This window comes from Pinus tabuliformis, chromosome 1_2, assembly GCF_031772625.1.
Source record: "Pinus tabuliformis cultivar Carrire ecotype Pingquan chromosome 1_2, CPIR1, whole genome shotgun sequence".
NCBI lineage: Eukaryota > Viridiplantae > Streptophyta > Pinopsida > Pinales > Pinaceae > Pinus > Pinus tabuliformis.
In genome coordinates, this window is record NC_142298.1 from 10,221,435 (window position 1) to 10,293,523 (window position 72,089).

A 72,089-nucleotide genomic window follows, 5' to 3' on the forward strand; every position below is an offset into this window, starting at 1 on the left:
AAATATATTAATAACAAAAAAAGTCATTTTAATTTGCGGTGATACCGTGTTATGTAAAATATTTTAATGACAACTATGTATATATTATATATTGGTGATGTATAAGTATGTCCGTGCTCAACTTGGAGTTGACAATTGTCCCATTTAAAACAAAAATAAAATATTTTCTAAATAGAAAAATAATATCCGCTATAATAAAAAAAAACACAATGAATATGCAAATAATTAGAAGTAAAAAAATTATTAAAAGAAAATATGTTAATGTTGCATATAATAGAGATATTCAATGTGGGTGATCAATAAAATATTTCAATACAAATTAATATTGATGTGCACTTAAAAATATATTAATAACAAAAAATCATTTTAATGTGTAGCGATAAAATGCCAATAAATAAATATATATATATATATATATATATATATATATATATATATATATATATATATATATATATATATATATATATATATATATATAACATTTGAAAAGCCACATAACACTATTTAAACAATTGCTCCAGTAACTACTTACCCATATCTTTATGAAGATGCATTAAAATAAGGGTAATGATTCTTCCTTGAGTTTAAATTAGTGAAATTTCTATTTAGTTATGTGAATAATATTGAAGTAATTTGATTATTTATTTATTTATTTATTTTTTTAAGTATATTTTCAGATTGGTTTTATCTAAAATCTAATTAGAAATTTTGAAGGATTATTGGAATTACATATTTTAGTTGTTAAGATTGTATAATCTAGGTATTTTGAAGTGTTTTCAAGGTGTTGAATCAAGAATACAATATAAGTAATATAGAACTTTCATTTCACAAGTAATCACAAAACTAGATTTTGATGATGGTTACTGACAATATCTAAAGCATAAACGTTTTTTGGATTTTCACACTCACCTCATCGGTAAAGGATAATGGTTTGGAAGTTTACCAAAGCATGTGGGTTTTGGTGTAACAGAAAACCTAACGACATTTAGACTTGTCTAATCACACAACTGGATTCTAATGATAGTTATTAAAAAAATATAAAATATAAAATATAAAATATTTAGAATATAAACAATTTCATACCTTTATTTTAAATAAAATATTAAATTATCATATTTAATTAAGGTAGAGTTTTCAACGTTCTTTCTTTCTTTTTTAACTGTAACTGAAAATGATTTTATTAAAAACTTTCAAAAGGCATGAAATGATACCCCATTTGTACATCAAAGAGCATAGTGAGTCATAGAGGCAGAGACTTTAGGTCTCAAACATACCATAATAGCCAAAATAGGGAATGATCTTATCTACACAATAGACCATAATAGCCAAAATAGAGAATTATCTTATCTACACAATAGACCATAATAGCCAAATAGGGAATGTGCCTTTCTACACAATTCATAATTATCTACTGGTTTATAAGCATAAAGTTTTCAGTAACTTCCTAACAAAAAAAAAATACATTTCATTGGATTCAAGTTTATTTTTTGGATCCTCCCGCTGATAAGTCCTTCTTGTTGTCTTAACCATTCTCCTCCTTTGCTGGCATGTTGAGGTCTGGGAGCTCAGAGTAACCTCCACATAACCGACTGACTACTCAACTTGTTTTCATCTTTTGAAAGGCCCATTGTGCTTTTGGGCATCAAGAAATTCTAGTTCTTTAAGGAATCACACATTTACTTTTGTTGTTATTAACCAATGAGTCCCCTTTTGCTAAGCTTCCTCTATGATTCATCATCAAGTCAACCTATGTGTTATTATTTTTGATTTCACATTATTCAAATTTTTGAAGCAAGCCTCTTTTTCTTGTAAGGAGAGACCTCAATTTCAAATTATCAAGGGAGGATCATTTTTGTAAGTAAGATACGAGGAGAGAAGAGTCCCTTATTACAATTAAATTGGTGGATTTCAATGACAGTTCTTGGAGTAGGCCTTGATAAAGGATATAGACTTATGCTTGATTGTTTGAGACTGAACCCAAACCCCAAGTATATGCAATTTCTCTTTTTCCTCTAGGGTGATATATTACACACCCCCCCCAGCTCTTGCCATCCTTGGGTTTGATTTTGAAGTCACGTCAAACAATAGAACTAGACATGTTTTTCCTAACAACAATTTAACAAATTCCTCCTTTAATAGTCTAAGATTTCTTGTATCTTGTTCTCTTTCGAATTTCATTTTGAAGTGTTCCTATAGATTGAAGCCTTGAATCCACGTTTGTTACATCTTATCCACTTCGTAGGGGGAATATGAGAAGGAATTGTGAGAATTTCATGCTTTAGTTAGAAGGGAAAAGGCTCTCACTGCAACCTCTAGAAGGGATGAGAGATTACTTTGAAAAATACATCTATTTCTAGGAAACCAAATTTTGCTTGCACATCAACTTAGGAAGAGCCCACAATATCCTCTTTAAAAGTGATTTTCTTTGCATTGAACATACAATTTTTCTTGCATATCAACTTTGGAAGAGCCCATGAAATCCTTTTTTAAAAGTGGTTTTCTTTGCAAGGAACCTGTATAATGCTTACCCTACAAATCAAAGAAATGGATGATATTTGATGGCCATATAATTTGATAGGTGACATTTTTTTAAGAGACAATCCCATACCTTCTTAGAAAACTTGCAATCTAGGAATAAGCGTGCAATGGTTTCTTCTTCTTCTTTACACAAATCACACCTTGAAGGTCCTAGTATTCCTCTTTTCAACATATTTTTGATTGTCAAAATTTTTGTGGGCTATCATCCAACATAAAATATTAAATTTGGAAAGACAATTTTAGTTCCATAAACGAGACAACATTGTTGGTTTGGGTGGAATACCATCCAAAAAAAGGAGTATGTTATACCCAAAATTTATCGTGTATAAGGAATGAACCTAGCCTCAATGATTTTTTTTTCTAATAAGGAGATGGGAGCACAACTAGACAACTCAAGTTCAAGATCACAAACTAGAAGAGACAAAGGAGGAGGGGCCATTCCCTAATTCCAACCATTCCAACCTCCACTTTTTGAAAATGTCGATATATGAATTAATGTGAATTTTTGCTATTTTTGAAAGCTAGTTTTTGAGAGGATAAAATTGATCCCTAGATTCAAGGGGAAAATTCCATAGAATGGAGGTAGTCAAGATGTTAATATTGTTGAAAATGGCAACAATAAATGCTAAAAATAGAAGTGCTAAAAATAGCACTACTAAAAATAGTAGTTTGGGTACCAGTGCTGGATTGAGCAACAGGGAATGAAAAATGGAAGTGCTAAAAATAGCACTCTATTTTTAGCAGTTCAGTATGGATTCCTATTTTAGTCAATCCCTGGACTAGAAATAGGAAGTAAAATTCAAATTTGATATTAACAGCAGTTTGTAAATTAATTAATTAATTCATCTTGAGTTAATTAGTTAAGGAAAAACAAACTTGAAGTCTATGTGAGGACATGCAACTGTTTATCTATTAATTGAGGAATTTATCCATCAGTTAAAGAGATAAGGATGAGTTGTAATTAGTTGGCTCAGTTAACTGAGTCAAGTCCAGGTAGCTTAATTTAACGGTTTGTTAAATTAATGAGAGTTTAGTTAGTTAATGCTTGCATGCATGTAACTACTGTATTTCAGATAACTGAGTATTCACTCATGGATAACTCATGCATGTCAATTCAGAGAGAGACCCAGTTGAGATCAGAGAAGGGACAGTGTACTATCAGTTGGATGAATATTTTTCCTATAAAGGAAGCTCATCCATGATGAGGATTTATCTCCTTCAAGACTGCGCAGTTGGATCAGAGGTTAGTGAGTGTGTGAAGAGACCAATTCACAAAAGTGGTTGCACTGGACCCCAATCAAAATTGTGCAAAGAAATAGGAGGCTTGGAGGGCAAACCAGAGGTTAGATAGAGGCCTTTGACTATCTATGAGTAGTAGAGGTATTGCAGAGAGAGCAGGATAGCTTTTGAGTTGATTCTTTTTGTAATACTGAACTTATTTCCCCTTGTATGATAATACAGAGTTGGGGTTTTAGGCTGGTGCTTTCCCCAGTGATATATCTTCTGCATTATGGTTAATTACTTCTCATTCACAGTTATATCTTTTCATGCTTGATGTTGCTCATGTTCAATTAAGCTTCCGCTCAATTGTTTGTAGATCAAGTGTTTTGCTTAAGTGCTAAAAATAGCACTGTAAAAAACAATAGTTTGGGTACCAGTGCTGGATTGGGCAACAGGGAATGAAAAATGGAAGTGCTAAAAACAACATTCTATTTTTAATAGTTCAGTATGGATTCCTATTTTAGTCAATCTCTGGACTAGAAATAGGAAGTAAAATTCGAGTTTGATATTAACAGCAATTTGTAAATTAATTATTTAATTCATCTTGAGTTAATTAGTTAAGGAAAAACAAACTTGAAGTCTATGTGAGGACATGCAATAGTTTATCTATTAATTGAGGAATTTATCCATTAGATTAAGCAATAAGGATGAGTTGTAATTAGTTGGCTCAGTTAACTGAGTCAAATCCAGTTAGATTAATTTAACAGTTTGTTAAATTAATGAGAGTTCAGTTAGTTAATGCTTGCATGCACGTAACTACTATATTTTAGATAATTGAGTATTCACTCTTGGATAACTCATGCATGTCAGTTCAGACAGAGACCCAGTTGAGATCAGAGAAGGGATAGTGTACTATCAATTAGATGAATATTTTTCCTATAAAGTAAGCTCATCCATGATAAGGATTTATCTCCTTCAGGACTGCGCAGTTCGATCAGAGGTTAGTGAGTGTGTGAAGAGACCAATTCACAAAAGTGGCTGCATTGGACCCCAATCAAAATTGTTGAAAGAAATTGGAGGCTTGGAGGGCAGACCAAAGGTTAGATAGAGGCCTTTGGCTGTCTATGAGCAGCAGAGGTATTGCAAAGAGAGTAGGATAGATTTTGAGCTGATTCTTTTTGTAATACTAAACTTATTTCCACTTGTATGATAGTACAGAGTTGGGGTTTTAGGCTGGTGCTTTCCGCTGGTTATATCTTTTGTGTTATGTGTGATTGATTTCTCCATATCAGTTATATGTGTTCTTATTGATGTTGCTCAAATTGATTAAGCTTTCGCTGAATTGATTGTAGAAGTAGATCAAGTATTTTGCTTTAGTATATTGCATTATCAAGTGATATACAGGTGGGAATTTCTACATGGTATCAGAGCAAAGGTGATCAAAGTGGAGAACAATATACTAGAGGAGATTTCGAAGTTTTGAGTTTTGGGCCGCAAGTTTTCAGAGCATATCTAAAAAATTTGTGCAAAATTTTTAGGAAAAATAGCAGATCTGGATTCCTTGCAGAAAAATACCCAAAATCAAAAAAAAAATCGGCTGAATCGGAGTTCGGATGAGGGAGATATCGCTGATTTAAAATCATCTATTTTTCTAGAAAATTTCGTGATAGCGGGAAATAGAAGTGGAAATAGGTTGGTGTGCTAGCCAAGAACCTGTATGCACTTGAGGTACAAGATGCATGCAAAGCCTTGAGGAGCAAGGCAAAGGTTAGATACTTGGTGGTTGAGAGGGAGAGTAAATTACCTCTCAACATGCAGTGCCAGAAGAAGTCTTAGACGATTATGGAGGAGCCACAATTGGTGAAGTAGCTTTAGGAGGTTGTGGAGCAGCCACAACTAGAGAAGCTGAGAGGAGATTGAGTAGAGACATCTACTCATGCAGAGACCTCTAGTAGGGGGGAACTTTGAGCCAGGTGGCCAGAGGTATCACATGCAGCCATACCTCCAGGTAGGAGGTGGGGCAATGTGGAGTGATCGTCCCACGGAGGCTGATATGGGGGCAGGATCCTTGAGGTACCCAACCTCTTTGATTTGACTTTGCTACAGGAGCCTCGATGAGGAGTAGCAGGACTGACTGATTGGGTAGAGATAGATGCAGATGGAGTGGCAGAGAGAGCTACAGTGCAGGAATCCCAAGACAGCGCAGAGCTAGCAGGCTGCAGCAATGCGAGAGGCACAAGTGTGTTGCACCAGTGCAGGATGGCACAGAGAGGTGTGCAACGGTGCGAGATGCATGGAGATGTTGCAGTAGCGTAGAGGTCAGAGAGGGAGCACTTGTCAACAGCAGGTAAAGCTTCAGCATCGGAGTATGTTTCTAGCCCAACAAAGAGGTCAATCGGGAGTTTTTTTTGTTCTGAGAGTTACTGGAGCAACCACACTTGGTAGAAGTGTTGCATGTAGAAAATTTCAAAGGTACAGGATCAGGTTCAAGAGAAAACCTTTCTTGTTGAGAGGGAGTGTTGAAAATGGCAACAAGAAATGCTAAAAATAGAAGTGATAAAAATAGCAGTTTGGGTACAAGTGCTGGATTGGGCAACATGGAATGAAAAATGGAAGTGCTAAAAATATAATTCTACTTTTAGCAATTCATTATGGATTCCTATTTGAGTCAGTCCCTGGACTAGAAATAGGAAGTAAAATTCTAATTTGATATTAACAACAGTTTGTAAATTAATTAATTAATTCATCTTGAGTTAATTAGTTAAGGAAAAAAAAACTTGAAGTCTATGTGAGGACATGCAACAATTTATCTATTAATTAAGGAATTTATCCATCAATTAAAGAGATAAGGATGAGTTGTAATTAGTTGGCTCAGTTAACTGAGTCAAGTCCAGTTAGATTAATTTAACAGTTTGTTAAATTAATGAGAGTTCAGTTAGTTAATGCTTGCATGCATGTAACTACTGTATTTCAGATAACTGAGTATTCACTCATGGATAACTCATGCATGTTAGTTCAGAGAGAGACCCAGTTGAGATCAAAGAAGGGACAATGTACTATCAGTTGGATGAATATTTTTCCTATAAAGGAAGCTCATCCATGATGAGGATTTATCTCCTTCAGGACTGCGCAGTTGGATCAGAGGTTAGTGAGTGTGTGAAGAGGCCAATTCACACAAGTGGCTGCACTGGACCCCAATCAAAATTGTGTAAAGAAATAGGAGGCTTGGAGGGTAGACCAGAGGTTAGATAGAGGCCTTTGACTATCTATAAGCAGTAGAGGTATTGCAGAGAGAGCAGGATAGCTTTTGAGCTGATTCTTTTTGTAATACTGAACTTATTTCCACTTGTATGATAATACAGAGTTGGGGTTTTAGGCTGGTGCTTTCCCCTGGTTATATCTTCTGTGTTATGTGTGATTGATTTCTCCATATCAGTTATATGTGTTCTTATTGATGTTGTTCAAATTGATTAAGCTTCCGCTGAATTGATTGTAGAAGTAGATCAAGTATTTTGCTTTAGTATATTGCATTATCAGGTGATCTACAGGTGGGAATTTATACAAATATCACATCCATTTCTAAGAGTCTAATTGAGCTTTGATTCGATTAATGTGATAACATAAGAGATTAGTGTCCAAATATGGGAGCCTCACTTAATATGATTTGGGGTTTCCAGACACATTTTCCTTTTGTTGGAGTAATATTTATTTACAGGGACTTGGTTCAATCGACCATTTTTTCTTAGATTAATAAGCCTCTAAGTCAACTTTCCACCCATTGATAAATTCATAAGTGAGATATATTTGATGCCTATGCCCCTATGGGTTTTTGGATTGTGTACCACAACCAATTTGATTAATTTAATCTTTTACAATTTGATTTCCTTCCTTGCCAAATGAATTTCTTATTTCTATGAGAATGGAATCTCTAACTCTTTTAGGAGCCAGTAGAGTTGTGAATCGATAAATAGATAGAGTGAAAATGATAGATTGGATTAAGATAAATATTCTAGCTAGATTTAACCATTATGCTCCACATTGAGATAAAAATGTTTTAATTTGTCAAGTAAGGGAGCCTAGGAAGAATGAAGGAAGGGGTTTAGAGAAATGGGGACCCCCAAGTAAGAGAATAAGGACTAAGAATATAGAATTGAAAATCCCAATGATCAATTCAAGAGTTTTTGTACATTAGAAATGATATTCCATGTGTAGATAAAGATTTTAGTTCAATTTATCAGCCCTCCCTAGGCTATGACAAAACTATCCAGTACTAGTTTGAAATGATTTCCAATGGCCACAAAGGCTCCCGCTATCAGTAAAGTTTCATCAATAAACTAAGGGTGACTTAAAATCTTTGCCCCTCTTGTGAATTTTATCCCTAGTAAGGTCCCTAGTCTCCTTTCGTTTTCCATCTTTTTGTTATAAGAATCCACCATAATAATATACAACAAAGGAGATATGGGAAATCCTATCTTATCCCATGAGTGGAATTGAAGAATCCCGTCAATATACCATTGAGAAATGGGGATATCCAAGGGCCCTTAAAGAAATTTTCTATCTTGATAATAAATTTACCCTCAAAGCCAAATTTCATTATAACAACAAATAGGAAGGAGTGTCTTACTCTTTTGAAGGCATAACCTTGTATAACTTTAGGACCATTCCTTTTTCTTTCCTACTTTTTCTTGAGTGAATAGCTTCTTACACCAAAATGATGTTATCCACTATTTGTCTTTTTTCATACAAAACCTCCTTGATTTTTTGAAATTAGCTTAGGAAATAACATCTTAAGGAAAGATGTAATATTTTTTGACACGATTTTATAAGAAACATTACAAAGAGAAATAGGTTGAAACCTAGAAAAGGAAGAGAGATTAAACTCTTTTGGAGCCAAGGTAAGGAAGTTGGAACATGTTGTTGATACTCCTACATAAGTTCACTTTTATATTATGCTAGTAGTGCTGATAAAAGTGAGTTGAAAATCCATTTGGATTGGGAGATTTATCTGGGTTGAAATATTTTCGAACTACCCTTATTTTCTCTTATGTTATTGGCTTAAGTAATAACTCAATATCCTTTTGAGTAGCTATAATTGGGACATTTTATAGCATTTTTTCCTCAGCACAAGGAAGAGGGGGACTTTGTTCATAATACAAGGTTTGTTGTTGTTGGTAAGCTTCCTCCTTGATACTATCAAAGGAGGAATTTTCTTTCCCTTCCACCAAATTTGATTTATCATTATTTTTCCATAGCTAATTTTTGTTTGCTTATGGAAAATTTTTGTATTTTTGTCACCTTCCTTGAGCCATATACTTCTAGAATTAAGCATCCACATTTCTTCCTCCACTTTCAAGGCATAATGGTAATACTCAAATGCCTTTTTCTCACCATTAAGATCTCCATGGAGAGAGGGTTTTGCTCCTTTTTTTAATCAATTGCTTCAAGATTTGATTTGAGCAATATTGTGATCTTTTATCTAGATTTATAATTTTCTTTTTCTGACGATGTTAGGGATAATTTAACGACTTTAATATTCTATCATTATACATACATAGGGGGCCTAGTGACCCAAATGGTCTAGATCTTGGAGATAATATCAAATATGATATTATGAATATAATTCATATAAAAATAATAAAATTATTGTAATAAATAATAATCATAATAAGGTTAACTAAATAGTCATTAGTAATGAAAATGAATGTCTTAAAATACATGACCATTCATGAAGAGGCACCTGACTAGGGTATATAAGTAGACCCTCACCCTCATTTGTAATCATCTCATCAATTCTTTTATAATATTTAGTATACATTACTTGTCCTACAATGGATGTCTTTGTCTTTGAAGTATTTGAAGATTACTCCACTGTGTATGCGAACCTTGTTCGTTACATTGGTATCAGAGCATTCCTCTGAGTATATGAACTTTTTTTGGTTACAGTGGTATCAGGGGATACCACTGAAGTATATGAAATTTGGTCGTTACAATGGTATCAGAGCCATGTTTGATCTTGACCTTTGGCCATTAAATCTCTATCAACTTGTTGTAGGCGCAAGTCAACCATTTCATTTAATAAAGCTTTGGAGATTCTCCATTTCGTTGTTTTTCCCTTGGCCATTTAAAAAAGAAAAAAAAAGAAAAAAATAATAAAAAAACGTCAATAAAACAAATATATATAAAAAAAAAAATATAAAAGAAAAAAGTAAATATAAAAAGTGAGGAAAAAAAGAAAGAAGTTATTAAAAGAAAAATAGAAGCCAATAAATATATATATATATATATATATATATATATATATATATATATATATATATATAATCCCTGCATAGATTGCTGCGGAAAACAACACCACCATCCTTTACCTCCTCTACATGATGTTCCTCTTGCATGGGCTGCCACAGAGAACAACACTACCATCAAATAAGATTTTAGCTAACAACAATGAGTTGTTTCACCCAACGATCACTCTGCCACCCATTTTCCATTACAATAGACAACCATCCAACTCCTGACAATCGCCACCATCACTGCTTTGAAGTGTCTATATCTGCACAACATCCTACGATCTGCAGCACGATCACTACTGCTGACTACATCTTCACAGTTCGATGCCACTACATACCTTGACCAGTACTCTCATACCCAACTGCAATCGCCTTCCCACGGCCTATGTGCTTGATAGTTGACTAAAGCAAGAAAATCATCACCTTACTTGGAAGGCATCTTTTGAAGTCAACGTCTCATAATAATTATCCAGAGTAAATCAATTACCATAACCACAGAAAAAATTTCCCATAATTGAAAAAAAGGGTACGATTACAAAATTATTTTTCTATTGATTAAAAGGAATATAGTGTTGAATACACAACATTAATTAAAAATGATCGCATGAAAGAAAATCATAAGGTTTTTCCTAAGATGTAAGGTGATACTATAAAAAGATATATAGGGATAATTTATAATGTATCAAAGTTTTTGGTAAGAAGTATAAGTAGATATAAGTTTAACTTTTTATGGAGTTAAAAAGATAATAATAATACTATAATAAATAATACCAAACCTACCACTAGGTAGTGGTACAACAAGAAAATTTTGAAGGGATATTTATTAGAAAATAAGGAAAAAAAGAGTATTTCAAGAAGAAATATAAAAAGGGAAGTTTAAAAAAAAAAGAAAAAATAAATAAATAAAGGTTACAAAGAATTTATTAAGTATTAAAGGGGATATCATAAACCCTAAGATCATTAATGAATTGGAAAAAAATAAATAAATAAAAATTGAGCTTAATTCGAAAATGATGACGGAAGAAAAGATGAGCTTCATAAACAAGTCAATATTTTGGACTCGATGCCCATTTTATAAAACCGAAATTAGGTATTGGTGGATTCAAGAAAATTGTAATTTATGTTGTATAACATGTAGAAAACTATTTAGTATAGAAGAACGTCAAGATAATGAGTAGATGCAAATTAAAATATTGAAGGAAGAACTCACAGAACTTCAACCAAAAAATGAAGCATCAGAAAATAAATATAAACATCTTGAAGATCAGTTTTACGAAGAATCTATAGAAAGTAATAGAGAAATTTAGTGTCTAAGGGACCATAGTCACTTAAGAAGTGAAAATCTAGAAAGAAAAAAATAGAAGAATAAAAGGAATGTCTAGAGAAGAAATTCAAAGAGAATCTATGAGAAAAGGAAGAAGAAAATTTGCATTTAAAAACCCTTAATAAAAGGTTATTAGAGCAAATCAAAAATTTAAAATATGAGGAGGATACTAAGAATAAAGATAACAATCTAGAGAGAGAAGAACTTTGTCATTTAAAGAATCATAGAAAAACATTCTTACACAAATAAAGAAGCTTAAAAGTGACAAGCAGTCACTAAATGGAAAGTTAGAACAACTTACTCAAAAAGAAGTATTGAAGTCTCCAGTCGTAACAATCCAAGTTGAAGATAAAGGAACAAATACTAATCCAATCAGTATCACAACTCAATAATATGAGAAACCCATAGAAGTTAAAACCTATTTAGATGTTGCAATTCAAACAATGGAAATTCTGAGGGATGATTCAGTAACCAACACAACAATGACAATACCTGATGTAAATAAGAAAATTACCACAAACATGATAAGAGAAAGTCAAACCACAAGAATTCCTTATCAACATCCAAACCACAAGAGAAAACAACTAAGTCAATCTACATATTTGAACCATTTAGAACGGAAACAATATATTTATGTTCTAAGGAATACTGAAGTTTTCAAAATATAGTCTTATGATTAAAATTCATTACAAATTTATAGTGATCATAAGATTCCACAAAAGATTAATTTAGGATGTTTAGATCCATTTTCAATCCGACAATTTTATTTATCACTCAGAGGATCATATCAGCTTGTATCAAAAAATATGAAAGTACTGAGACGAGAAGATATTTGAAACAAGAAAAGAGATCAAGCCCTTTCATCAGTAAGATTTGAGGACAAAGCTCTTTGAAGAGGAAGGAAATGTTATTAGTATAATTTATATAAAAATAATAAAATTAATGTAATCAATAATAATAATAGTAAGGCTAACTAAATAGTCATTAGTAATGAAAAGGAATGTCTTAAAAGACATGACCATTCATGAAGAGGCACCTGCCTAGGGTATGCAAGCAGAACGTCACCCTCATTCGTAATAATCTCATCAATTATTTTATAATATTGAATATACATTATTTGTCCTACAATGGATGTCTTCGTCTTAATCCAACTAGAAATCAGGTTAACACCTTCATATTCAGAGCAAAATTTGTATCTTTAGACTTTGAAAATTTCACAAAAGTGTCCCACTTCTACTTGGCCAACTTCTAACTATACTTCTAAAAATATTTATTTTATAGTCTCCAAAAGACTCCATTATATAATATATACTTTCAAAGCATAAGACTCCAATAATACTAACCGTTACTAGCTTTCCCAAATTCAAAATTTCCTTCATGTCCTGGCTGAACAAACTCCACTTGATGAGGAGGGTCCTCATGCATGGCATGGTCAAATTGATCCTCCTATTGCTTCCCTACTTATGCATCTAATGTCGGGTTGTCCACAATTCTAAAGAACTCCTTAAGGATTCCCAACGTTGTTGTATCAACAGTAAGTTCAATGTGGTCCACTTTGAAGGCTAGCATATCCACTGTCATCTGTAAGTGATCAACATCGACCTGAAAATTTCGAGTTGTTGACAAACCAAGTAAAAGTGAGAGTGAGCCTCTGAGGCTACCTTATCACCTTATTCATAAATAAGGTTTTCCAAGTATGAAATTCTTGTCGCCAGCTGAAGCTTTGATACTGGTTTGATTTCCGAACAAACAGAGTGCTCCATCCTACATAAAATTCCAAATTTGCACTAACTCAACGAGATATCTAGGGCAAACAGTATCCATTTTTGAACTATCACTCCCAATCCACGTCTATATACAACACTATGCTTACATTCAATTCCTTCTTCCTAGTTCTACCATTGCCTGAAATGAATTTTCATCACTAAGTCACCTTTTTTATGCGTGGGTTCAAATAAATTTAGAACTTTCAATGTTTGTTTTGTGTGAGCTTGCTTGACTATAGCACAATATATTAGGAAGAACAACCAAATCATCCACCTAGAAAGTAGTATGGATCTTTCCTTCTCGATGATATAGCTATAAGGGACTTTGAAGCCATACACCAAAATTGTGGGCCTCCAACTCCAAAATTCCAAGGAATTATTTCTCATGCAGACATTTAATGTACTAACAATTTTTAATTCAAGTCTATTCAATCTCCAAATCTGGGTGGATCGGGATATTAATTCTCACATAACCATATGATTTTTATTCATGGGATATTTTCTATAGTTGGGGAACCATAGTCCATAATTAACATGCCTTGTTCAAGGGTTGCACCTTTGTAAGTTAGTGAGTCCGCAACTTGATTGTGATGCCTTTTTATATGAAAAAAAAACTTTTTGAAATTTCTTAATTTGCATTTGAATTTTGAGTATCATTGAAGGGAGATATATTTCTAAAGCTTCTCTATCATTGTGGATTTTTTGAATTACAATCATGGAATCCCCAAAGCTGCCAAATGAGAAATATTCTTTGCGTTTGCCACTTCCATTCCTTACCACAGAACAAGAAGCTTTGCTTCATTATAAGACACTCTTAATAATCCCCATGCGAAATGAGTCTCTATTTCTTCCTTGGGGCGATATATTACCCCTCTCGCTCCAAACTCCCTCGATTATTTTTATTATAATTATTATATCTTTTTTTATTATCTTTTTTAAGTCCTTTCCAAAGTAGATAGTATGCTTTTCATTTGTAAGTTAAAGTACTTTTAATTTACACTATTTTGATTTCATGTTATAAATATTTATAAATGTTTTGATTTCATGTTATAAATATTTAAAAATGTTTTGAACATGTAAAAAAATAATTTATTAAATTGATATTTTGAAAATTAAGAGTATTTTTTAGAGATTTTAAAAACATTTGATATGGAATTTTCTAAAAATGCTATGTGGAAACTTTATATTCCATTCTTAACTTTTGTTTACTTAAAAAAATGATTGTTATCACTTCACATGTGATGTTTTGATTTTGATGTGATCAACATAATATTTTTTTGTTTTAATTTTTTTATAATTTTTTTTTGTAACTTTAAAAGTAATCGACGATTGAGTCAGTCTTGTACTCATGTGACACGAAGTTGATTCTAGAAACTACCACTATACCTCTGGGGGCTTACGACCTGTCCTACTCTCTGTAGACCGGGTCATGATTGAGTGATTAAGCCTTAGATAGGTTTTACACGACTTCACATCACTTCGACCACCAATTGAGCTACCCCTGGGACATAAAAACAATCCTTTTATACATTTCTCATTTAATTATGAATTTCTAAACTTATTTGTTTTCTTCATTTATACATTCGAACTAGGGTTATTTAATAGTAAAATTTCTATATTTGGTATGGACATCTACTTTATGACATATTCACCTTTTTCTTTCTTTCTTTTCTTTTCTCTTTCTTTTTTTTTTGGTATCCAAGAGCAACTCAACATCCCATCTGACACGTAACTTCTAGTAAACCTCTAGGGGTCTATAACCTGTCCTTTTTGTAAATCGGATCGCAAATAGGAGGATTTGAACCTTGGATCTCTCATTTTTCACAAATTTCACATTACTTCGATCACCAATTGAGTTCCACCCCCGAGACTTTATTTTAACTTTTAAAAACCTTTTTTTAATATAAAATTATATCTTGCTGAATTTATTTTTGGTTTCTTTTATCATTAAAAATTCAAATAAGAAGATGAAAAGTAAATTGGTTTTCTTTCAACACATGAGGAGTAGACCAATTGGTTTGTCTGAGATTTGTCCCTCATAGTTCAAATATAATAGGGAGGACTTGAGTATGAGAACCACTTTTTGGGGAAATTAAACTATCCCAAGGGGCATCCAAGCTAGATTGAACTTTGTAGAATCTTGGTAATAACATCTCACCACTAGTTTTATTTGCCAATCTTAAAAATAAATTTAAAAAACCGAGGAAGAAATGTTGTTTAGAGAACGATATTTTAAACAAAATTGAAATAAATAATATTTGAAAAAATGTGCGACACATTTGAAAGTTGTGTAACAATATTTAGACAATTGATCCATATCTTTATGAAGATGCGTTAATATAAGGGTGTTTGTTGTTCCTTGGGTTAAAATTAGTGAAATTTCTATTTATTATGTGAACACTATTTGTGTAGTTTAAATGTTTGTTGTTGTTGTTTTTTTTTTCAATTGTATTTTTCTAATCGGTTTTATCTAAAATTTAGTTAGAAATGTTGAAGAATTATTGGAATTACAAATTTTATTTGTTGATATTGGACAATCTGGGCGGTGAATCAATGTAATGCATTCAAAAATACAATTTAAGTAATATAAAACTACCATATCACCAATAATGGCACAATTGGATTCTAGACTTCTCTAATCACACAACTTGATTCCAATAATAGTTATTAAAAAAATTATAAATTATAAAATGTTTAGAGTTATCTGATAATATTGATAAGCAATTTTATATTTTGATTTAAATAAAATATACAATTATTATATTTAATTAAGCTAGAGTTTTGAAGTTGTTGCTGTTTTTTTCTTTTTTAACTGTAATTTGAAATATTATATTAAAAACTTTCATAAGGCATGCAATAATACCTCATATACACCTCAAAGAGAATAATGAGGCATAGCAATAGAGACTTCGGGTCTCAAATAGACCATAATAGCCAAAATATGGAATGCTCTTCTCTACACAATTTAGAATGATCTACTGGTGTATAACTATAAAGTTTTTAGTAAATTCCTAACAAAATTTACATTTCATTGGTTACCAATCAATTTTTTGGATCCTTTGTTGATAATTCTTTCTTATTTCATAATTCATAATTTTATCTATTATTTATTTATTTATTCATTTTTATTTTATTTGTATTTTGTATTTTGCATTTTTATTTTTCTCCGAAGAAAAAATCATAAATTTCATTAATATATGAAAGTTACATTGTGTATGTGCCAAAATAGCACTCAAGAGAACTATCCACATATGGATTAACCAAATAAACTTGTATGTGTTTAGATTATTGTCCCATATATCCATCCACATAGTGGTCCAAAATTAAATACATAGTGATCAAAAAATAATAACAGCCTATGTCATATTATAATGAGATATGTAATGTACATTTAGCATATACAACCAACAAACATATACAAAAGAAGATATAAATAAAGATTGATCATTGCTCTACCTGAGTGCCCTCTATGAAGGGCCAGTGATAGAATCCATGCTCCTGATCATTGATGTGCTCCTTGATGTTGATGTGCTATGTGCCCATAACCTGTGAAGCACCCTCCTTAGACAAAGCATCGACAGCCCCATTTTTTTCCCTGTAAATGTGGCAAACAGAGATTTCATCAAATGATTGTTTTAATAGATAGATTTCCTCCAGAATGGGACTAAGTGTGTGCATGTGACATCTAGTTGTGTTGTTGAACCAATTAATAACTATCTTTGAGTCCCAAAGATCTGAATGCAGCGAATTCCTTTTTCAATGGAAAACAACATAAGTAACTTCAAACTCATAAGCTCTTCAAAATTATTTGTGCCTTGCCCCAAACCACTTTTCATCATGAAAGAATGGTTGTGTGATATATGAAGAACAACCCCTCCCCCACAATCTCCTTCAAAAAGAGAGGCACCATCAAAATATGCCTAGAAATAAGAAAAGTCAATTGTTTCTTCCGCTATGTTACATGAGCGAAGAAGAGAGACAAAATCAGAGAATAGGGAATATATGGCCAAAGTCTGTGCAACTACACATTCCCTTTTTTGATTGGTCAAAGAGGTTATCAATAAGACATAAATCATTGAGAGAGAAATAATTAATTTTTAAAAACCATAAAATAAAATAAATCATTGAGAGAGAAATAATTAATTTTTAAAAACCATAAAATAAAATAAAACATTTAACACTAAAAATATTATTGAAAACTTTGATGGGGTGTAATTAACTTTTATTTACTAAAAAAGATGTTGCCACTTCCATAAGGGATGGAATTTGTCCGGTAAATTACCCATCATGAGCCAATTCAGCCATTAAATATGAACAAAATTTTATCCTACCCATCATTAAATACGTTCAAAACACATAATTGATTTGACATTTCAACCTTGCTTTCCATGCATGTGTTGTTTTGATTTTAATGTGAACAATCTTATATATTTTTATGATTTTAATGTGAACAATCTTATATATTTTTATTGTAATATTTTTAAGAAGAAAATTGCCTATTGATGTGATTATATATATATATGTTCTTGTGATTTTTCATTTAATTTCAATTTATATATCCAACCTACAACTTATTTACTTTTTTAATTTCTATATCCAACTTTGAGTTTAATTACTGTTTCAATTTCTGTCTTTCTTAATTTATAATTCGTAATTTTAAATTTTTTTAAATCCTTAATTCTTTTATATATATATATTATCAAAGAAGTTATCGATAGGACATAAATCATGAGAGAGACTTAATTTTTAAAACGCATAAAATAAAATAAAACATTTAATATGGGATTTATAAAATACAATTGGAAACTTTCATAGGTTGTTATTAACTTTTATTTACTAAAAACCTTCGTAAGAAAAGGATGTTGTCATTTCCCATAAGGGATGGAATTTGTCGAGACAATTTAGCCATTAAATATGACAAACTTTTTATCCTAACCATCATTAAACAGGTTCGAAACACATAATTGATTTGACATTTCAAACCTACTTTCCATGTGTTTCATAATATTTTTATGAAGATAATTACTTATTGATGTGACTATATATATATATATAATACGTTCTTGTGATTTTTCATTTAATCTCTATTTATATATCCAACTTACAACTCATTTACTTTCTTAATTTCTATATCCAACTTAGAGTTTAGTTACTATCTCAATTTCTATATTTGTAAAGTAGTAGCCACTTTATGGCATGTGAATTTGTTTTCATTAATTTTCCAAAGAAGGATTTTTTTCTTTTGAAAAATGAGGTAAGAGAGGATCTATGATGAATTATATTGGATTTAATAGGAAAAACATCATTAACAAATGTAAAAATAACAAAATTTGTAAAAAATGGCGATACTTTATAAGTAAGAAAATAGAAAATGTAAAAAAAACTACCTTGAAAAAATAATGATTTTGGATCACCAATTTTTGAAACTTGTGTAGAAATGACCATTAAATGTAACCAAAAAAACAAAAACACTGAGAGATTCTCATCAAATAGGTAACTAATTTTATAAGTAAACAATAAGGGTGTAATGCTCCCTCCCACCCCCTTGGGACTTTACAAGTTGATGAGAGGTGTTAATTTTAATTAAACAAACCTCTAAGGTCTCATTATGGAAATGAGGTTACAAAATTTGCTTCCTACCCAAGGTTAGAACTTAGATAACACCACCACATCCAAGTTATCAAGAGCTTTATGGTGGTGTAATTCTTATCTCAAACCGACTCCTAGATTAAAAGTTATGCCCTCCCAAAGATTGACTAATTAGGTAGTGCCACATGGCACCTAAAGTGGCCAATGGACTAACCACTTCATGACTTAAGCTTTAGCTCAACCATTCTGAGTTAAATCAATGGTCAGTATTAACAATGGGGCTCCCTACCTCCTTGATAATTTATGAAATCCACTATTGGCACATGAATTGGCAAACAAGCCCTTTGTTGCGCCTTTTGTTAACCACACCCCTCACTAGGGATGGGTTAAGTGTACTTGGTGCTAGATAGAAGGCATGAGAGAAACTTTCCCTTATGTAGGCATCAATATTGACGTCTCGCCCTCTGTTACTAGCGCTAAGAGACAACAATGAACCTCATTAATCTTCCAATGGGCATGGTTCGAGGTGACGTGGTGTTATAGACATATTTGGGCACTGCAACCCCAATCTTATATGTCGATAAACCAAGGGCTCTTTAACCCCTAAAAGTGTTGTTTCATACCCTAAAGGATCATGGTCAACTGATTACATCATTCCCCAAAAGTTCCACCTAAAAAACCACTCAGAACTGGCCAAAACTGGACCATACTGACTGCTCCACTGTCAGGGTGCGATGCATATTGACTCCTACACTAGCCAGGTGCAATGCATACTGAAGAAGCCTTCTGTGGGGTGTGATGAGCGAGAATGGACAAATGTCTGAGACAGTTTGCTAAGTGGATGCTCATGGAATCTTCTAGAAACTTCTCCTATGACACTTGCCTCTCTGAATTCGCCCAGGGATGAGTAAGAGATCCAAGAAATCTCCAAATGGAACCAAGAACAACAAGTGGAATGACACTAATAAAAAAAACCAAAGATGACTCACACCCTTGCAGACATCTATAAATGGATCCCTCATTTGAGAGATCTAAAGGCTGAAATTTTGTAATTTGTAAGGAAGTGCTGATAGTTTGTCTTTGAGAAAGAGCATTGTATTGTTGGGTGATTTTTCTTTTCATGAGGTGAAGAGGGCTTTGATGCTGGGAGGATGATGCTAGATCAGACAGCTGGGTTGTAATTCTCCCTTCTATTTTAATAAAGTTCTTTGAGTTTTCCTCCATACAATCGTGTATTTGTGAATCTTGTTATTTGTGAATGCTATTGTATGTTCAATGTATTTCTGATTCTGCATTGTTTATGATATAATAGATCGAGATGCTTTGATGGTGTTTTGTTACTTTGTTTCTACAGGTATTCTCTAAGTGAGATAAGTAGGAGACGAGTTGCAAGCTCTATAAAGGGGGAGAGAAATCAAGAAATGAGTCAAGTGAAAGATCCAGGTTGGTCCCTTTGCTTCTGTCTTATCTATCATACATAGAGGAAATCGCAAATTACTTTGATTGTTTGTTTCTAGGATAGCTGCCAATCCTAGTGAGGCTAGCATATCGAAAAGACACTAGTATTCCCGGAAACAAAATGGCGACTCCGCTGGGGAACAAATAGTTTGTTTGTTTTTTGTTGATTGTTTGTTTTATAAACTATAGATGGAGCCTGAAGTTAGCCAGATAGCCTTTGAACTGCTCTTGCTTTGCAATTGCAAAGTAGATGAACGCTGCTTCAGTCAATCTTCGGTTTAGTTTATGATTCGAACATTTGGCTTACAAGCATTCTAGATGCCCTTTTGGTAGCTCAATAACCTCTCAAGATCCTACCTCTGTAATTTTCTCTTTACTGTCCATCGTAGCTTAACTTAAATCACTGAAATCAGCTACAAATTTGAGCCAAAACCCACTTCAGTTGCGCTCTCTGGCCCATCGCACTATCTATCACTGTCAACCAATATGCATCACACTTCCCGAGTGTAGCAGGTGTGATTCATACTTGTTTCTGTGAAGCATAGGTGCAATGACTGACTGAACCTATTTCTCTCCTTGAAATTTGGGGTTTTTTATCCTTGTTTTCAGTTCTGTTTAGTTGATTTGTTGCTTATGAACAGTACCTCATTACTGAAGCCTACTTGCATTACATAGATCAGCCTCCATTGATTAGGATTAGTAAATGTTTTTGTGTATTTTCCCATCATTTACAATCCTTTGTCGAAAGTTGCTTAAATCGATCTGTCGTTTTGGTACAAAAAGTGTTATATCTATTGTTTTGTGTCAAAAATATAAGTGTCGTTGAGTGTTCCTTCTCTATATGGTCGATTGAACTTTTTGTCCTATATTTGATTTGTTTTGTTGATATTTGAAGTGTCGAAAGCTTTTTCTATTCAAAATTGAAAAGTGTTGTTTAGTCTTCCTTTCTATTTTGAAAAAGAAATTGTCGAAATGTCGCTTTAAGTAAAAATATTTTAGATATTTACTACGGTTAGTTTTCCTTTTTGGCATTTTTCACATTAAGGGGAAGGAAAAACAAATACATGCATTTGCATTTGCATTTAGACTATGTGCGAAAAATGATTTAGGAAAACTGCATTTAGTGTGTGCTCTTTGCTCTTTGTTTGAAAGAATCATAATCTTCTTTGCTTAGTAGCTAGGATTTTCATTGCTAAAAATAAACAACGATTGTTTATCATTGTAGATTGCATTTTAAGGAATTTTACATATACATCACGCGGTGAACCATTGAAAGGCAAACTTCTAAACAAGATCAACTCTAAAATAAATTTCAATGAACTTAACAACGCTTTGGAACTTAACGCAACACATGTAGAGGTCTAGGCTAGAAACGTGTTCCGGCGTCGTAAAATCTACTAACTATCGTTTTCATCGAAGGTTGGGTGATTCCTCCTCTTTGATACGATAAGTGCTAGCACGGATTTGTGCTCCCCATACCATCGCGTATATATTGGGAGAGCACAATAGGCTTATATCCTTTATCCATAGGAAGCTGTGTCTGCCGCCTTATCGATCGCAATGCACTGAACACAGCATTCAGGACGATTGACTGCCGTACATAAGTCCTTGGTAATTTCTCTTTAATTTATCACCAAGGTGTATTTTGCAGTTTTGTGATTGGTTTGGTAATCCCTCTGTCTAGATTTTCAGAGAAGTCACTTTCGTTCCTTTTCGACTCCTTAAAAGAAAAGGTCCATTTGAGCACTTGTCACTTTAGGCTCATTAAAAATTGAAGGGGACTAGAGTCATCTTTAGCTTTTTCTCGACTCTTAAAAATAAAAAAATCAAAGTTCTGTCAAAGCATCATTAAAATTTATTAAATTCGGAAAAACATCCCTGTTTCCTTCGTTGATCTTAGGTTGAGATAATGGAGTCCACCAATCAAGGAATCCCTCTCGAGGGGAATCCTAGTCCCTTTACATCTTGGGGAAATATTGGTGCTCCTCATATGGCCACTTTGTCACTTCCGGGACTTACCATTGGCCTGCCAGTATGGCTATTCTCAACCTCTGTCGTTCAAAACACTGTGATTCCTCAACAATCGAATCAACATCCAGTTGATACTGAAGTTGACCCTTCACCTTCCTCTTCGTTTGTTTCTCCCTCCCCTTCTTCATCTTCACTTGGTGAAAATAGTGATGCTAGTAACCAAGTGCCTGAGAAGAAGAAGAAAGGGAAGGAGAAGAAGAAGAAGTTGGTTAAGCAAGGGGGCAACCATGCAGCATCTAGTGAAAATCTGCACACTAAGCTTTTCAAACCTAAAGATCCATGCATAATTTGTAGAGGAGACCATTTACATCGAGAATGTCCGTGCATTCCTCAGATCTTGAGAGAATGGTCCCCCCGTTCGCACCAAGTGGTGTCGTCAACCTCTGGTGATAAAGTTGACAACTGATCCAGGAGGATCTCGAGACACCAAAGGGGATGGATAAAGGCTCGAAATTCAAAATGGCAGAAAGGAGAAGTTGATGGCATCAGTTGAGAGGGCTCATCTTCTTGATCGTGATGGCGCGAACGGTTTGTCAATCTAAGCTCGTATGCAAAAGATAGAGCTCTTCAAAGATTGGTATGGCGGAGGAAAAATGGGGTCCACAGTGTGCCACATGGCATCCCAATCAGCATGTGAGACCCACACGGCAGCCCATCAAACACTGACACATGACAGCCCTTTATTAGCCTCCTAAACCTACGCAAGGAAACATGAGATATTTTGATTATAACTACAATTTTATATAGTTATTCAAATTAACTATATGAATAAAAACATATATTTTACCAAATCAAAAAAAATAACCACCAAAATAAATATATAAATATATATAGATATAACCATATAATAATATGGTATATCCCATTCAACATATGGTACAAACCAGCGTAACAACAAACCATATATACCATATGGTTATATAACAAAAGGTGGAAGGTTATAACCAACGTGTGATATATGGTAAAGGTTTGTAACCATCAAATATACGCATGCCATATAAAACACACACCAACAAAGATTATGGTTGAACCAACGTATATGGAAATCCGCACGGAGATATGGTGGGTGGGGGCAGCCACGTGGTGGTCCCACCGTCCCCAACGTACGGCCTAAGTAAAGCATGCATTAAAACAAAGATGCCGTAGGTTTTGGGGATGGGTGAGTGTGGTCTCGTGAAGTACGGGCGCACTCCCCCAATATGTGGTATAAAGTGGGTTTTTGGTTATGTAAAAAAGGGGTTTGGTAAAAATAAAACATAACCACCTCATGGAGTAATCCACCATTATTTAAACTCATTCCTTACCATTTGATGAGGGGAGAGATCAACGGGCACGGATTTTGAGAGCAAGTGGCGGAACCTTGAGCCGCTGAGAAACATTGGTGGAACTTTGCTTGAGCGACGTTTTTGCAGGAAGGTGATTTTGGCCCAGATTCAGAATTGGGCAAGTTTTATATGGATTTTACACTTCTCGGCGACAGGAATCCATTGGTGGCGTCAGTTTCTGCAACATAGCTCTCAAATTTTCGGGCACTTTTCAGCATGGAGGTATAATGCTCCATTTTGTAAATTGATGAATGTAACTTCTTTTGATGCCATTTTTAATGAATGAGGGCCTCCCCATTGATCGAGCAGGGCCCGGAGACATAGTCCAGGAGGGACGAACTCCGTTATCAAGTTCTTGTCTTCTTATGCTCTCCTTCTTCTTTCTCTCACATGTGCACATTTAAAGTTTCTCTTTGGTTAAGCTACAAACCATATATGTGATTCTTTTAATGCATCTATAAACAAAAGATAACCTGGATCAACAGCACACCATCAACTAATAATAATGATCGAGCAGGGCCTGGAGATGTAGTCCAGGAGGGACGAACTCCGTTATCAACTTCTTGTCTTCTTGTCTTCTTATGCTCTCCTTCTTCTTTCTCTCACATGTGCACATTTAAAGTTTCTCTTTGGTTAAGCTACAAACCATATATGTGATTCTTTTAATGCATCTATAAACAAAAGATAACCTGGATCAACAACACACCATCAACTAATAATAATGGGCAGAGAAGAAAGGTCCAAATTCCATGTAAGTTATGTGAAGGGGACCATACCCTTCCCCGTTGTCCTTTTTTGGATGAAGCCAAAGGAGTCTTGCATAACCGTCCTACTTCACCGCAGTGACTTCCATCTGGATACAGGAAACTCTCCCCAAGTCCTTTACTAGTTGAAAATCCAACTAACATAACTCAACCGTCGGTCGAAACACCTATCGTTGAAAGTGAATCTTTTGAGTCCATACCGGACCAAAGTCAACAGGTCGAGATGGCAGTCGACCCAGTTTTACCTTCAGAATGTCCACCTTCAAATGATACAATTCCCAAAGAGAGTGAGAACGATATTGTTCAAATTCTTTTTGTCACTTCAGAGTCCGATGAACTTGGGGGCAATCCACCCATTCCTTCACAACAGGAAGAGAATCCCTCAGTTCTCGCTACTTGAGAGGTTCATTCAACCATTTATTCGGTTCCACCTCCAAGCAACCTAGTCACTTCCTTTGATTGGAATCGACTAGCAAGATCCCGAATTCCTTCTAATGTACCATTCCGAATCATAGTACAAGTTTACAAAATGATCGTGTCTAGCACTATCATAGATGAAGGGGCATCAGTGAGTATCCTTTCCTCAACTTCTTGGAAAGCGCTTGGTTCGCCATCGCTTATGCCTGTTACACAGAATTTGTCAGGCTTTAACAAAGGAACCAGCAGACCGTTAGGGATCCTTCCTAAGTTACCAATTACTTTGAGAAGGAAAACCGTTCACTTGAACGTGATGGTAGTCCAAGGGCCATTAGATTACAATCTACTCCTTGGGCATGACTATGTTTACAACATGGAGGCTATTGTTTCAACACTCTTTCGAGCAATGTGTTTCCCACATGAAGGAAAAATTGTCCAGCTTATTGACCAGCTTTCATTTCCCAGTTCAAACACAGCTCCAAGTCAAACATCACTCCTAAATGGTCCTTTTGCATTAAGAGTGTCTCTTCAACCTTCATTACATCCACCTAATTACCGCGAGTAGTCTGGTGAATGTAATGAAGCTTAGGGGGCATGCACCCTGGTCTGCTCAGGCGGACAAACCCAACTGAAAAGATAGGTTTCCCTGTAGGTTATGTGATTGGAAGTGTTATCTCACACCATTCACCTTTGTCTATTTGATGGACAAAGCCAAGGAAGTGTTTCATCGGCTCCGCTGACAAAAACAATCCTGCTTAATCGCAATGATTTCCATATGGTTACCTGGAGACTCTCCTTTTCTCGATGTCTGGGTGCATGCAAACCTTTTTATGCAAGCTAAAAATGAAAAATTTCATTTTTTTAAGCTTTTAAGCTTTTTAGCTTTCTAGCTTCTTAGGTTAGGTGATTCGTCTCATCTTTGTCTGCTCCACGGACGAAGCAAAGGAACTGTTTTGTCTAAATTGCTGACAAAACCATCCTACCTAACCTTAGTAGTTCCTTAGCTTTTTAGTTTTTTCTAGTCTTTAGTTTTGTCATGTCTAGTTTACATAAAAAGGAAATTAAAATCTGAGCATACTTTGCGTAAGGTTCAAGCTCATTAAAAAATGAACCCACCTTTGAGCATAGTTTCCACAAGGTTCAAGCTCATTAAAAAATGAACCCACCTTCGGTAAATAACCTCTGTGATTGACATGCTATTAGCCTTTTGAGCCTTGGTTGTGTTCCCGCCATCACTTCCATTCTCTTGGCCGATCATATGCTTCCACTTGATTGTTTACCCTTTTGAGGAACAACTGCGATGAGTGGTCTTGTTAGCCACCCTCTTCACATCACCATGTTTTGAGAAGTTCCAAGCTTACCCGGAACCAGTTGCTACCCTGAAACGCCACTCGTTCCTAAAAAACGAGTCTCCTTTAAACTCTTTTCAGACTCGTTAAATATGAAAATATTGTCGAGCTATTGGCCTTTCTAGCTCGCTAAAGTGATTGGAAGTGCCATCCCTCCTGTATATTTTAAACTTTTCGGACCTGAGGGATTATCTCATGAAAACGTTCGAGCGCTTGTCTTTTTCGGCTCGCTAAAGTTATCGAAAACTCATCCCTTTCGTATTATTTTATCCTTTTTCGGACTTAAGGGATTATGCTACGAAAAAGAACTACTGGAGTTTCTTTTTCGTCCCTTTTCAAACTCTCTAAACATGAAAAGAACCGAGTTATCTTTGTTGTTAAACTCGTTAAAACAATAGCGACAAACTTGTCCACCCAAACAAGAACGAGTTTCACTGTCGCTAGGCTCACTAAAACATAGCGACAGGTTTGCCCGAAGGGAAAATTATAGAACAAGCATATGTTATGCTCCTCAAGCTTGACAAAAATAAAGAGGTACTGGTCATCAATGATTGGGGAAAAAGGGAAGCAAACTTGAAGAATTTTATTGGTAGCAGGTTGCTCTTGAACATGACATTTTTAATCCATCGCCATGATTGAGTCGAGTTGAGTTATTCCGTTCACCGGTCATATCACCATTGGTCCTCCACACCATCCATTTTTGGGGTTAATGCTACCAATCCATCTTAGTGTCACGATATGTTCAAGAGAAGTCATTCAAAGAATTCACCATCAAGTTAATGCCTCATCCACTACAATACCTTCACCCTCCATTTTTCATGACCGCCATTCCTGAACCTTGTATCATCAGAACCTTTTCACCTCCAGAAAATCATTTGCTTCGTTTCGTGTCGTAGAAGTGGGATACATTAAGGCCCTCCTACGACGGGTCACTTCTTGTCGACATCAGCTCATTATCCAAGAAGTTGACTTAGAAACATCCCTTTTTTTAGTACTTTGAAGCTTGCATGCCTCAATGGTAAGTTTCTCACTTCCGGCTACAAGTTTACATCAATGGCCTTCGACCGAAAGATTTTGCGTATTGTTCGACATTGGATCATATATTCACACCACGTGAATTGTACTGTAGTACCTTGAGGGTCATTATCATTATCGGTGATTCCTCTCGCGCCTGTTAACAACTTACATTATTGGCTGGTAATCAGGCGATGTCTTTCCATGTTCAACTTCAGGACATCTTTTCACATGGATTGACTTGTACATCGGGCAAAGATTGAACGAGTTTGAAGACCTTGGATCTAGTTTCATCCATCCGGGCTGCGATATATTTAGGAATATAAAGACATCAAATGTACACAGAAGCTGCACAGATGATCATCCAAGCTAGGAATGATGACTCTACATGTAAAGAATCACTAGTTTGCAACTGCAGACGATTATCTATCCTATGTACATGAAGATGAATTTATAAAGCTAAGAATGGGAATGCCCGGCTCAGCTAGATCATGAAAATAATATGATGATGATGTGTTGTATTGTATCTTATACAGGTCACCTTCCAGTTCGAATACCTTGGATCCTCATGATAAAGCATTTCACCTGACATCAAAAGATTTACGACTTCATGCTTTAGGGGGCAACTGTTATAGACATATTTGGGCACTGCAACCCCAACTTATATGTTGATAAACCAAGGGCTCTTTAACCCCTAAAATTTTTGTTTCATACCCTAAAGGATCATGGTCAACTGATTGCATCATTCCCCAAAAGTTCCACCTGAAAAACCACTCAGAATTGGCCAAAACTGGACCATATTGACTACTCCACTGTCATGGTGTGATGCATACTGACTCCTACATGAGCCAGGTGCGATGCATATCGAAGAAGCCTTTTGTGGGGTGCGATGAGTGAGAATGGACAAATGTCTGAGACAATTTGCTAAGTGGATGCTCATGGAATCTTCTAGAAACTTCTCCTATGACACTTGCCTCTCTGAATTTGCCCAGGGATGAGTAAGATATCCAAGAAATCTCCAAGTGGAACCAAGAACAACAAGTGGAATGACACTAATCAAAAACCCAGATATGACTCACACCCTTGTAGACATCTATAAATGGATCCCTCATCTGAGAGATCTAAAGGCTGAAATTTTGTAATTTGTAAGGAAGTGATGATAGTTTGTCTTTGAGAAAGAGCATTGTATTGTTGGGTGATTTTGCTTTTCATGAGGTGAAGAGGGCTTTGATGCTGGGAGGATGATGCTGGATCAGACAGTTGGGTTGTAATTCTCCCTTCTATTTTAATAAATTTCTTTGAGTTTTCCTCCATACAATCATGTATTTGTGAATGTTATTGTATGTTCCATGTATTTTTGAATCTGCATTGTTTATGATATAATAGATCAAGATGCTTTGATGGTGTTTTGTTACTTCGTTTCTACATGTATTCTCTAAGCGAGACAAGTAGGGGAGGAGTTGCAAGCTCTATCAAGGGGGAGAGAAATCAAGCAAGGAGTCAAGCGGAAGATCCAGGTTGGTCCCTTTGCTTCTCTCTTATCTATCATACATAGAGGAAATCACAAATTGCTTTCATTGTTTGTTTCTAGGATAGCTGCCAATCCTAGTGGGGCTAGCAGATTGAAAAGACACTAGTTTTCCCGGAAACACATGGCGAGTCACGTGGAACCACCTTGTATCCATGTGTACATGTAGATCTCACTTCAACAGACTCCACATCACCCTACATTCACAACATCTTGATGACATCAAACTGACATGAGGTCGACCACCCTGCCACATGGCATCCCTGCCGATGCCACATGTCAACCAAAACCTGCCACTTGGCCATCCAAAAGGGACATTTTTACCTACCACATATCACATCGATAGTGTGCCACATCAAAAACCTTACCACATATTTGTACCTTTATGGTGTCCATGTAGGTTTACCTAGCTCTTGTGGCGTCTACCACCTCAGATTGTTTCTGTTCCCACAAGTCCAAGCCTCGTGCATTTTCATTTTTCCCCGTTCATAGATGAGAGTTATTTTGTCGCACTCTCTATTAACCACACTCGAGTCCCAATAGGAAGCTAGTCAAGGCCTAGCGCGAGATGGAAGATGGATCATGAATTTCCCTGTCACCTAACGCCAAACCTTGGTATCATGTTTTCTATCTACCATGCCCATACCAAAGAGTTATCACTCAATGATGAAGCATGATGTTGGATTATGCATTAATCCCTTGAATTAATGATAAAACCACCATTAAGGTAATCACAAGTAATTAGCATTAACATGATAACTCCATCCTCAATACAAGCATGATTCCTTCCATGCTTAGACTTAGAAATTCCACTTAACTTTTAGGGACTTTCCCAAACGTTCCTTGAAGAAAAAAATTTCTTAGGAAAATGAAGTCTACAGGGACAAAGCCCTCATTCCAAACTAACATTCGAGACATTATGCATAGCCATGACACGTCGATGAAATATCTGACATGCCTATCATCAGGAACAGAAACAAGGTAGACCATAGCTAACACTACTATGTAACCTCTACCAAAATGGCATCGTATTAACCATAAAAGGGATCCCAAATATACCCCATAATATTTACTAGTAAAACATATATTATAAAATAAAGATATTCAAGAGCCTTAATCGGTAAATACTCATGGCCATGCCAAACAATGGAATGCCACATTTTGTAGCAATTAACCATGCATAACAAGCATTCATTAAATTCATGTAAACAACTCTGTAATTCAGTAAAATATCAACAAGCACATAAGCCTCCCATCCCCTCATAACCTTGAGAATATTCATATAAACATCTCATTATAACAACCAAGAATAAATCATTCCCCATTAAATTCTTGTTATAGGAATTTCCATAACACATAATAATATCATTTACCATTCACAATATGACATATGTACAGGTGAGCATACTTATTTAATTAACTTAGATGACTAAAAAATTAGGGAGGGACTTAAAATCTTCACCCAACAATAAGCCAACTACACTGCAACCTTTCTTGTAGCTGACACCCCTAAGCTGGATTCAAAGACTGAGGAGTCAAATTTTCAAGGGAATGTACACAAATACAAGTCAACCAGATCACATGGGAATCCAAAGCACATAATGTATGGACTTGATGTCCAAGAGACCATAGTACATAGTGTATCCACCCAATAAAACACTTTAGGGAATCTAGAGCATGAAATTCTCCACCCAACAATCACTACAATAATCTAGAGCCCACGATGTCTCCACCCGATTCACACTACATGTATTTAGAGGCCATAGTGCCTCCACCTACCACTCTGTAGGAATCCAGAGCATACCATAGTTTCTCCACCTACTAGGAAGGAATCCACAAGAAGTATAAGACTACATAGTTTCTCCGCCTACTAGGAAGGAATCTAGAGCCCACAATGTCTCCACCTTCTCAACACAACAATCCTCTCTTTACGCCATACTCATCAGTGTGATTTTAAGCCCATAGATGCCCTGAGATTTTGACCTTTCTCTTCAACAACCTCTCTTGCAATTATCCTTGTGCCACTAGAGTATTTTCTCTCTTCATATGCTTTCACTTAACCAAGCATCCCCCTCCATTGTCTCCTGTCGGGCCTTTTTGCTTCTCGTTCCTTCTTTGTATGTTGACCACATCAACACGTTCCACAAGATCAAAGACTATATGGGCTCATCATTTGTTCAAGAAACCCATATATTCTTTAAGGCTTGCACCAAAAACACCATTAATTCATCGGGGAGATACGTGGTAAAATAAATGCAATCACTTGGGTCTACAAACAACTCCTTTGTGATAGCTCCACCCAAGGTCCCCATGAAAAGGGCACTGTAAATGCTGTATGACAATTTGAAATAAAGAATGGGGGCTCATTCACGTACACAGATTCCAGAACCACGAAGGGAGTTACTACTTGGGATGTTATGGGTTTCTTGTGCAAGGGTGAAACCTGGAAGTGCAAGAAAACCATTAAAGACTGGCAGGTGCTTGAAGTAAAGAAGAGAGATATTGAAATTAAATGAGAAAGGAAAGAGGTATCCTGGCCCATGCTGCTTGGGAAGCTAAGGGACAAGAATTTTATGGAAGAGAAAGCGCATTGCAGATGAAAGAAAGGATGCAACAATAACAATAGCCGAGGAAGAAAACTGAGAGAAAGAGGAAAACACAGAAGCGGGGACAAACAATGTGGGATGTGCATGAGTGGAGAAGGAGGTAACCATAGGAAATTCCAAGAGAAGAGAAGAGAAGTGAATGGTTTTGGCTCTCTCGAACCCTGGAGGATGTGGGTTGAGATGCGAGTCTTTGGAGCCATGTAACAACTTGGGGTCCTTGGAAGGATGCGGGTTGAGATGGAATCCTTGGAGCCCTATAAAAGTTTGGGTCCCTAGAGGTTGTGGGTTAAGACAGAGGTCTCTAGAGCCCTATAACAGCTTGGGTCCCTAGAGGTCATGGGTTGGGATAGTCTCTAAAGCCCTATAACATCTTGGGTCCCCTGGAGGTTGTGGGTTGAGATAACAAATTCTGGAGCACTGTCATAGCTTGGGTAGAGGCCATCCTAAAGCAGAATCCGTTGAAGACCAAAACAACAACTAGTGGTTAATTCATGGATAACACAATGGATTATGGACTCATAAGAAGGGGGTGAATCACTATGAGAACACTTGGAATGAGGTTGGGCACCTTTGGACTCCTAATGTCAGCTAAGCAAGAAGTTGTCAACTGGTGGGATTGAGGAAGGAAGTCCTTTGGAGTCCTGGAATCCAGTAATCGATTGGTGTGTTAGTCCTTGAAGCACACACTCTTCCCCAACTCTGGAATATGGCTCGAGGATGAGGAATGCAAAAAATTGTGGATGAAACTATCTACAGTTGGGCAGGGAGTCCTTGTCCCAAGCTTAGTTTACTTGTCCACTTTAAGATAAATAACTATGCATTTTGTATAATGTATAATGAATGTTGTTACTATGTTATAGAAAATGGTTTGAACGTGGGGACTACTTGGTAATGTTAGAAGCATGCTTATACTTTATATTTCATCGGTGATGTGTTGAATGATTGCATCTATGAATGGGTCTGTGTGCAATATGTGCATGCATGCTTGACAAAGTGAGAAACAAGAATGCATTATTAACTGCTAACCGACAGGCATGAACCACGTGATGCATAAATATATGTAATCCATATGTTTTCTAAGACTAATAAGACTAATTCATAATTTAGAATTGAGCCATAAGAGCTGAGATGAATGCTTAAAGAATTATGGGTTCAAAGGCCCCTTTTATTAATATATGATTGTAGGAGAGAGACCTACATAGAAGGGTCTGCATTTGCTTGCGAGACACCCATGGTCACTTTGTAAATCAATGTGTTTCTCGATGATCATGAATTTAATGTCCAAGGGAGATTTCCCTAGTGCCCGCTCATCCACCCGCTTTGCCTAAATACCCTACAACCTTTCATTTTCAACAAGACTGTATGCCTTTTGTTGGTGCCATAAAGTGATGATTGAGGGGCCTCAAAGCTTGAAGATTCATCATAGATATTTTTGTAGGCTGACACAAGGTCTAGCACCGTCGGCTTGTAACAGGAGAGTCTTGAGCCCTCTCTAGATTCTCCACTGAGCCCGTGATAGGTAATCCACCCAGTAGTGCCTACACCTCCCTTGGTGGCTTTCCTTCCTTATGGAATGGGAAGATCCACGTGCCAAGGACTTATTGGAGGATCAATCACTCAATATTGAGAGGGATAACGTTGAAAATCATCCTAGGTGACCAAGCACATCTCCATGGATCCGTAAATATTGTCTCGAGGTCTACTAGAATCATGAGGGAGAGTTACATCTGGTAAGGTTCGTTTAGGAGATCCTGTGCAATAGTAGGGCCATCAGTTGGGAGGGTTTCCCAGTTCTACTTCTAAGGCACTACATAGTGTGAGGCAAGAATCCTTCAATTGAGTGATGGTAGGAAGGAACTATGAAGCTTGTTGCAGTTTCATAGTAGGAGGCCGTGAACTTATAGGAAATATTGGGCTAATATTATGCATAGAACAATCAAGACCTTAGTCAAAGAAGACTCCCAATTGGTGGAAGGAGATTCCTTCAATGATATTGGTAAGAGTGAGAGTATCCTTCATGGGATTGGTCATAATGACAGTTTCTTTCATGAGATTGGTCAGGATGGCTGAGCAGAGATCGTAAAGTGGAATGTTGGAAGGGGATTTGAAGTAACGAGTTGGGGACTTAACGACAATGGAGTGATGGGGTTTTGTCAAAATGAAATGATAGAGGTTCTTCGGTCAACCAGACTGTGTGGTGAGGGATGGTTGTCGGGAGGAGGAACCAACCGAGAAATCCATAAGGTTGGAATCCTTGAAAGCTGCAAAACTAGTTTTCGAAGACATCCCAGGCTTACAGATCTTACCAGTTGTGGGGACTCGGTACATAAATAGTCAAGAATGGGTCATTGTTCCCTTCACATGGAAGGAAAACTAGCATGACATCCTAGGGGACATGTGGCTAGTGGGGAACAACCCGAGTGCCAATGGGCCATATGTCAATGACAGGTGGTATGTTTTCAGGTGAGATCCCGGGCATGGTGGGCATCGCTTGGGAAAGTTGGATCCCGAAGGTCAAAACCCTACAAGGGGGGGAGAAGCATCCAGGGAATCCTCCATGGAAATTGGTGCAAGGAGACGACGTGGAATCCACTGTAGGACCAACTAATCATAGATTGACAAGTCGTTCCGAGGGAGATGCTCAACTTGATATAGAATGTGGTGTATGGTCCTGGAGACGAGACACATCAGCCGAACGGATAGGTTTCGGGGGAGGGCCCTTATGTTGGGATTTAGAGGTTGAGTGGTCTTGGAGTCATTGCAACCTGCATTCTTATGCATAAGTATATTTCTATACATATTATGATCACACAGAAGGGTATACATATATATGCACATATTGCCAAAAATGATGATATATATATATATATATATATATATATATATATATATATATATATATATATATATATATATATATATAGTGCATCGTAATTCATGTTTGTGGGAAGGAATTTGTGTCAGGGCACATGACCGAGTGGTATCAGAGCATCTAGGTTCAATACTTGGACTGGATGGGCCTCGTCATGGGAAAGTGTGGGGATTTTGTTGTGTAATACTAAGTCACTGAATGGATAATTGATTGATTGATTGAATGTGCTCGCTACTTGATCACTAAAGTTATGATAGGATGTGCTAGTTGATGGTTAACGACTCCATGAGAGCAAGAATGGTGATTGTAAATTCTTTTTATCCTTGTTTTGTACCTACTACATGATTGAATGATTGATTGCGTATAATTATAAAATGGCTTGTATGTTAGCAGGGGTTGTTTGTTATCCTCGGAACCCATTGATACTCTGTGAATGCAAGATCATGACCTTGATTGATGATTAAATGTTGTTTTATAATGTATAACAATGTGTGTGATTGATAGCACATCAAAAGCAACATAACATAGAAATATACAATGTTGATAATCGAGATGGTTGAATACAGTTCTGATAAGTCCCAACATGGAAGTGATGGAGTCATAACCATTGGTGAGGAGAGATTAGTTGGGAAAAGGGTAGGAAATGAATCCCAAATTGGATAGATACTCTGAGATGCTTATGAGATGAGGTGAGGAGCTTTAAGGCAGATAATGAGAGGCTGGTAAGAGCCCAGGAGAGGTAGGTTGAGATTAATGCAGTAATCCTGCTAAGTCTCTCTCATACTGGCAAAGGAAAAAGAAATTTGAAATGAGGACTAGTCATAGAGACAAGAAGAGTCCTAAGGAGTCAGAAGAGAACACCAATGGAGCATATGGGAGCAGATTCTAAAAGAGGCCCAAGCAAGGCAGTGAGCACATTGTGCTAGGGGAAGAAATTTTGAGTACTCCAAGGGGAAGGGGTAGAAAACAAACACCTCATTCAATCCACCCTTCTAGTATTGCTAACCGAAGGCCTCATCACTCTAGCCATCATCGTTTCTCCAGGAAAAATGAAGGAGAACTTATGCCTAAAGAATTTAAAAAGGAAAAACTACCCACATTCAATGGAGATGTGAAGAAGGTAGAGGATGCAAAAACATGGTTGCTAGGAATGAATAATTTCTTCAGAATACATGACTACTTTGAAAATAAGAAGGCCAGAGTTACCTCTTATGGTTTGAAAGGAAAGGTCGATATCTAGTGGGAGGACCTAAAAAATACTAGAGCCACTGCTGAGGAAGAGCTGGTGTGGGATGCGTTTGAAAAGCTCTTTCTGGAGAAATACCTATCTGAACGCTACTACAACAATAAGCAAAAGGAATTTTATGAGCTTAGGACAGGACAAATGAATAGAGAGGAGTATGTTACCAAGTTTTTGGGTCTATTGAGGTACATCCCATATTTCCCAGATGAGTAGGCAAAAATTGAAAGGTTCATTAGTGGGTTTCCTATGGTATTCAAAGACAAGATCAAATTGTTGGAACCATAGACTCTAAAGGACACTATTAAGAAACTAGAGCATTGCTATGAGTAAGAAAGGCATGGACCTGAGATAAAGAGTAACTGGTTGAAAAAGGGAACTAACAGGTGAAAAGTGAGCTAGTCCAGGATGAACCCAAAAGGAAAGGAAGGGAAAAACCAAACTCAAATAGGAAAATCTCAACAAAAGGCCAACCATGTTGCTAGAGGTAATGTATCGCAATTGACATTGTTCCAACCCAGGATAGAAGGTCGGGAACCAATTAAGTGCTGGACTTGTGGTGGGAACCATAAGAGAAGGGATTGTCTCCATCAGCAGGAGGTTGGACCCAAAATATACAGTGCACATGAGGCAAGCACGGTGAGCGAAGTAGCCCAAAGTGTGCCTAGGATTTATGCAATGTTGGAAAACCACCATGTAGATCATTAGGCATCCATAATTGAGATGGGAGGTAATATACGAGAAAAAGTTGTTTTAGTTTTAATTGATCCAGGTTCTAGCTATAGTTATGTCAGCTAGAGAGATTATTGAGAAGTGCAAATTGGATGTTGAACTGCACGGAGAGAAGTGGTTAGTTCAGTTGAAAATAGGGACAAATAGAAGAATCAACCATTGGGTAAGGTCACGTGTTATCGAACTCAATGTAATTAACACTACATATCATGTGAATGTGATACCATTGGGTGGGTATGACATGTTTCTGGGAATGGATTAGCTATATGCTCATTAGAGCAAGGCAGATTATTACGAAAAGGAAATAGAATGTTTGGATGAGAAAGGGATTAAGAGAATATTTCCAGACAAGAATAAGCCTACATTAGTAAGGTTGATTAATTCTACTTAGGAAAAGCGAAGTGGCAGGAAGGGATGTACACTATTCATAGTATAGGTTTGAGGAGCCGATAAAATGACAAAGGGAGAGGAGGCAACATTATTTTGAAGGCACGCAACATTGCGTAGCACACATATGTCTTTCTTGTATAATTTTTGATATTACTCCCTCATAGAGAGATATAATTCTATATCAAACTGATACCTAGGGAAACACCAGCATCGAAGGCCCCTTATAGAATGAGAACTCTAGAGTTGGCTGAGCTGAAGCTGCAACTGAAAGAAATGCTGGACAAGGGATACATAAGGCCAAGTGTGTCTCCTTGGGGAGCACCAATATTATTTTTGAGGAATAAGGATGGAACCTTGAGGTTATGCATTGACTATAGACAACTAAACAAGGTAACCATCAAGAATAAGTACCTATTGCCAAGAATTGATGATCTCTTTGATCAGTTAAGAGGAGAAACAATCTTCTCCAAAATTGACTTGAGTTTGGGCTACCATCAAGTAAGAATCAAGGATGAGGAAATTCATAAGACTTCCTTCTAGACAAGATATGGGAACTACAAATTTGTGGTAGTACCCTTTGGACTTAGCAATTATCCTTCCACTTTCATGTGTTTGATGAAGGAAGTGTTGCGACCATACTTGGATAAGTTATTCATTATGTTTATGGACAACATATTGGTCTATTCGAGAACAGAAGGAGAACATGAGTAACATCTAGCCATTGTGTTACAATTGCTGAGAGGGAACCATCTCTACGAAAGGTTAGATAAATGTGAATTATTTTAGACACAGATACACTACTTAGGGCATGTTGTATCTAAGGAAGGCATGTCAGTTGATCTATATAAGGTAAAAACCATCAAGGAGTGGTCAAATCCAAGGAATGTAGACGAGAATAAATCATTGATGGGATTGGCAGGATATTACAAGAGATTTATCTAGAACTTATAAAAATGAGCCACCCTATAACAACCCTGCAGAGAAAAGGAAAGATATTTGAATGGATTGCACAATGTGCAGATAACTTTGATGACTTAAAATGATTTCTCATTAGTGGACCAATGTTGAGAATTGTAGATATTGACAAAGACTTCATAGTATGTATCGATTCCTACAAGGAACTTGATGGAGTCTTAATGCAAGAGGGACAAGTTGTGTGCTACAAATCTAGGAAATTGAGTAAACATGAGGAAAACTATGTGACACATGACCTAGAATTTGCTACTATAATTCATGCTTGAAAATGTGGAGGCACTACCTCCTAGGTCAGAAGTTCACGGTCATGATATATCATAGTGGACTCAAATTTTTTTTGAGCAACCCAATTTGAATGCTAGGCAACCTAGATGGCTAGCCACACTCAAGAAATTTGACTTCGAGATCAGGTACATAAAAGGCAAAGAAAACAAGGTTACTGACACCTTGAGCTGATGGATCCAAGCAAGTCATTAAAATCATGTGTGACATATTTGGATGAAAAGATCAAAAATGTTGGATTGCAGGATGAAGCATACTAACAAGTTAAGAAGAAATTGCAACAAGGTGTCGATGATGGAGAATACCAACTCACTGAGGATAGAGTGATTCGATTTAAAGGTAGAATTTATGTTCTTAACAATGACGAAAAAAGGGACTAGTAGTGGGAGAATTCCATGCTAATCCCTACTCAGGACACCCAGGGTCTCAAAAGACCCTCACAATCATCAAAAAAAGCTACTGCTGGCCAAACTTGATGAAAGAAGTGGCAGACTTTGCGGCACAATGCTTGGAATGCTAGCAGGTGAAGGTCGAATGGAGATATTCGGAGGGATTACTACAATGTCTTCCTATTTCAAAATGGAAGTGGGAGGTGATCTCTATGGATTTCATCATGGGATTACCCAAAAAAATGAAGCAACATTACACAATTATGGTAATGGTGGACAAACTCAACAAGGTAGCTCATTTCGTGGCGGTCAAATCCACCTATTCTACTAGAGAAAGAGGACAAATCTTCATAAGAGAGATCATGAAGCTGCACAACATCCCCAAAAGGATCATGTCTAATAGAGATGCTAAATACACGTCTAGGTTTTGGAAAGAACTATTCGCAAGCTAGTTGAGAACATAATTTTCATTAAGTATTACATATCGTCCACATACCGATGGGAAAACAAAAGGACCAATTGGATCATGAAGAATATGTTAAGAATGTATGTGATGCATTAGCTAAGAAAATGAGAAGAGTATCTTCCACTGGTGGAATTTTTATATAATAATGGGCACTAAGAATCCATAAGGATAATCCCCTTTGAAGAATTATATCGTAGGAAGTGTAACACCCCTATTAGCTGGAATGAACTGATTATCATATTCTATATCGGACCTAATATGCTCAAAGATATGGAAAAATAAGTCTAGGTCGTAAGGCAAAATGTGAAGGCAACACAAGATAGACAGAAGAGCTATGCAGATAAGAACAAGATCCATAAGGAATTCCAAGTTGGAGAACATGTTTTTCTGAGGATTAAACCCAAAAGGAGTTCCCTTAGGGCAGGGACATGTGCTAAGTTGGCACTACGATACTGTGGGCCCTTTGAAATCCCAGAGAGGATAGACCAACAACATATAGACTATCCTTACCCCCATCAGTTAGAGTTCATGATGTTTTCATGTTTCTTTACTTAAAAAGTATGTGCAATGTTGTAATCATGTAATTGATTTGTCTATGCTATATGTGGGACTAGACAGAGAATTCCAACCAAAACCAATGTACCTACTATACTGGAGGAGTCTCATGCTTTGGAACCGAGCCGTAGAGTTTGATGCCATGAAACTCAATTATCATTTCTTATTTTATGGTTAAAGCAAGCATGTAAAATTTTAAATATTGTATAGAGTAGTGTGTATAAAGCTCCATATTTAACAATATATGCTTCATTTTAATTTTTGTGACTGTATATAGAAAGTTGAACATTGGGGATGGAATTCCCTCAAGGGTGAGGGGATTGTGATAGCCCCACCCAAGATTCCAATAAAAAGGGCACTATAAATGCATTGGAAATGTTGTATGAAAAATTGAAATAAAGAATGGGGGCTGAGTCAGGGACACAAATTCCAAAACTAGTAAGGGAGTTACTTCTTGGGACCTTATGGGTTTCATGTGCAAGGGTGAAACTTGGAAGTGCAGGATAACCATTAAAGACTGGAAGGTGTTGGAAGTAAGGAAGAGAGATCTTAAAATTAAATGAGCAGGGAAATAGGTATGCTGATTCATGCTGCTTGGGAAGATACCCAAAGAAAGAAGGGATAATAATTTATGGAAGAGAAAGCATGTTGAAAACGAAATAAAGGATGAAACAGTAACAACAACCGATGAAGAAAACATAGAAAAAGAGGAAAACGCAGAAGCGGGGGATAGACAATGTGGAATTTTCATGAGAGAGGAGGAGTTCACTATAGGTGATGCCGAGAGAAGAGAATATAAGTGAAGGGGATTAGCTCTCTTGGACCCTAGAGGCTATGGGTTGAGCTATTAGTCTCTGGATCCCTGTAATGGCTTTGGATGCTTGGAAGGCTGTGGGTTGAGATGGAATCCCTAGAGACCCATAATAGCTTGGGTCCCTAGAAGTTGTGGGTTGAGACAAAGATCTTTGAAGCCTTATAACAACTTGGGTACCTAGAGGCTATGGGTTGGGATAGAGTCTCTCAAGCCCTGTAACATCTTGGGTCCCTTGGAGTCTGTGGGTTGAGATAAAAAACTATGGAGCCCTGTAATAGCTTAGGTAGAGGCCATCCCCTAGAAGAAGCTACTAAAGGCTAGAATGATGAAAAGTGGTTAATTCCTGAATAGCAAAGTGGAATCTAGAATCTTTGGAAGGGGGAAATTCACTATGAGAACACTTGGGGTGAGGTTGGGAACCTCTGGACTCTAGGTGTTGACTAAGAAAGAAGTTGTTAGCAGTTGAGATTGAGGAAGGAAGTCCTATGGAGTCCCAAAATCTAGTAATATATTGATGTGTTAGTCCCTGAAGCACACACTCTTCCCTGACTCTGGAATCTAGATTGAGGGCGAAAACTGCAAGAAATTGTAGCTACAGTTATTTGCAGTTGAGTGGAGAGTCCTCATTCCAGGGTTAGTTTCCCTGTCCACTTCAAGATAAGTAATTTTACATTTTGTATAATGTATGATGCATGTTGTTACCATGTTATAGACAATGGTTTGAATGTGGGGACTATTTGGTAATGCTATAACCATGCTTATAATTTAAATTCCATCGGTGATGTGTTGAATGACTACATATATGAATGTGTTTGTGTGGAATATATGCATGCATGCTTGATAAAGTGAAAAACGAGAATGTGCTATTAACTGCTAACCTACAGGCATGAACCATGTGATGCATAAATGTATGTAATCCGTGTGTTTTCTAAGACTAATAAGACTAAATCATAATTTAGCTGTAACAACCCTGGTGAAAATTCCATGTAATAAAAGTAAATAAAGGAAAAATAATAACCATGGATGATGGGAAACTTATTCCAAGCTAAATTTTGGGCTAAATCCTAGTGTTGGGGATCACTTGTGAGTGGTTATGGCTAAGGAAATTGGCAAAGGCAATGACTAAGGCTTTGGAAAGGAAAAATGGCATTTTGGCACATTTATTTATGAAAATAATGGAAATTAGGAGAAAAATGAGGTGAAAGGCTACAAGTTGCATGTGAGGAGGAAAATTAAGGAAACTAATGCAAATTGAAGAAAATAAAGGCCACATTCATAAAAAGGCTTGTGAGGATCAGTTGGTAACCTTTTGTTAGTTCAGTTTTGGAGCTCTCTCATTATTCTCTCTCTCTCTCTCATACTCTTGGAGACTTAGAGTTTTCTTGGAGCACTCTTGGTGGGTGTGGCATACTTGGATTCTTGGAGCAAGAAGGAAAAGGAAAAGCAGGAAAGCACAAGAAGCCACCGAGATCAACAACTACATCATATTTATTTGCAGGTACCAAGTTGCATATATGTTTCCTTCACTAGTTTTGGCATGCATGTGGTTTTTTGGTTGTGATATGTCATTGGCATGTAAGATGGCTGAGATTGATAGTGGATTTCCTAGCCTTGCCATTTCCTGGATAGTCTTGGTTATTGTGGGTTTATTTTCATTGTTTTGGTTGGTTCTCATGTTTCCTTAGCTTGGGTTGAGTTACTAGTCCCATAGCCTTGGTTAGACAAATGATTTGGAGCCCTAGGACAACTTGGGTTGAGTTACTAGTCCATAGGCTTGGTTGGAAAAACAATATGGAGCCCTGGAACAACTTGGGTTGAGTTACTAGTCCTGTAGCCTTGTTTAGACAAACACTCTAGAGCCCTTGGTGGGTTAAGTTACTGGTCCTGGAGCCTTGGTTGGACAAACACTCTGGAGCCTAGTAAAAGCTCTGGGTTGAGTTAGTAGTCCTGGAGCCTTACTTGGAAAAACGCTCCAGAGCCTGATAAAATTTGTGGGTTGAGTTACCAGTCCTAGGGCCTTGGTTGGACAAATGCTCTGAAGCCCTGGAAGGCTTGAATAGAGACCAATCTGATGATGGTTTTATGATGTCCGATTGTGAGGTAGAATCACTGTTTTATGGGTCGAGGTGGATGGCATCTGGAAGCCTTGGGTGTGTTTTGATTGATGTGTTCTATGAGGTCCCACATTCATGCTTGGAATATGGCACGAGATTGAGTAGCTGAAGAGAGTTTTGGCTCAACCATTCTATGATCGAGTGGAATGTGGAAGTCCCATCCTGAGTTTGGATTTTGCACCATTAATGAAAGGTTATTTCTCCTTGTATTTAAATGAGAATTTTGATGGATTATATGTGGCCTATATGGCTGCAATTTCTTCAGTATTTCTGTTGCTATTATGCTATTTATGTATGTGTTTTATGACAGCAGAAATGTATGTATTTCATCATGTTTTTACTTATAATTGAATGCTCAATGTATCTATGGCCTAATGGATGGAATGAAAGTTGATGTGTTGAGGCATCAATGGTTCTTAGCGATTCTCAGCTAAGTATGAGACCCCTATGCTCAAAACTATTATTTACACGTGTAGTTTACATATTCGTGATATGTTTGAAGAAATGCATGTTCTAGTAGGGATCCAATAAAGGCCTTAAACAAGTATTTTCTTTAGTACTGTCATTTCTATGTTATTTCACTATTATTAAGGTGTCATGAAATTCCGGGCAGTGACCTGGGCTCTTAGCCTAAAAAGGTGGCTCAAATCTTGGGGACACATGCATAAAACTAACAAATTTAGTCTCTAGACATTTGTACGCAAGCCTGTGAGAGCGGCTTTGGGTTTCTGGACACTATCATGCCTATAACATGAGAGCGATTGAGGCTTAAGTTGTCCAAAAGTTCAGTGGGACCCAAGGGCAAGCTGTCCGAAGTGTTGGATTAGTTCTTGAGGGTTCTGAAGCTGATGTTGAATGTATGTATGGTGTGTTTCCATCGGTTCCACTTCCTTAACGTGACTTAGGAGGTTGAATCATATCATAGTGGCCTCTTGTCACATATTTATCCATTCTGTTTGATTGCTTGGGTAGATGTGGGAGGAGGGTGTTACATAGTGGTATCAGAGCATGGTTCATCCCTCAGAATAGATGTGCTATGTGTTGGTCATGCATGCATGTCAATTGTATGTGTCTCTCTCACACTTGATTTTCATGTGGTTGTTGCATTTGCATGATGTTGTTCATGGTTGTAGTGATGTCGTCAAGTGAAACTTCAAGTTGTTACTATGGAATGCAACATCGTGGGTGAATGACTAGTTACATGTCGACTTATGTCACTTACATGTATCGTCGTAGTATGCTAGGTTACATTCTTGCATGTTTGGTTACATTCTTGTATGCTTGGTTGCATGTGTCATTCTTGCAGGTTTGATTTCAAGTATAGTTCATTCATGTTTGATTATATGTGTTTGTGTGTATATGGTCCATATTGTTCTTGAGTGCTACCCACATGTAGGTTGGTGTATTCTCTACATTGTGGCTGTGCATTGTCTACATACAGTGGTACGGTTTATGTCATCATGCATAAGTTCATGGTATGTGTAGTTATGTATTACTTATTCACGTTCATGTTTGCATGTGGTCAAGTGTACAATGATGTAATGGTTATTATCATGCATGAGGTCATAGTATGTATTGTTGTTGAGGTCATGAATTGATGACTGGACCCTAGGTAGAATGATGGTTCAATGGTTGTACGCTGTTAGGATATTTCGACACAGGAAATAGTTAAGTATAACTTGGTATAGTGTAGAGTTAAGTAACGTGTGTTTCTTTACTATGTACTTTTGTAACTTACATTACAATTTGATAGTCATGATATGTTCTAGACATGAAGTGATCCGACCGTTCATTCTCTCCTCGGTATTACCGACACTTGATCTGTGGCTTAACACCCGATTGTTCCATGATCTCTATTTAAAGAGCATGGAGGGTCATTTGTAGGGTGACTGTTCATGAGAGAAACTTATGTAAATTTTATTTATTTTACATTAATAAATTTCCTGAAGTGGCCGCGTTGGCTCAGGCCATGGACTGTTTCCCTCTTTGAGGGTTTTAACCACGTCAAGAATATTGGTGTATTGATCTATGATCTGTTTATGGGCGGTGTACTTTGGTGTTATACCTGAGGAACTTACCCTGTAAATTCCTACATGGTACCAGAGCTATTTGAGGGCCGCATCCATTGGTGATCCAAATCGGAATTCACTACAACTACATCCAACCGTTGTTTCTTAGATCTACTATTTATGACCGCTTTTGAGTCGAGAGCACTGCTCTATTGTGTTAGGAGCATCTGTTCCAGTGAGAAACCCCTTTCGTTTCATGCGAGAAGGTTTCCGGTAGGACTAGCTACGCCAATTTTAAGATTTGGAGGTATACAGTCTTTATTTGCAGTTTTAATTATTTATCTCTCTATTTATTTCATTTTATTTATCTCTCTGTTTTTTATTACTGGATCTATACCTTTCATTTCTACGTATTCTCTTTTCCCCGCGACTTTGTGCGATTTGGACAAATCAGAAACATAAAGGAAGGATTTTTCTCATGCGTATGCTCCTTTTCGTCGTGCCTTAATGTGATCTCGGAAAGTTAGAAACATTGAGGAAAATATTTAGTTTCTAGTGAAAGCTAACTTCAAGCCATAAGGTTTGGTTTTTTTTGTATGTCCGTTTTGGGTTGTATGGTTTTTTATTTTGTAGGAAAAAAGACATTTTTCAAGCAAGCATGCACCCTAAAGCTTCAGTGAAAAAATATTAAAAACATAACCCTTCCTCCTTTCCAAAAATTACTAACCTTTTAAACTAGCTCACTTGGTCCAAAGTTATTTTATGAGAATAGAGGTCTTGAGTTCAAGTCTTTCTTTTTGTTGAGTTACTTTTTCAAAAAGCAAATGTAACTTATGTTTTAAAGTTACTTTATGTAAAAGTGTTCTCACCCATTATAACAAGGGAGTCACTAATAATTCTAAAGTATCTTTATCTTTTATTTAAGTTACAATTTAGTAGGTAGCTCATAAAGTACCACTATAAAAGTGACTTTCACTTATTTATAAAAGTGGGTCAATTTTTTTTTTTTTAAGTGAGCTAATTAGATTAAGTTTGGAAAGGGGGCGTATTTTTTTTAAAATATAACATTATCATCCACTTCCACACATTCACACACTTCGTCAACATCTTCAACAACTTTTCTTCAAAAAACCATAACTGCTTCATTCAGAAGCTATTTTTAGAGCCATTTTTTTGAATCAACCTAATTTTTCAAGATATTTCCATTGGAACACATAGTTTCAACATCTATAGATTCAGTTTCTGTTAAAATAGAAAGTCCATGCCAAGTTATTCTTGACAGCACCAACTACTTCCAATGGTGGTCCTACATTGTGGATTTACTTAGAAGTAAAGGTCTTTACAGAATAGCCTCAGCCCAAGAAACTAAACCTAAAGATGAAGATAAGGCGGCCAAATGGGAAAATAGGCAAGATCAAGCATGTGGGTTGATAGGGATGTCTATTTCTCCAGACCTTAGATTCCATATCGCAGAACTTGATACCCCTAATGAAGCAATGAAACAACTCAATAAAGTTTTTAGAATTAAAAATGAAATTAGAGCCCATCAACTCGAAAATGAGTTGCTTACGTTGGACCCCATAAATTTTCTTCCATTGAAGATTTTTTGTCCAAGTTCAAGACCCTTAGACTTCTCTTGGAAGGTGTTAAGGTTAATAAAGAAGATGGTAGCCTTATCTATTCCGTTCTTACTAAGTTGGGACCAGCCTACTCTGTGTTTGTTTCCACCTTCCATTATACTAGAGAAGCCTTCATTTCTCAAGGAAAAGACTACAAGTCCCCCTCTTCTGATGCCTTTTGTGATTCTTTAATAAGAGAACAAGAAAAACTCTTACATCTTGGTCTTCTTAATCTTGGAAACTCTTCTAAGAAAGCCTTAGCCACTCAATGACAACCAAATTCAAAGAATCCTAAGAAGAAATATCCTAAAAAGAAGAGTCCTAAACCAAACACGGGTCCTAAGAAATTTCAGTTTCAAAATGAAAAATCAATTCAATAAAATGATGAGGAAAATAAAAACAAAGGGAAGAAGACTAATAGACATTGCAACTTTTGTAATCAAGATGACGACTTAGAATCCAAATGCTTTAAGAATATGGAAGCCTTGGAAGCAGCAATGAAGAAGCATAACATCCATTTGGAGCACTCTTCAACTTCAATTTCATCTTCAGAAATATCACTTTCTGCATGTGGTTGTCAAGCATCTCGGTCTGGTTATGCACTTAATGTATCTTCTTCTTCTCATTGTCATGAGTGACTCATTGATTCTAGAGCTTCTTATCACATGGTCAAAACCAAAGCCATGTTTTCTTCTTTAAATGATTGTAACACCAAAAATATATATGTTGGTGATGATAGATCTCTTAGTGTTGTAGGGACTGGAACTGTTGATCTAGACAATGGTAAATTTAATGATGTATTATGTGTTCCAACTTATCCTACAACCTTCTATCTATATATCATATGACTCATTCAGGTGAAGGTAAAACCGTTGAATTTTCACCTCACAATGTTGTAATTAAGGACCTAAAAGATCCTTGACAAATTTTAACTACTGGCATTGTTGATGATTCTACAAGGTTGTATAAGTTTAACAACTTTGGGTCATCAACTCTTCCCTTGGTATTTGTTTCTCATAATGATGAAGTGAGCAAACTTTGGCATGAGCGATTTGGTCACTTAAACTATCTCTCCCTTCAAAATTTATGTAAAGAAAATATGCTGACATGTCTTCCTATGGTATCTTGTAGAGATGGCGTTTGTTCCGGATGTGTACTCAGAAAACATCATTGAGATAGTTTTTAAAACCATGCCTCTTGGCATGCCTCAGCCCCTTTAGAGATTGTGCATAGTGATTTATGTGGTCCACTTCTAGTTGTTTCATTCTTCGACTACAAGTATTTCTTAACTTTCATTGATGATTTCTCCATACGCACTTTTGTATACTTCTTAAAACTCAAGAGTGAAGTATTTAACATGTTCTTGGCCTTTAAGGCCTTTGTTGAGAAACAATATGGATATCACATTCTTAAGATAATATCTGATAATTGCGGAGAATATGTTAACAACAAATTCATAAACTTTTGCACTGAGCATGGAATTCAAATGCAACATATTGTTCCATATACTCCACAACAAAACGGTGTAACTGAAAAGAAGAATTTCACCTTAAAAGAAATGGCTAATTGTATGCTTCAATCTAAAGGACTTAGTCTTAATTTTTGGGCAGAAGCAATTAATTGTGCAAATTACATAGTAAATCACACTCCTACTAAGGTTTTAAATAATATCACTCCAGAAGAAGCATGGAGCTCAATTAAACCAGATGTAAGTCACTTTCGTGTTTTTGGAAGTGAAGCATGTGCCCATATTCCTGATGAGAAACATAAAGCCTTAGAACCTAAGAGTGAAAAATGTATTTTTGTTGGATATTTTGAGAATGTCAAAGGATATAGACTTCTTTACCTAAATCAAAAAATGTTATCATTAGAAGAGATGTAGAGTTTTCTGAAAATATATAGGCCTACGAGCCTAGTTCGGCGGATGTGCCACCTCTCTCTATCCCTTCTAATTCTGAAAATATTTCTTCTTAAGATGATGACAGTGAGGATGACAATCCTCTCCCACCTTCTCGAGATCCTCCTTCAGCTCCTCAACTTCCAAAATGGGCCCGTGCTACTTGAGATGTAACAGGTTCTCTTGTAGGTGATCCTACAGATCAACGACGTACACATTCTCAGTTCGATAGGGCCCCTTCTTTATTGGCTCAAGCTTCAGTGAATAATGATCCTGACACCTTTGTAGAAGCCTCAGGCCATCCAGATTAGGACATAGCTATGAATGAAGAATATCGTTCATTATTGGCAAATGATACATGGGATCTTGTTCCTCCTCCAAAGGGACGAAAAATTGTTAGATGCAAATGGGTTTACAGAACCAAGTTTGGACCAGATGGAAAAGTTGATAAACATAAAGGTCTTCTTGTTGCTAAGGGTTTTTCACAAGTTGAAGGCATTGACTATACTGAAACCTTATCCCCAGTTGCCAAAATTAACTCTATCCTCCTTGTTCTTTCCTTTTTTTCCTCTTTCAAATGGGAAGTCCATCAGATTGATTTTAAATTTGCCTTCTTGCATGGGGACTTGCATGAAGAAATCTATATGGAACAACCCCCTGCCTTTATACAAACAGACTCCAGCCTTGTATGTCGGCTTAAGAAATGCCTTTATGGCCTCAAGCAAGCCCCTCAGGCTTGGTATGCCAAAATGGATAGCTTTCTTTTAGATATTGGATTTTCTAGGTGTCATTCTGACAATATAGTCTATTGGAAAATATTGAGGGGGGGGGGGGGGTGAATCATTATTCCTTATAAATTAACACTTTTAAATATTTTCAGAGCATTAGTTAATTATCATTAATGTTTATGCAGTAACAATAGTGAATAAAAGAACATAGGAGGCACAAAAATTTTAGGTGGAAAACCCCCTCCGGGTCAAAAACCACCGAACTCTTTTCTAATAAAATATTTAATCTTTAGCGCCAGCTGAAATGAAAGCAACAACTTCCTAGAATTATAGAAAAACATTCTTCTCCAGATCCCATTGGATGAATGCTCCAATGCCTGAGATTCTTCAATAGTCAACTGAACAGATGCCCCAACACCCAATGAGCTACAACTCACCCTAGCACCACCCTACCACCCTATAGAAGAATAAAAGAACAATGGACTCCCGTACTAGGGAAAACGATCCACTTTAGAATGATATAGAATGATGTAGAAAAAGAAGACACACTAGACCATAACCCTAACTATGACACAACCACTTAATGATGATCCTAAACCTCCCGACGTTGCCTCTTCAACTCTTGGCAGATAAACACTTGTACAAATTTTACAATGACTCTGTGCAATAATACTTTTACAATGATTGTATGCAGTGCTTCCCACTTGAAGACTTCATGTGGTGAAATTCTTGTTGCTGTTATGCACCTTTATTGTTGCTCTTGTCATTCTACCCTTTCTCACTCTTCAAAATATTAGATTATGCATTGAGTCTACTCTTGATGAATATATAATACCTGCAAAAATTCTTCAAAGAAATACCCACGACCTCATAATAGCAAAACTTACCTCATCCTGCAGAACATATGTCAGTGCTAAAAAAAAATTAGAATACAATGAAACTAATGCAATTAAGATATGAACATGCATATACAAAATATACTAACTTGTAGCTTACCACTTCTGCATCATTTTGCTACACATTGCTCTTTGCTGTCCTAGAAAGTCTGGTCCTTTGCACCCCTTGACAACACTTGATCTAGTTTTTCTTGCCTTCTAGGAGCACGATATTTAATTTGATGTATCTCTGTGATTTCAAATCCCCAACATGTGATCTTTAGTCCATAAAAGCCCTCTGAGTCTTCTTTCCAATTCCACAGGTTTGATCCGATTTGGACTCTTCAAGGCAAAGTTATGCCCAATATCTCACAATGACCTAATTATGGACTAGTTTAGTAGAGAAAAATTGTACGACATAACACATGTCACTGTTTCCTCCTTTGGATCTGAAACTGATACACAAAAAACTACAGTCTGTATATTTTCTGCCACATTTTACAGAATTCCAATCCTCTTCTCTGAGAGAGAGTTATGCCGATGTTCCCAAGGTCACTTTTTTGAGATGAAATTCGGCAGCCTGCAAAAACCCTAACTTCCATAGATCATATCTCCGAAAATATAGCGAACCAAGATCTAAATTAGGTCACGACATTCATCAATATTTCAAATCAAATGGGTTTTAATTTTAGAATCTAAGACTTCACAGAAATGAAGTTATAGTGAAAATTCCACGATGGCTACATTTGGAGGATATATGATATTTATTTTTATAGAGTTGAGAGGGGCTTCTATAGAGAATGTTGGAGGGATTTTAGGAGGTTAAAAAATTATTAATTATTGACTACTCAATGACCAAAACCAATTATGAGTGCCATGCCACAACCCCATAGGGTTTTAGCCCACTAACTGGGGTTACTAACTTCAAACATGAATATCTCTCAAACCGTGAAGAATTACTTGGCATGCCATATATCAACGAAAACATCGCAATGAGTAGAATCTACATAGAAGATCCTTGACTCAAAATAGAGTAAGTTGTCAAGTCAAAATTCCCTTGCAAGATCAGGGTATCCCTTGGTGCTGCTTGGGTTGACATCAATAACAACCTCAGATCATCTTTAGGTCAACATTGTCTACAGCAAGAAAGTGGGTAAGTCTTTTATCATTCTTGTTCTTTATGTTGATGATCTTATCCTTACTAGTAGTGATCCTAGCCTTATAAACCATGTGAAGTCCAGCCTTAAAAAGTAGTTTGAAATGAAAGACTTAGGACACTTGCATTATTTTCTTGGTCTTCAAGTCTTGCAATCCAAGGAAGGTATTTCCATTTCCCAGTCCAAGTATGCATGTGATCTTCTACGCAGCTTTCACATGGAAGACTGTAAGCCAACCCCTTTTCCCTTTTATTCTAGATCCAAATTCTCAGTCACTTTTACTTCCCCTGAAGTTGATGCTACCTTATACCATCAACTTGTAGGAAAAATTTTGTATCTGACCCATACATGTCCTAACCTTTCCTTTGTTGTTGGCCTTATTGCTCAATTTATGCAAAACCCACATGGAAGTCATTGGAAAGAAGCTAAACAATACTTCATTATGCTTGAGGTACAATTTAGTTTGGGATTCATTACAGTTCAGAAGCATCTCCTCTATTGGTTGGTTTCACTGATTTCGATTGGGCTCGTGACCCTCATGATCGGAAGTCTATTGCAGGTTATGTGTTCACTCTTGGCTCTGGACCTATTACATGGGCTTGCAAGAAACAAAGTGCCATTTCTCTTTCTTCAGTAGAAGCAAAGTATCGTGGCATCGTATAAGATAGTAAGAAAGACCTGTGGCTTCGTCAGATCCTATCAGAGTTTGGCTTTCAATAGCAACATCCAACTACACTTTGGTGTGATAATCAAAGTTCCATTCAACTATGCAAAGATCGAATCCAACATCAGTGCAACAAACACATTGAACTACACATGCACTTCATTAGAAATCTCATTCATGACCATGTTCTTGAAGTACAATATTGTTCAACCGATGATCAAGTTGCAGACATATTTACAAATTCTCTCACAGAGGCGAAGTTTACTAAACTTCGATTTATGGTTGGAGTTTAGGAAGTTGTCACTAAGGGGGGATAGGCTCTAATGCCGCCTTCCTTCTCCTATTGTGTCATATTTGTACATCCTTCAATCCTATCCCAAGTTGTTATTAAGGGGGGATGTTAGGATATTCTGACACATAGGAAATAGTTAAGTATAACTTGGTCTAGTGTAGAGTTAGGTAAAGTGTGTTTCTTTATTATGTACTTTTGTAACTTACAATCTGATGGTCACAATATGTTCTAGACATGAAGTGATCTGACGGTTAATTCTCTCCTCGATATTACTGACACTTGATTCGTGGCTTAAACCCGATTGGTCCATGATCTCTATTTAAAGAGCACGGAGGGTCATTTGTAGGGTGACCATTCATGAGAGAAGCTTACGTAAATTTTATTTCTCTTACATTAATAAATTTCCTGAAGAGGCCGTGTTGGCTCAGGCCATGAACTATTTCCCTCTTTGATGGTTTTAACCATGTCAAGAATACTGGTGTATTGATCTGTGATCTATTTGTGGGCGGTGTCCTTTGGAGCTTTATGTAAGGAACTTACCCTGTAAATTCCTACATACGCTTATGTTTTATATTTCTATATGTTATAATGATTATGTTATACATGTATCACATTGATTTGCTGATGTTGCAGGTAAGGTATCCTCCCCGAGCTATATGAAGGTATGTTGGTTTATTGTGATTTGGTTTAGCTGACATGATATAAATTGAAGGAAGAAATATCAAATTGCTAGCAATATGGTTGACTACAAAGACTCTGCCTATGAATCCGAAGAGCAGTATGGTGTTGGGAACTGTTCCGTTTTGGAAGTTACATTGAGAAGCTTAAAGGAAGAGATAAGAAGTTGTAAGGAAGATAATGATAGAATCATACAGGCACATAAAATCTAGTAGAGGTAAATGCAGTCATACTTCAGAGTTTGTCAGATTTGCAGCGACAAGGGCCACTTTGGATCAGCCATGAGTAGGAGGGAGAAACTAATGGGGCATATGGCAGTAGGTCACATGGTGGTCACAGGTCAGATAATGATGACACGGTTAGAGATGGCAGAATGTTGGACACTCTAGATAGGAGAAGGGATAGTCATAGGTACCGTTCTAGTTTTGGTTCCGACAGGCATGATGATCGATATCGTTATCATCCTTATAGGAGGAGTGATAAGGGGTATTTTCCAAATAAGTTTAAGAAATAAAATCCACTTACTTTTGATGGAGAGGTAAATAAATCCCAAGATCCAGAGGCATGGTTTCTAGGCATGAATAAGTTCTTCAGGTTGCATGACTATTCAGAGAACATGAAGGCTAGAGTGGCTACATTTAGCCTCAAAGGTAAAGTAAACATTTGGTGGGAAGATGTGAAGAACGTCAGAGGTATATGTGAGGAAGATTTGACTTGGAATGAATTTGAGCGGCTATTCAAGAAGAAGTACCTATCAGAGATATTCTTTGATGACATAGAAAAATAATTTTATGAGCTCAATATGGGATCCATGAAAGATGATGAATACACTAGTAGGTTCTTGGAGTTGCTGAGGTATGTGCCTTACGTCAAGGAGGAGAAGGCCAAAATTTAGAGATTCACCAGTGGATTACTGGTGGAATTCAAATATAGGATCGAGTTTGATAAGCCTAGATCATTGGAGGAGGCCATCCGAAAGCTGAAGCATTTCTATGAACAATCGAAGCACAAATCTAAGACTAAGCCAGACTGGAGAGGTAATGCAAATAACAAAGGAAAATGGGAAAAGAAGTGGGTAAGACCACAAAATTCAGGTAACAAGGAGAATGTTGCACCACCTAAGAGGTTGAATGTGTCAGATAGAGGATAGGAATGCAGATCTAAGGAACAAAATAACGAGCCCGTGTGGTGTTGGACTTGTGGAGGAGATCATTGCAGGAGGAATTGTCCACAGTACCAGAGTGGTAGGCCTAAGATATATAGTGCAAAAGAGGCACAAATTGTTGGGGATGTTGGTCAGAGTATTCCGTGTATCTATGCAGTATTGGATAACAAACCAGAAAAGCATCATGCATTTATCATTGAGATGGACAGTAAGTTTTTTGATCAAGTTATTTATATTTTGATTGATCCTAGATCTAATTATAGTTATGTTAGTCATGACTTGGTGGATAAGTGTGGATTTAATATGGAATTTCATGCAAAATCTTGGTTCGTATAGTTGGCTACAAGTACAAAGAAGCGAGTTCATCATTGGGTAAGAGCTTGCACATTTGATTTGAATGGTATGCCTACCGCAACACATTTGAATGTATTACCGTTGGGATCATACAATATGTTGTTGGGTATGGATTGGCTGTATCTTCATAGAAGCAAGGTAGATTGTTATGAAGAAGCCATTGAGTGTGTTGATGACAATGGAGAACCAAGAGTCTCACAGGGTAAGAAGAAAGTTACATCAGTTAGGATGGTGACAACTATGCAAGCAAAGCGTAGTCGTACAAAAGGGTGTAAGATATTTGTGATGCACATTTCTAGTGATAAGGATAAGGAAGTTGAGAATATAGATGTGTTGAGTAGGTACCCAGTTTTGCAGCAGTTCAAGGGTGTATTTCCTTAGGACATTGTAACAGAGTTTACACCTCATAAGGAGGTTTAATTTTCTATTGAGTTAGTGCCAGGGGCATCTCCAGCATCAAAAGCACCATACATGATGAGCATACCTGAGTTGGTTGAGTTAAAGCTGTAGCTGAAGGAAATGTTGGACAAGGGATACATTAGACCAAGTGTATCACCATGGGGTGCACTAGTACTGTTTGTGAAGAAGAAAGATGGTACTCTTAGATTATGCATTGACTACATGAAATTGAACAAAGTAACCATCAAGAACAGGTACCCTTTATCGAGGATTGATGACTTATTCAATCAACTGAAGGGAGAAACAATGTTCTTTAAGATCGGCTTGAGATATAAAAACCATCAGGTACACATAAAAAAGGAGGACATTTACAAGACTGCGTTGAGGACCAGGTATGGGCATGATGAGTTTTTTGTAGTTCCATTTGGCTTAAATAATGCTCCAGCTACATTTATGTGTTTGATGAATAGTCTATTGCATTCGTATTTAGATAAGTTTGTTATTGTATTTATTGGTGATATACTGGTATATTCTAAGAATGAGGAAGCACATTCCGAGCATTTAGCAACAATTGTATGCTAAGCTTAGCAAGTGTATTTTCTTTCAAAATGAGGTACATTACTTGGGGTATGTTGTCTCCAAGGAGGTAATTGCAGTAGATCCATAAAAGATAAGAGCCATCATGGAATGGGTAGCTCCTAAGAATGTGGATAAGGTGAGATATTTCATGGGTTTGGTAGGCTATTATAGGAGATTCATCAAGAACTTCTCATAGATTTCTTATCCTATCACATCATTGCAATGGAAAGGTAAGAAGTTCGAATAGATAGAGGAGTGTGAGGCTAGTTTTGAGTAGCTCAAGAAGATGTTGACACATGTACTAGTGCTAAATATTGTAGATCCAGACAAAGAGTTTGTAGTACGCACATATGCTTGCAAGAGAGAGCTTGGTGGAGTCCTTATGTAGGATGGAAATGTGGTATGCTACCAGTCATAGAAACTGAATCAGCACGAGCAGAACTACCCCACACATGATTTTAGTTGGCAATGATTATACATGCATTGAAGTTATGGAGACACTATCTTCTGGTCACGAGGTTCACATTGATGAGTGATCATAGTGGTTTGCGATTTTTATTTGACCAACCGAATTTGAATGGTAGGCAAGCTTGCTGGTTGGCCATGATCAATGAGTTTGATTTTGAGATCAGGTATATCGAAGGTAAAGAGAATAGAGTGGAAGATGCTTTTAGCAAGTGGATACATGTAAATCACTTAGTAGCTATGAGCTCCTATGGGATAGACTTACATGATAAGATCTTGCGGGTAGGTCAACAGGACTTCAGATATATGGATATTTTTCATAGATTACATCAAAGCAAAGGTATAGGTACATGTACAGGTATAAGTAAAGGTACATGTACATGTAATGGTACAGGTACAGGTACAAGTGCAGGTGCATAGGATATGGACTATTGTCTTACAACAGATGGATTGGTCAGATTCCGAGACAGGATATATGTGCCAAATAATAGTGAGCTCAAGAAGGTAATCTTGAGAGAGTTTCTGTGAAACCTTATTCAGGTCACCCAAGTTATTAGAAGACATTAACTGTAGTGAAGAGATTTTACTATTAGCCAAATTTAAAGAGGGATGTAGTAGAGTTTGTGGCTAGATGTTTTGATAGTTAGCGAGTGAAAGTAGAATGTAAGAATCCAAGTGGATTGCTACAATCAATCACAATTCTAGAGTGGAAATGGGAGGTCATTCCATGGACTTCATTACAGGGTTTCCGAGGATAGTGAGACAACATGATTCCATCATGGTTATTGTGGACATGTTGACAAAGGTTGCACATTTCATTCCGGTGAAGTATAAATTCTCATCTAGCAATGTAGCATAGGTGTTCATCAGAGATGTGGTCAGATTGCATGGTGTTCCAAAGAAGATTGTGTCGGACAGGTATGCAAAGTTCACTTCCAACTTTTGGAAGGAGTTGTTTGCAATTTTGGGCACAATATTGGATTTTGGTACAACATATCATCCGCAGATAGATGGACAGAGAGATAGGGTCAACCTGATATTGGAAGACATGTTGAGAATGTATGTGATGCATCAGCAATGGAAGTGGGAAGGGTATCTTCCCTTGGTAGAGTTCGCATACAAAAATGGGTATCAAGAATCTTTGAGGATGAGTCCTTTTGAGGCATTATATGGATGGAGTTGTAACACTTCCATCAGTTGGAGTGATTCGGTTAACAGGGTGTTGATTGGACCAGGCATGTTGGTATACATGGAACATGAAATGTAGGTTATAAATAAGAATCTAAAGGAAACAAAAGATAGGAAGAAGTGTTATGCATATCGGAACAAGTTGTTTAAGGAGTTCTAAGTTGGAGAACTTGTGTACTTGTGCATCAAAAATAAGAAGAGCTCCTTGTGGATTCGATCATGTGCCAAGCTAGCACCACGCTTTTTTGGACCCTCGGTATCATCGAGAGGATTGGGCCAGTATCCTATCAAATTGCATTGCCTTCGAAAGCAAAAGTCCATGATGTTTTCTATGTGTCATTTATTAAGAAGTATTTTAAAGTTGTTGATCATGTGATTTACTGGTCTGTATTGCGGGTGGAACCAGATGGAGAATTCCTGTTGTAGCCTCAATGTATATTGTAGAAAAATATGTTCATGCTCCGAAACCAAGAAATTGAGCAAGTTAAGGTGTAGTTGAAGCACTTTGGGCCCAATGAAGCTACATGGGAGATGGTAGATCAGATGTGGGGTATGTATCCTTCCTTGTTTTCCGGTTGAGGCAAATTTGTTTTGGCTTGGTGTTTTGGTATATGTTTTGATATATGTTTTGGTGATGATGGTTTATGCACATATGTATATGGATGTAAATACCGCCATGAGCTATGTTATAAAGCTCCAATAAGAGGTATGTGTGTCATGTCATTATGATGTTATGCTTGTTATGTTTCATGTTGGTTTGCTTCTCAACAGGCTAATCATTGTAAATACTACCACGAGCTAAGCTATAAAGCTCCACCGGTAATATAATTTGCTTACAAAAGTTTTGTGATTATAGGTGTTGTTGAACACCGATGATAGTGCTCCCACAAGGGGGAGGGTTCTGTAACAAACCTGGTGAAAATTCCATGTAATAAAAGTAAATAAAGGTAAAATAATAACCACGGATGATGGGACACTTATTCCAAGCTGAATGTTAGGAAAAATCCTAGTGATGGAGATCACTTGTGATTGGTTATGGCTAAGGAAATTTGCAAAGGAAATGGCTAAGGCTTTGGAAGGAAAATTGGCATTTTGGCACATTTATTTATGAAAATAATGGAAATTAGGAGAAAAAGGAGGCGAAAGGTCACTGGTTGCATGTGAGGAGGGAAGTCAAGGAAAATAATGGAAATTGAATAAAATAGATGCCTCATTCATTAAAAGGCTTTTGAGGATCAGTTGGTAACATTTTTCAGTTCAGTTTTGGAGCTCTCTCATTATTCTTTCTATCTCTCATACTATTGGAGACTTAAAGTTTTCTTGGATCACTCTTGGTGGGTGTGGCATACTTGGATTCTTTGAGAAATAAGGCAAAGGAAGAGCATGAAAGCATAAGAAGGCATTGGGATCAACAACTAAATCAGATTTACACCTAGGTACCGAGTTTCATGTATGTTTCCTTCACTAGTTTTGGCATGCATGACATATGCATGTGGTTTGTTGGTTTTGATTTGTCATTTGCATGGAGGATGTTCGGGATTTAAAATGGATTGCCTAACCTTTCCATTTCCTAGATAGCCATGGTGATTGTGGGTTTATTTTCATTGTTTTGTTTTGGTCGGTTCTCCTGTTTCGTTATCTTGGGTTGAGTTACTAGTCCTGTAGCCTTGGTTGGACAAACACTCTGGAGCCCTGGAAAAAATTGGGTTGAGTTACTCATCCTGTAGCCTTGTGTTGATGCCTCGAAAATCGCTGCACAACATTGGGGATAACCACCCGGTCCGGACCTTAGTACAGCTCCTTTTCCGTTTGGAATAGTGGCTCCGACTGAGGATAATGGGACCAGTTTCCCAAAAGTGGATAAACGGGATGAATGGGTGATGTATAAACTGAACTAGCAATGAGCTAATAACTAAATCTATTGACAAGAATACAAAAAACTATGAACTATCCCGGGAATCTATTGAGCTTTAAGGTGTAGCGTTTGATGGTCTGTGTCTAAAGACAGACATATAGATGACTCCATCTGACAGACATAGATATTAATTCATTCAAGATTACTGTGCCTAAATAGTTAAGCAAAGCGATTAAAGTGATATTACCACACTCATCATTTATATTATTGACATATACATGATTAAAAGGAAAGCATATCATAAAACATCCAATAGTGGAAAGAATGTAGAATTGCTGTTAAAGCGCATGCATATAATCAACAATAGCAAAGATAATCAAATAACAATTCACATAACAGGAATGAATTCAGACATAGATAGAAATACCATATGAGCTGCTTTGACACTCTCGATATCAATCACTACTTGTAATTCTTCCTTCAACACAGAAACATTCTCAACAAAGACAATAGTGCACAATTGCATAAAAAGCCTCCTTGTTGAATTAAGAACAACTGGTCCAGTTTCATAAAAGAATATTGACTGAAGCACAATAGTGCAAACTTCAGTCTTTAAGTCTGGTACAAAACTTTACGACCCTTTCCAAAACAATGAAAGGGTCTATAAATACTAAATTAATCTAAATATCTGAGAGATAGAATTCGGATAATCCACAGTGTTCATCTTTTTTCTCGTCGACGTTTCGAGTCTAGAGCAAGACTCATCATCAGGACTTGTTATACAGAGAAGAGGAAAATGATTGTGATAAATATGGTAAAGGATGATAGCTCGGATAATTTAGCCGACCATTGATCATTTAATAATTTATTAAATTTTATTATTTTAACCCATTAACTGAAAAGCCCTAAACCTAGTTTTACTTCTGTATAGGTGAATGATGATGTTTTACTCATATTAATAATTGGATTTTAATTAACCTGGCTTTATTTTGATTTGGAATTTTGAATATTGTATAATTAATAAGTTTTATATTGTGTAATTTATATAGATCTAGGTTGCTTTAATTTGTAAAGTCCTATTTTGTTTTATTAATTGGATGCCTATTATTAACTACAATTAATACTCTAGGTTTTATATATTAGGTTTATTAGTTTAGATTTAATAGTCCAATTAACCTAGATATATATTTTTATGAAATGTATAATTATAATTGTATAGTTATATGATGTTTAATCAATATGGTTTTATATTGTTTTCCAATTAAATTGTTTAATAATTTTAATATATTAAGTTTTGTATTGTTTTATTAATCTAGTCTAAATTGTTTTATTAATTAAGTCTATAATGGATATTGTATAAACTAATTCAGATATGTATTGTGTAATATATATATAAATTTTGTATTGTATATATATAATTTTGTTTATAGTTTTGTATTGTATATATAATTTTTAATATATTAAGTTTGATATTGTTTTTTATTAATCTAGTCTAAATTGTTTTATTAATCAAGTCTTTAATGATTTTTGTATAAATTAATTCAGTTTTGTATTGTATAGATATCTTGTTGTTTAATTATTATAGTCTTATTTTTATTTTTAATTTAGATGCCTATTGTTAAATAACTGTGGTTAATACTCTTAGGTTTTATATATTAGTTTTATTAGCTAAGATTCAATAGTTTAAATTAACCTAGATATATATTACTATGAATTGTATAATTATTGAAGATTTATATAGTTAAATGATGTTTTAATTAATTGATATAGTTGTATAATGTCTTATCAATTATGTACCATATTGTTTAATTAGTAAAGTTAATATATTAGGTTTTATAATGTTTTATTAATCTAGCCCTATTTGTTTTATTGACCTAGATATAAATAGATTTATTATTTAATTTAATTTCAGATATGCAATTTTCTAGGAAATCTTGAGTTCTAGACTGGACATATTATTTATTATTAAAGATAAGCCTAGGTAGCTACAGGTCCTCAATTCTAACGGAAGCAGGAATATTAAGGATGAGAGAGGGGCAAGTTAAGATAAGGAAATATGGGAGGGAGAAGGGGGTGTGGAGGGTGGGAGGGATAACTTTTTTTAAGTAGAGAATTTCAATTTTTACTAATGTCCCAGCCTCCATCCCTATTAAGGTTACTAGGATGTTTTATGATTTCAATGGCTTCACGAATTTTCCTCTTGAAATGGTGCTCTTCCTTAGCAATGACTTTGGTATCTTCGAGGCATATGTGATGGTTAGTTTTTCCTACATGCTCAGCTAAGGCAGAAGAGCGAGTTCTTTCTTTACGGATGTCAGCGCTATGTTCTTTTAGTCTTATCTTTACAGACCTGCCAGTTTCCCCTATATATTGTTTTCCACATGAGCAGTTTATGACATAAACACCTTTCCCTTGAAGCTGATCCTGGTTGTCTTTAACAGATTTCATATTTTGTTTGATGGTTGACAGGGGTTTGAATGAAGTTTTGATGTCTTTGTTCTTGAGAATTTTGGATATCTTGTCCGTGACACCTTGAATGTATGGAAGGTAGGCGTTGGAGGTTACATGGTTTATTGTTTTGTTTTTGTTGCTCCCAGTCTTTGCCTTATTAATGGCTTTGAGGATATTTTTGCTATTGTATCCTAGGTTGGTGAAAATTCTTTTCAGGTATGTAATTTCTTCATCAGTGTGGTTCTCATCAGAAATTCTAGGGCTTGTAGAATTTCTGATGAGAACCACACTGATGAAGAAATTACATACCTGAAAAGAATTTTCACCAACCTAGGATACAATAGCAAAAATATCCTCAAAGCCATTAATAAGGCAAAGACTGGGAGCAACAAAAACAAAACAATAAACCCTGTAACCTCCAACGCCTACCTTCCATACATTCAAGGTGTCACGGACAAGATATCCAAAATTCTCAAGAACAAAGACATCAAAACTTAATTCAAACCCCTGTCAACCATCAAACAAAATATGAAATCTGTTAAAGACAACCAGGATCAGCTTCAAGGGAAAGGTGTTTATGTCATAAACTGCTCATGTGGAAAACAATATATAGGGGAAACTGGCAGGTCTGTAAAGATAAGACTAAAAGAACATAGCGCTGACATCCGCAAAGAAAGAACTCGCTCTTCTGCCTTAGCTGAGCATGTAGGAAAAACTAACCATCACATATGCCTCGAAGATACCAAAGTCATTGCTAAGGAAGAGCACCATTTCAAGAGGAAAATTCGTGAAGCCATTGAAATCATAAAACATCCTAGTAACCTTAATAGGGATGGAGGCTGGGACATTAGTAAAAATTGGAATTCTCTGCTTAAAAAAAGTTATCCCTCCCACCCTCCACACCCCCCTTCTCCCTCCCATATTTCCTTATCTTAACTTTCCCCTCTCTTATCCTTAATATTCCTGCTTCCGTTAGAATTGAGGGCCTGTAGCTGCCTAAGCTTATCTTTAATAATAAATAATATGTCCAGTCTAGAACTCAAGGTTTCCTAGAAAATTGCATATCTGAAATTAAATTAAATAATAAATCTATTTATATCTAGGTCAATCAAACAAATAGGGCTAGATTAATAAAACATTATAAAACCTAATAAAATATATTAACTTTACTAACTAAACAATATGGTACATAATTGATAAGACATTATACAACTATATCAATTAATTAAAACATCATTTAACTATATAAATCTTCAATAATTATACAATTCATAGTAATATATATCTAGGTTAATTTAAACTATTGAATCTTAGCTAATAAAACTAATATATAAAACCTAAGAGTATTAACCACAGTTATTTAACAATAGGCATCTAAATTAAAAATAAAAATAAGACTATAATAATTAAACAACAAGATATCTATACAATACAAAACCGAATTAATTTATACAAAAATCATTAAAGACTTGATTAATAAAACAATTTAGAATAGATTAATAAAAAACAATATCAAACTTAATATATTAAAAATTATATATACAATACAAAACTATAAACAAAATTATATATATACAATACAAAATTTATATATATATTACACAATACATATCTGAATTAGTTTATACAATATCCATTATAGACTTAATTAATAAAACAATTTAGACTAGATTAATAAAACAACACAAAACTTAATATATTAAAAATTATTAAACAATTTAATTAGAAAACAATATAATACCATATTGATTAAACATCATATAACTATACAATTACAATTATACATTTCATAAAAATATATTTCTAGGTTAATTGGACTATTAAATCTAAACTAATAAACCTAATATTTAAAACCTAGAGTATTAATTGTAGTTAATAATAGGCATCCAATTAATAAAACAAAATAGGACTTTACAAATTAAAGCAACCTAGATCTATATAAATTACAAAATATAAAACTTATTAATTATACAATATTCAAAATTCCAAATCAAAATAAAGCCAGGTTAATTAAAATCCAATTATTAATATGAGTAAAACATCATCATTCACCTATACAGAAGTAAAACTAGGTTTAGGGCTTTTCAGTTAATGGGTTAAAATAATAAAATTTAATAAATTATTAAATGATCAATGGTCGGCTAAATTATCCGAGCTATCATCCTTTACCATATTTATCACAATCATTTTCCTCTTCTCTGTATAACAAGTCCTGATGATGAGTCTTGCTCTAGACTCGAAACGTCGACGAGAAAAAAGATGAACACTGTGGATTATCCGAATTCTATCTCTCAAAAACCACTCCACAGAAACCTGCAATCCAAAATCTAAATATCTATTAAACTGAAATCCTACTAAATCGGTATCAATAAATCTTGATCCTATTTTCCTCAGCGATCTGGCAATCGGCGGCATGATTCATCAAGTAGGCTGCTTGCCTTTAAATCTGAGCTGACTTATCGCAAGCATTGGCTCTACTTCAGGGGGTTTGTTGAGGCGCGAATTGAGCTGGGCGGCATAGGTGGCATCCTGAATATCGGGAATTATATACCCGATCGCATCTGTTAGGCACTTAAGGGCGGCTCTCTGTGTATGCGGCTTTACCAGGAAGAGCCAATATGCTTCCATGGTTAAACTGTTAATCCCAGCGATTAATCTCCCCTTTTCCTCTAAATCAGGATAACATGATTGCTCCAATGTGTTTGTTGTTGTCAACCTTCCTGGTGTACATTGGGAAATCATATTTGATAAGTAGAGAGTGTTGTTAACTAGTTCAACCAGGTTGCTGGAAGTTGATTTACATCTCGAAGCTGCCCTCTCTGCTTTCATCATCTGAGACTGCCATTCTGTGAAGAGTATATCTTTATGTGTTTCTAAGATTCTGGGCAAATTTGCTGCTCTCCCTTGTTCAGAATCTTGCCAGTCAAGAAATGCAGCTATGATTTCTTCGGCTTGATCCAATTCATTCCTGGCCTTCTCTACCTGCTGATTTATGGATGTCGTTAATTCACAGAGTGGCTCTGCCTGAGCGATTTGTTGACACAGAAGCCTAATTTGAGATATTAATGCAGTGTTTATTTGTAATGCTTCTGCTCTGAATTCAGCCACTTGTGGAGCGCCCTTTATTATTTCGAGCTGCGATGACAATTGAGCGATTTGCTCATCCTTTGTTTTCATCATTTGCTCGTTTGCTGCCCTTAATTGTGCCAATGCCTCTGATAATTCCTTCTGTTTCTGGATCGCGCTTTGGTCGATCCTTTGCTTTTCTGCCTGCAATTGCTGAGTTAATTGACTGTTCATTTGCTGTTGTGTCGACAATTGCTGCTCTGCCTGCTCTGCCTTCTGCTTTGTCTCAGCCAATTCTGCCTGTAATGCGAAAATCTCTTGATCCTTGGTTTTCAGTAGAAGACTTACCTCTGATGCCTTATCAATTGTCGCTGCCGAATAGGCTCCCGCATACTGTGATAGTTTTGTTAGGTCATCGGAGGGGTCGAATTCTTCCTTCCAAACCACGCTGCACGTAACAATTTGTTCTGGGAAAAGGGGAGGTTGATCAATCTTCCTTCTTTTCCTTTGTCGTTTTACCACTGCTTTATGCCTCGGGCTGTAGAAAACATCCAGGGGAGGAATATCTTCTACCTGGAGAATGATTTGGTCGGAGGGGTCTTTTGGTATTACCTCAACATCCTTAGAAATGGGTGGGCCGCTGGTTCCACTTAGAACCTGAGGTGAAGTGATGTCCTGTGTATCGTTTGTCTTGGAAGTGTCTGTATCCTTGGAACATTCCAATCCACTGATGATAGAGTCAAATTGCTTCCATTCCTGGAGCAATTTAGGGTCAATACGAGTATCTATATTGACATCAATGGTGGTTTGTTTTTGCTTTTCGGCTTGGGACTCCTTCCGCACTTCTTCCTGCTCTTTCTTCTGTTGCTCCTCTTGTTCCTTTTTTTGTCTTTCCTCCTGCTCTTTCATCTGCTGTTCCTCTTTCTCTTTCCTCTGTTTCTCCTCCTGTGCTCTCTTCTGCCTTTCTTCTTTTTCTTTTCTCTGCCTTTCCTCCTGTTCCTTCTTATGATCCTTTGTTATAACCGGAGGTTCCTTTGACTGTTGCCGACCAGGCTCGCTTGATGATGTCGCCGAGGTTGTTGCTAGTAAATCTAGAGGCAGAGTTTGCAACCTTTGTTCTCTAAGTTTATTAAACTCAGTCAAACCTTCATCATTATATTTCATTCTAGCGAATTCTTTAGCCTGACCTATTGATTCTGCTGAAATGAACAGGTCGTCAAACATATCTTCTTTATGCTCAAATTTTGTCAATTTGGCCTATTCTAATGCATTATAGGCAACTTTCCTTGGATCAAAGTGCCTATTTGGGAGAGTCGCCAGAGTCAAGGATTGAATTTTTGTGGCTTCCTTTTCTGCATGTTTGAGATCGTGCAGAGTATAGACACCACATCTCAAGGGAAAAGAGGGCCAACCCCTCTTCTTTTCTTTCTTGAGAGTCTGTGTAACACTCTCAGCCGTAATATGATAAGCGATTTCTCTTGCTAGTAGTTTATCTGGTATGTACAAAGGGAGAACATGTGGTTTGGCTTGGCTACCGAAAACTCTAACATAAGTGAATTTTTCCTCTCCAAACCAACTCCCTACCGCTGTTAAATCAAACGAAGCTTGATAGGAAATCTTGGGAATGGGTTTATAAAAAATAGAATAATAAATAGGCACCATAAAGCCATTGCAGATCTGGTACAGATGGTGCTTGTAAGAGGACTTCCATAATTTCTGATGGTATATGTGGATAGCCGTGGGATCTTGTGGCGTCCACCTCCAGCCGAGCACGAGAAATTCAGAATTGAAACATAATGTATCTAAAATATATGCACTGTAATAGAATGGGGGAATTTTCCTTTCAGAGACGACAGTCTGATTTCTAAAATCAAGCACAGCTATGGCTAGTTTATCTGAGAGAATAGTGGCCCAATCCATTATTTGACTGTTCACTGCAGCTTCCATTAAAGGAACCATCTCTATGGTGAAATTAGAGGAGTCATGCAATCCCCACAATCTACACATCATTATTCCAGCGTAGCAATAAGGAGAAGCCAGGGAATCAACTGAGTACTTACCGGAAGATTCGTGTTTGTGCTTGGCCGGATTTTGTCTCCAATCCCGGATGGGTTCGGATTCAACTTCATTTTCACTTGCGAATTTCTCCAGGAACGCCTTATTGTATATCTTCTCTGGTTTAGGCAAATGGTACATTTGCCTCAAGTCCTCAGCTTTGAACGACCCGAAAATTCTTCCGTCTCTGGTGCTGAAGGTTCTATCCAAGATTGGGATTTCTTCAATTGCCCAACGTACTACATCTGTGTATGGGAGAATTTGCTCCCTGGCTGCTATCCTGTGAAGGAAGGAGTCAGCTAAATCCTTAAGAGTGCACTCAGATTTCCGAGTGGAATCAGCAGTGGCTTCTACTATTGTCACCGAAGGTTCTTCAATCTCGATTAAGTTGTAGGTACCCTGCCAAGTAGTTTTGCCGAGACCTGAACATGTTGTATCCGAAATTAATCCTTTCTTCTTGTCAGTGAGAACCTGTCCTGCAGCTGGCGTAGTGGAAGCGCCTGTGGTCTTCTTGGATTTCTTCCCCATTTTGCTTGAGCTTTCTCCTTTGGATGAATTCTGCACAGAGGCGCAAATATACGTAATAGAGAGAAATAGCAATGAAAACTTGCAAGTGATGAGAAATATTGACAGATGCTTAATAAGGGATTAGCTTTTAAAATGGGCACAGACACAATCCATGGGAGGATTTTAGGACTTACGATCACATTAAATGGCCGTTTAAAACCTGCCAATCTTAAATGCCCATTATATCGTTAATCGGCCAAATGATTCATTTAAGCGTGCTGTGGGCATTTTGGCGGTTGTGCGCAGGTGAATCATTGTTGGAAGGATCAAGCCTTTAATATGAAACAAATCATGATATCCCTTCATTTAATGGCTTTTTCGAAAACTGTGCTTTATCGCAATCGGTCATCGGGGCAACCTTAAACTTTTTGTATTGATACTATTCAAAACCTCCGATCGCCAATAGCGATATCGCATCGCGTCGGGAGAATGAGGATTATATATAATATTGACAGCCTGCCGCCGATTTGCTGATTGCGATATCACATCGCATCGGAATACATTACCCGGGCGCCTTAACAATGTGGATGAAATACTGCCGATTGCCGATCGCCGATTGCGCATCGCATCGGGGCTAATGGCATGGGGGCGCTTTAAAATGTGCATAAAGTATTGCCGATAACCGATATCACATCGGCGGAGACCAATGTGTCACTTACTTATGCTCCCTTATGTCATTGCAATATGTGATCTTGCGATCGCTTTATCGCAATGAAAAAGGATTGTTTTATTTGATCACATGGTTTTTTCAAAAGGTTTTTATATAATGTATTCATTTGGTTTTCGGAACATTTTGAAAGATATAATGTTGATACCAATTAAACTCTAAGGGACCCATTTCATATGATAATTTTGGGAATAAAAATGTTATGAAATGGGGGGGTTGTTGTGGAGCACAACACCTTGGTTGGAAAAAATCTGTGGAGCCCTTGGTGGGTTGAGTTACTAGTCTTGGAGCCCTGGTTGGAAAAATGCTCTGGAGGTCGGTAAAAGTTGTGGGTTGAGTTAATTGTCCTGGAGCCTTGGTTGGACAAATGCTCTAGAGCCCTAAAACGATTGGATAGAGACCAATCTGATGATGGTTTTGTGATGTTCGGCTGTGAGGTGGAATCAATGTTTGATGGGTCAAGGTGTATTGCCTCTAGAAGCCCTTGATGAGTTTTGATTGATGTGTTCTATGAGATCCCACATTCATGCTTGGAATATGACACATGGGTGAATGACTGAAGAGAGATTTGGCTCAACCATTCTATGGTCAGGTGGAACATGGAAGTCCCATCTCGTGTTTGGATTTTTCATCATTAATAAAAGATTATTTCTCCTTGTATTTCTATGAGCATTTTGATGGATTATATGTGGTCTAGATGGCTGTACTTTCACGAGTATTTCTGGTGCTATTATGCTGTTTTTGTACGTGTTTTACAACAACAACTATGTATGGATTTCATCATGTTTTTACTTGTAATTGAATCATCAATGTATCTATGGCCTAATGGATGGAATGACAATTGATGTATTGAGGCATCAATGATTTTTAATGATTCTCAGCTAAGTATGAATCCCTTATGCTCATAAATGTTATTTACACCTGTAGTTTACATATTCATGATATGTTTGACAAAATGTTTGTCATGGTTAGTAGGGGTCCAATCAAGGACTTAAACAAGTATTTTCTTTATTACTGTCATTTCTATGTTATTTTACTATTCTGAAGGTGTCATGAAATTCTAGGCAGTGCCCTGGGCTATGGGCCTGAAAAAGTGGCTCAAATCCTGAGGATGCTGGCATAGCACTGACAAATTTAGTCTTCGGAAATTGAAAGGAAAGCCTGTAGAGCGACTTTGGGTTTCTGGACGCTGTCATGCCTATAGCATGAGATTCATTGAGGTTTAAGTGGTCCAAAAGTTTAGTGGGAACCAAGGGAAAGCTATCTAAAGTGTTGGATTGGTTCCTGAGGGTCTTAAAGCTAATGTTGAATGTATGTATGGTGTGTTTCCATCAGTTCCGTTTCCTTAACGTGAATTAGGAGGTCAAATCATATCATGGTGGCCTCTCGTCACATATTTATCCCTACTGGCCGGTTACTTGGGCAGATGTGGGAGGAGGGTGTTACATTAGCGTTGAGCCATAAGAGCTGAGAAGAATGCTTAAATAATAGTGGGAGATGAGGCCCTTTTTATTAATAAGATTGCAAGAGAGCGACCTCCTACATAGCAGGATCCAAATTCTCTTGTGAGCCACCCATGTTCACATTGTAAGTCACTGTGTTGCTCGATGAGCATGGATTTAACGTAAAAGGGAGATTTACGTAGTGTCTATTGAGCCACCCTCTTTTCCTAAATGGCCTTCAGCCCTGCATTTTCAGCAAAAATGTATTCCCGGTTTTAGCACTGTAAAGTGATAGCTGAGGTGCCTGAAAGCTTGAAAATTCATCGTAGAGCTGTGTGTAGGCTGACACAAGGTTTGGCACCATCGTTGTGTAGTAGAATAGGCTTGAGACCTCTTTGGAGTCTTCAATGAACACGTAGTAGGTAATCCAAGGGGGAGTGCCTATGCCTCCATTGGTAGCTTTCCTTCCTCATGGAATGGGAAGATTGGCAGTCTAGGGACTCATTAAAGGATCAATCACTCAATATCGAGAGGGATAACATCAGAAATCTCCCTAGGAAACCAAGCAAATCACCATGGATCGATACATATTGTTTGGAGTTATACCAGACTCATGAGGGAGAGTCGCATCAGGTAAGGTTCGTTTAGGAGATCCTGTGCGATAACATGGCTGATAGTTGGGAGGGTTGTGCAATTCTACTTCTAAGGCACTGCGCAGTGTTAGGCCATAAGAATTCAACTAAGTCATGGTGGGAAGGAACCGTGAAGCTTGTTGCAGCTTTAGAGAAGGAGGCGGTCAACTTATAGGAAATATTGGTTCAGTCTTATCCACAAAATGGTCAAGACCTTAGTCAAAGAAGACTCCATATTGGTGGAAGGAGATTCCTTTTAGAAGATTTGTTAGAGTGACAATCTTCTTCATGTGATTGGTCGGAATGACAATGTCCTTCATGAGATTCGTGAGGATGACTGGGTGGAGATCGTAGAGTGGAGAGCTAGAAGGGGATTTTAGACGATGACGGTTGGTATGGTTTTAGGTGAGGCCCAAGGTATGGTAGATGCTACTTTGGAAATGTCATATCCCAAAGGTCGGAGCCCCGCAAGGGGAGGAGAAGTGTCTGGGGAAGCCTCCATGGAGATTTGCACAAGGAGATGACATGGAAGCCATTATAGGGTAGTGAATCATTGACCGACAAGTCATTCTAAGGGAGATGCTCGATATGATAACATAATAAGATGAGACACGCTAGCCATACATATTAGTTTCGAGGGAGGGTCCTTATGTTGGGAGTTGGAGGTCAACAATCATGGGGCTGTCATAACCTACATTATTATGCATAAGTACATTTATATACATATTATGATTGTGCGAGAGGGTATAAATATATATGCACAAATGGCCAAATAATATATATATATATATATATATATATATATATATATATATATATATATATATATATATATATATATATATATATATATATATCTATATATATATATATTGTGCATCATAACTCATGTCCATGGGAAGGAAGTTCACCTAGGGATCTTACTCCATTCCCTCAAGGTAATTCTAGAGTCGGGTTATGCTACATCCTTCTCCTAGAATTTGAATCCATGTACACTCATCCAAGTCAATCATTTTGTTACATTCCGCAATATTTACATGAATTACATTGATAGTGACATTTAGAAGAGGGGTAGCAAAAAGGGTTGTCACAAAGGGCATTGAGAGGTTTTAACAAAGTTTTTTTTTATTGGTGCACTTACAATAGTAGTGTGTGTTAGAGAATCACTATTAACTATTTAATATAAACATGTATGTTGTCTATTTTTTAGCACCGATACTCTACATATGATTGGGTACTAGTGCATATATGTCCTTGTGTGCCACAAAATTTTGGTGATGGTAATAATGGAAACAATAATGGTATCATTGAAGGGGATGGTGCTAATGTTGTACTTAGAGGAATTAGTGTGCTCATCATAATGTTTAGCACTAGTGCATGCTATAATGTGATGCATATTTCAGTTATGAAACAAGCTCACAAAAAGATAGAAAAGATATATCAACAACTTAAATTGAGCCTCTTCGAGGGGGAAACCTCCTTTACATTACACAAATGAAAAATTATTGGATGATACAAATGACAAGACCTCCTTTCTATATATAGGAGTCTAAGGGGTCCCAATATAATCAGAGCTTACATAAAAATAATATTGCAGGTGCCAACAATAATAATAGTGGGCTTCTATGGGGCATAATAATAACAAGATGGGGACTATATGGGAAAATAATACAATAGGGGGTTGCACTAATAACAATAAGGGGTTACACTAGTGGTATAGGGATCTAGCATGTCCCTCTCCTTCAAAAAGTGTTGTCCTCAATGCTTGCGTAGTTCTGGATGCTTATGTATAAAATTCTCATCCTCCCATGTGGAATCTTCAGCGGGTAAGTTCTTCCACTTGATGAGATGCTTTAAAATTGATCGATTCCGTAGCCATCAATTTCTTGTTTTTGTGACTGCTTCTAGTTCCAATATGATTTTTCCTTCCTTTTCAAGTTCTAGAAATATTGTTTGAACTACGATCTTCTCACCTATAACCTTATTTAAGCATGAAACATAGAAAACTGGGTGCACTTGAGAAGATGCAGGTAGATCCAATTTGTATTCCATGGTACCAATTTTTTGTAACACCTTGTGCGAACCATAATAATTTGGTGGTAATTTATTATCCTTCTTAGCTTGCTTGAGGGAAATTTTTCTATAAGGTTGTAGTCGTAGAAATACCCAGTCACCTACATCAAAACTTCTTTCGTTGTGATGTTGATCTGCCTGTTGTTTCATTCTATTTTGTGCCAAAGTGAGGTTATCCTTTAAGTGTTTGAGAACTTGTTATTGATGCTCGATGTGATCTTCCACTACTTGAACCTTATAATTTTCTTTTAAAGATGATGTGATGGATGGTGGATGATATCCATAAAGTGCCATAAATGGGGTCTTTTTTGCTACAGTATGGAAGGAAGTGTTATACCACCATTCATCTAGAGGCAACCACTTGACCCATTGTGTCTGTTTATCAGATACAAAGCAATGAAGATATCCTTCAAACATTTGTTCACTACCTCAATTTGCCCATCAGATTGAGGATGATAAGATGAGCTATGAGCTAACTAAGTACCCAAATATTCCACCTCTTGTACTCCAAAGAAACATTTGGAGCTTTTTGCATATAATTGTTTCTCCTCCAATAGTTTGAGCACCCTGTCAACATGTTGAATATGGTTCTTCCAAGACTTGTTGTAGATTAGTATATCGTCAAAAAATACTAACACAAATTTTCTAAGGAAGGGTTTGAAAATGGAATTCATTAAACCTTGAAATGTAAAAGGTGCATTGGTAAGGCCAAAAGGAATGACCAAAAATTCATAATGACCCTCATGAGTTCTAAATGTTGTTTTTGGAATGTCTTGAGTCTTCATTATGATTTGATGATATCCTAAATGGAGATCCAATTTGGTGAAGTAAATTGCTCCATGTAATTCATCCAATAATTCATAAATGATAGGAATGGGAAATTGATCTATAATAGTAAGCCTATTGAGCTCCCTATAATCTAGAAACGTGCACCATGATCCATCCTTCTTGTGTGTTAGCTACCTATACCAATAGGTTTCATATTTCATGATTGGCAAATAAAAGTTCCAAATATGCTCTGCTTTGGTAATTCAAAGATCCCATATTTCCATGAGAAGACAAGGTGTGTACAAAAGCTTGATGTTGACTCAATTCTGGATGGATGGTCCAACAGCCTAATCTGGATCATGCCATGTTTCAATTTTTGTTGTAGAATAGAAAAG